General features: G+C 42.1%; 1 protein-coding gene across 1 annotated transcript; it reads left to right on the top strand.

Moving 5' to 3' along the window:
* Positions 1-12,501: 12,501 nt before the first annotated feature.
* LOC115461850 (SKI family transcriptional corepressor 2-like) lies at positions 12,502-69,681 on the top strand. Its single transcript, XM_030191906.1, has 6 exons — positions 12,502-14,286; positions 14,885-14,948; positions 15,442-15,516; positions 68,070-68,135; positions 68,543-68,641; positions 69,614-69,681. The coding sequence occupies exons 1-6, from the start codon at positions 12,526-12,528 to the stop codon at positions 69,679-69,681; spliced, it is 2,133 nt and encodes a 710-aa protein (XP_030047766.1). The 5' UTR covers positions 12,502-12,525.
* Positions 69,682-72,089: the final 2,408 nt, after the last annotated feature.

Raw genomic sequence — 72,089 nt, 5'->3', positions numbered from 1 at the left:
CATCCTCCAGACTACACGAACCGTCGTGGCAAGAATACCTTCGGCTAAGTGAAATGCAACTGTAGCCTCAGAGATGCCTTTAATTCTAGCCAGCTTAAGGGCTGTTCTCTTAATGAATTACTAATGACTTAAAATTGGACAGCAGGCTTAATTAAAGCGTAGAGGCAGTGTGTTTACCACATTGTAATTGAAGTCATTAGAACTATGCAGCTTTGGTTGGGTTTTTTTTTTTCTTTAGTAGCCTTCTCCTCTGGATCAAACAATCTATGTGAACTGTATATTAATAAAGGGGAAAATATTGCAAATCAATTTCTGACATAAAAACATCACTTTGGGGAAAAAATAAACACCCCCGTCAAAGTGATTACTTGATAGCTTGTGCTCTCAGATCTAAAGATTAGCAAACTGTGTTGCTACGGCTGAGAAATTTACGGCTGAGTTTACTGCTCGTGCAAAAGTGCTGCAAGTGGAAATAAGTGAAATGCGGTAAAAAAAAAAAAAAAAAAAAAAAGTTTCTAGGGCTAACAATCAGATTGCAGGAATATAAATGTGAATTTATTGTTGGCGACAGAAAACAAAATCACAGAGGCAGTGGTTTTTAAGCTGTCTGTGGGGGGGGGGGGGGGGGGGGGGTTGATCTCTGACACGTGTCTAGGTTTGACTTTGGAACTTTGTAGAGAAAAGATTTTTGCTTCCAAATTTTGTAGAATGGTCCATAGTCCTGGAAGGAAAAAAAAAAAAAGAGAAAATGTACCTTTAAAAGCTGTAGCATTACATTGCATGTTAAGTATAGACGATCTGCGTACAGTATGTAAAGTTAAGTATGTGGGATATAGATCATCTGAGCGTATTCCCTCTACTAAAACCTGGATTATTTCAACTTTTCCTTCCTAAATTCCGAGTTTCCTTCTTTCCTTTCTTCATTTACAGGTTCAGAGTACAGCATATTCTCAGATCTAAGGTATGAGTGTAAAGTGTAAACACAAGTAAATTTCTTAACTCAACAACCCGGAGAAGAACCGCAAACCCCTTCCTAGTGTGGCATACCTATACAGGGGGAGACGCCTAAATAAACATACAAGCGAAATGGACTGGAATACAATAGACATAATGCCGTCTCTGTCAGCCCTGCCTGCCACAGTTACGCAGGTGACTCTCTGTTTCCTCTGTGTGGTAAGTGGGTGATTGAATGTGCTAGGGTAAGTATTGCATTGCTCCAGCTGACTGATAGTAGGCGTCCAAGATCATAATACTATGGGAGAAGGGGGTGGGGGCGAGAAAAAAAAAGAGAACGAGATCGCGGGATCAAAATAAATAAATAAAGACAACTTCCAGGATCACTGATTGTCAGAGCCCAGATCTGGGGGGTAGAAGCCAACATCGGAGCCAGGGAACAAGGTAGCAAGCCTTCGATTCCTCCCTGAGGGTCGCTGAAGAGCGATTTCCCCCCATCGGTGGTGTTAGGGTGGAAGCTATTTGTGAAGTCCCCCGGTGTGCTGAAAAGCCCGTCTTCCAGCCTGGAACTGGAGCAGCTAACAGGTAAGTGTCACTTTGCTTCAGCTGTTCCGAGGCGCTAGATTTGAAATCTTGCTGCCCCCTCGGTCTCCTAATTGGCAAGATTGATCTTTTTTTTTTTTATTTAAACGTGTGATTTTAATTGAAGTCTGGATTTTAAGCAACTTGCCCCCCGACTGACCCCCACAGATTGAGGTAATTACGTGTAATTTGTTACTAAAAGATTAATCGCTGAGGGTGGGTCGATTTGATTAAGGCAATTAATCTTTGATTACAGTGTTCTTATGTCATTTGGCAACAACAACAAAAAAATCTGCTAAGTGGATGCCAAAGCTGCGTCAACCATTGATAAGGAGGGTTCTTGTCTATTGGGCTGTCTTAGGGCAGCAGGCAACTTTCACTGAATTTCAGCACCGAAACTTCACTTTTTCACCTCGTTTTTCACGCTCATCATCTGAAATCACCACCCAGAGATTATGATGAACCGGATTATATCTCCCTGCTAGTAAAAGTAGCTTGGGTCCGGAATTGTATTTAAACTTCCATTAAGAGAATTACTGGAGGGTTCCCCCCCCCCCCCCCCCACCCCCTTTTGGTAATAGTTCACATTTTCATAAATGACTGATGCGAGCATGAGAGGCATCGCTTGACAGGATGCAGGGCTACTGTCTGGTGACCTGTTAGAGTATTAACATACCAGACACTCTGGAAAAAATCTCCTTTATTGGTGATCGCGACTTCATCTCGTGCTTGAGAAAACTGCGAAGAGATGGCATGTTATACGTAAGCGTGCACCATAGCAAATGGGAGTTGACAGTACTACACACGTACCATGAGCTGTCATAGGCGCTGCAAGAATGTTATCGTGAACTATCAGCTACTCAAAGCAGAAGAGTAAAGGGCTACAATCATTTTTTTTTTTTTTTTTATATTCGGATCAGAATAGACACAGATGCGAGGCGACCCGAGAAAGCGAGTTCTCCGCGTTTGGCTTGCGACAGAAGAACGCTGTGCCGGAGCTGTCCTTTCAGCACCACTAATGACTCCGACAAATACAACTGCTCTGATCGGGTTATGACACAGAAAATTATTATCCTATGCTGTGCATTCGGCCTCTCGGTATTAGCAGCATCAATCATTAAACTTAAACGTAAAACAAGATGAAAAATGCTGCCTGACTGCTGATGTGATGTTGGCACTGTTGGGGTTCTATTTGCTGAGAAGGGTCGTTCTAGTAAATTAGTACAGCTATAAATAATTCTAAATCTTTCTCAAAGCTATAAATAGCTTATAAGTAGGATTCCCATTTCAATGAATTAAATTTATTTTTTTTCTCTCTCTCTTTATGTTGAGAATGGATGCCAATAAAGTGAATTGCAACGTTTGAAGAGCCTGAATTCGTTCAGGCCAAGGATTCCTGGCCAGCACACTTCTTCTGTCAAAGAATATACATTGCACTCGGGTGCTCCACATATACTGTAGGAACAGCCCCATGTAAACATACATCTAGTGCTTTGGGGGAAAATTATCTCGTATTTTCTATTTGGTGCAGGATTCTAGTTTAACTGAGAAACGGCTGTATCCAACCTACTAGAAACAACACGGCAACGTAATAATTCTAATTTCTGTGTGTCTTCGGGTATTTTGGACTGACCTGTTTTGCACACAGCAAAGGATCACATACCAATTTGTAAACACGTTGAACGAGTAGCAAAGAAAAAAAAGGAATCAGGTTCAGGCTCTGTGCCGGGTCCTCTACTATTCATATTCTCTTGGAAGGTTTTGCACAATAATCCAGAATAGCCTATCCAAGCCCTTGTGACACACAACTTTTGCAGATGATATGAAATGTGTGTCACTTTCAACGTAGCAAGTGAACTACTTAAACCGAACGGCAAAGATCATCAAAGCCTTACTGAAAAGCAGTTAGGCTGTGGTTTAATAGTCCCATAAACATTATCTCTGTACAAGAGGAAGCTGTCACATTAGTAAAAAGATATTCTCTCTCTTGTAAAAGCTCAACGCAAAATTCCCCTCCCCTCACTCCTCCGCCCTCGGGCTTGTTTATTCCTCATAAAATTACAGGGCTATACAAAGCAGGAAGTTACTGCAAACATTTATCAATAATGAATGAATCTCCTGTAATAAAATACTTTACATAATTATCTCTAGTCCAGTATGTGCATGATGCTAACTATCCGCGGCTCTTCGTTAAGAATTCTAGTAAACAAACTATTTACCTAATCTCATTTTTTTTCTAGTGGCGAGGAATGAATAAATAAACAAGCGCGAACTCTTTCCTTCTACAGCAAATTCTGCCTGGTTTCCATCTCCATAGCTAAACTGAACATGAGTGCACATCTCAAAAAATTAAACAATAAAAATCCACAAATTTCTCTTTGGTGAACTCAAAACAGCCGTTAACAGTCAGCTTTAAGTGAGTGTTAACAGTAAATAAAGAAATCTCTTGATTGTAATAGTGTCAGCAAAGCAATAATAAGCCAGTGGGTGGTCATCAGTAATGATAAATGTATCATTATTACTGTGTTTGTGGGAACTGGTCTTGGAATGTACTTCATGTAGTTTAAAAAGCATGGATGGTACATTTTCTTCCTTTTATTGCTAAAAATCCTAGTCTCTTCTACAAGATTTTGACTAACCTCTTAAATCTACCTATTACATTTTTTAAAAATTTCATGTTACTAATTAAGGGATTCATTATATTGCCTGTAATGCAGTACAACAACAAACAGACATTGGGTTGCCTGGTTGTAAAAAAAAAAAAGGAAACTTTTAATTACTGAATAATTTTGTAAGCAGACCTTTTTAAAAGACTGGTAGGCTTACATTCCCCCTGCACCCGTTCCCCAAATTCCACCTCCCCCTAACAACTTCTCAGTGTCTTTATGAAACTAGTTGTGGAAGGTTCGATTTGTAGAAATCTAACGCTAACCCTTACCGTTCAGTGAATCCAGACTGCCCCAATTTGACTGCCCCTATCGGACCGACCGTTCACTTGTCTATTAGATTGTAAGCTCTTTGAGCAGGGACTGTCTCTCTTTGTTAAATTGTACAGCGCTGCCTAACCCTAGTAGCGCTCTAGAAATGTTAAGTAGTAGTAGTAGTAGTAGTAGTAACCACGTATAAACATGTTTATTAAGGAAGTCCAAAATAAGAACGTTGTGGGTGTGGGGGGGGGGGGGGGTTCCTGAGTGTGATTTTCCCCAGCTGCATTTTGTTCAGATTGGTGAATATGATACTAAAACCATCACATAAAAGAGGCAAGCTCGAGAGATGGAGCTTTCAGAGCCAACAAGATGGGCAATATGAAATTTGGGAAATAGCATATTTGTAAAACAGAGACTATTCAGCCACAAAGAAATCACCGCAAATTGCACTTAGCAAAAACACTCTTTCAGGCACTGTAAATTGAGTCCCTCAAAAGCACACACTATATATATATATATATATATATATATATATATATATATATATATATATATATATATATATATAAAGGCCCATTTATGTATAAGCCCCTTAAATCTTAATTGTTTTCCACAGATTTTTTTTTTAATTTCTGTTTTCCATCATCTGAGATGCAAATGATTAAAACATAACCCAGTTGATCAAACCTCAGTCTCAAAACCTGAAAAAGCCACACTTTTTTTTTAAATAAATAACTGTCGAGTACCATCTTTTCCTCTATCACTTTTGGTACATTTAATTGCGGAGTGAAAGTGCTCTCTCAGAAGCAAATCCTGAGCAAAAGGAATTTCTTCTGCTAAGGGATGGGCTGGCATTTGTTGGCCTCTTGTAGCAAACAGGCCACCCCCCCCCCAAACCCCCACCCCTCCAAGTAATAATCCCCCTACTTGTAGTAGTTTCCTGCACTCCCTCTGTGGAAAGAGTGGCAACAGTGATAGAGAATATTGTACCCTGTTATCCATTATTCTCGTGCATCTTTCAAATGTGTCTTTTGCTCATGGAAAACTCCATGCAGATAGCAACCCTTTTGTTAGGTCTGCAAAGGTTATTCAAGAGCAGAGACAAAAGCCTATGGTGATGCGATCTAAATGAGCTCCTGGGTTTCCCAGATGGGACCAACTCCACATCCCAAGTGCCCCCTCTCGTTTTTTATATATTATTTTCAATCTATTTTTAAAGAATTAGGATTAAAAGTATTACCATCATCATGCTGGCCAACGTTTCCCCATGCCCCCCCCCCCCCCCCTCCCTTTTCAAAACATGAAGACTCTTTTTCCCTCAAAATAAGTAACTCCAGAGCTTTAAACAACTGAAAAAAGATGTTTAAGGGCAAAATTTCTCTCCCTTCCTCGCTGTATGTGTTCCTGCCTGGATCCTTTTATCTCTTTAGGGCTGTACAGAAACGAGAGGGTGGGGGGGGGGGGGGAAGGAAGTTGCACATTAAACTGGATGTGCATATATTTGGTTAGCTTGGTGGTTTTTGGATGCTATTACACTGTTCTTGACAGAGTGAGCGTTTGAATATTTAAACACGGTTGAACTTAATAGCACATTGGGGTAAAAATGTATCTTTGCAATGGTTTATGACTGCCTCGCTATAATTCCTTTCCATTTTGGGGCCTGATGTATCAAGGACCCTATTTCCAAACGATTTCTTCGACAGGCACCGAGTGGAAGGCGGCCTGTGCAAAATACAGTCCCTCCAGTTTCCTTCCATGTATGTCCATAAGTAGAATTCTTTACTAACTTGTCCTTTTTCATAAAACGTATAGCCTTACCATGCTGACACTATAGAAAATAAATCATGGGGGTTTTGACGTGGTGGAGGAAGTAAAATAACCTATAGTCAAGGCAGAAATAGCCAGGTATGATCCTACACGCCTACATATTTAAAGTGGCGTCAGCGGGCCTGCACTTGTGCAAACCCAATTTTAGGGGTTTTCTTCCATTAAGCGTCTTATTTTCTCTAGGATCACGTCTTTTCTAAACAGGGCAGCAACTTTCTCCATAAGCAAACGCTGTGAAAACTCATTTAGTGAGCCAAAACCTAAAGTTTCCAAAATATTTCTTCAAAATGAAGGGCACCGCAAGTTTTCTTGGAAGTGGGGCCTTCACTGTTTCCATGTGCACAGCCTAGATAGACCTCTTCCACGTTCTACGTGGTGTGACTTTTCACCTTTTAACTAAAAGGCGGACTCTTAAGAGTGTTGTGCAACTCGGTCTTTTGGCCAAGCGAAAGAAATGTAGACGGTCCCAAAGGTTTGATTAGGCCTCGTCTCTAGTTTAAAGACGTGAAAACAATACCTCTTCTCTTTCTTTTTCTCCCCTCCCCCCCTCCCCACGTGAAGAATCCAAATTATCAGTTCTGAATAAAGACAAGTCTATTGTGTACTAAGAGACACTACAGTAAGTGGTGGTGTTTTTCACCAATCGGACAATTGGAATCAATTAATTTGTTTAGGAGCGTTTTTGAAATGTTTGTCAGAGTTGGACAAATATTGATTACAATGTTACTAATCTGAAGTTCCCAGTCTTTTCTTGAGCGGAAAACTTGACGTTTCCTTGTGAAAAAGAATTATGGAGAACGCATTAAAAGATCCCATAAAGGTGCGATCCCAAATCTTCCTTGTGTAAAGGCAACTTTGTAACAACAGTGTAGCGGGTTTTTTTTCTTCTTGCGCTTACTTCATGTCTTCATGAATTACTTTGTAACACGTTTGTTAAAATACGCAGGTTCCTCGGGTTTTATTTTTCACTTCTACCTTTTCTTTTCTCCACAGATATATCTCTACCGTCCTTTTCATAAAATTCTAAGTGAAACGAGCCATGTACAGAAAATACCGCATCTCAATTTTTGAAATAGTTCTCAGTGCTAAATTTCCCTAGCTTTTGGTCTGGGGAATATGTACAGAAACCCAAAGTAACAATGAACACAAAGGATCTAATATGACATTATTTAAATTAATTTCTGCCTGCTTGATTAAAGACTTTTTAATTACTCACCTTCCTGTTTAAAGATTATTTTATGTGGCTGATATGTTCATAACATTTATGGAAACACACCAGCAAGAGAACACCGTAATTCATACAAACAGACAATATATTAATCAAAATAGCCAAACAATACAGTATATAGACAACATAATTTAAGAGATATTAGAGCAGACACACGCTGCATTTGGTTATCTTACGTTTTTATCTCTCTCTCTCTCTCTCTCTCTCTCTCTCTCTCTCTCTCTCTCTTTTCATCCTCAATCATATGTTCCTTATTACCTTTTTTTTCCCAGTTTTACTTTTCGCATCGTTTCCCTTGCATACTCAGATTTCCAGAAGTACCCGTTGATGTATATTTATTGTGATAGACACAGATATATCTGGGGTTGACCAGGAAGCCAGGAAGAAGACTGCAACAGAAACCCTGCTGAGAGGGGACATTCCAGGGATCTTCCCCTAAGGGAAGAAGGACGTTTCTACTGGAATCTGATGGGATGAGTCCTGCAGGCTGCACATTATCTTTTGACATCAAAAAAGCACGGCGACACAACGCTTTACCTGTCACAGCATTACCCCAAATAGAAGCACAGGAGTGTCCATAGGAATATGCGCCATCGGTCATGCAAGAGGGCATTTTGCCAATGAGGCAGTTTTGTCTACCATGAAGTACTTATCCCCTATTATAGGCAAGATCAAGCCATTTCTTATAAATAAATAAATCCAACCGAATCCACTTTCACTTCTCAGAGTATTTCATAATTCTTTTCCCAAAACATGCCATATGAATGATTTGCCTACAAAAGTAAAAAATAAAATAAAATAAAAATTCAAGGTACAGTCTATCTCCAAAAGAAATCCTGTTCCAAACAATATAGCTACATTCCAAATTAATTTTGTTTGTAAAATAAAATACATGTTAATGACAAGGTAAATAATGATGTCACTGATTTCTCATCTTTACATTACTCTGCCTTCTCTGAATTCTTTTACTGAACCCTAGGTAGCTTATTTGGAAGGGAGCTAGTTGAAACTTAGAAGGTGAAATGTTCAGCTAACAAACACTACAAGTCCTACCCCAGATATTTTCCACTTGCTTTCAAAAAACTATACCATCTCGTTTCTCCACAGCTTGGTTTGCTAGAGTCTATTAATAGAAAATCTAAAGGCCTTATCCTTACATGTGGTTCTATAATTTGCTTTATTTATTCAATATTTTGGGAGAAATTCTTGAAGATTACCTCTGTTGAAACACACTTTCAGTGGAGGTGGTAGTAGCCACAATAGCAGAACGTCTAGCCCAAACAAAAAAAAGACCTTGCAGTGGGGGGTGGAGGTGGGGACTGTAAGGGAGAAGGCCAACTGTGAAAACACAGTGGGCAGGTATAAATGTGCAGGCTGGGTGGATCCGGTGGTATGTTTCTATTGTATCAGTCTCTGATGTCACAGTTGTTAGCAATGTTAAATGTCCTGGTGAGAAAAAAAATCAATAAAATGTAGTTAGGAATCTAACTGTTACTTCTCAAACTCTAGAAAATATCTTGTAAGTTTAATATCACCCTATTACATTCTCCAGAGGTTACAGTTGTATACTTTTTTTCCTAATCTAAAAATACATTTTTCTTCTCTGCAAATAGTAATTTCAGAGTATTATTTAGTTTTACAAAACCATAATTATTTAAATATTCCATTTTTTAATCAATGTTCATCTGTTGCTTGTATTTATTGATCAAAATTACAATTCCTGATAAGCAAAAACAACTTTAGAATAAGTACTGCATAGTTAGCTTAATTGCCAAGAAAATATTAACAGTTATCATATTATCTTGATAGCTTGCATGTATGACTGCTCTTCTGAGCACTGCATATGGGTCACACAGGACACCTTTGATACCATTTCACACTTTCTTACATATACATGGTGTTCTCTAAGTTTGCACTCCTACCACAGATAAATTGCACTGCAAAAATGTCTATTTCTATTTTTTTTCCTATGGAAAATTTGTATATATTGAACTGAGGGAAGCTTTTCTTGACTCGCTGAGCAAGGGACTGTCTCTTCATGTTTAAGTGCACAGCTTTGCGTACGCCTAGTAGCGCTATAGAAATGATAAGCAGTAGTAGTAGTGATAAGTAGTATATTTTGAACTTGAGCTGATTGATACAATATGCCTAACAAAATATTAATTCAACGGCATCTGTCCTTTTATTTCTAGACAGAACCCATTTCTTGTTGACAAAGCTATTAACATTATTGTCTTGTGGAGTCCAATAATTTCTGCCTAAAATAAGCAACGGGACCAGAACACGATTCATTCTAATTCTTCATTGTGCCAGATACTGGGCCCTGTTCTTTGCTCTGATTTTATTCCCATGCCCTAATATTTTCAGCGCTAATTCACACCATTAATTATTCCTGATCTAGCTCAGCTTAACAGTTATTTCTTTGGGATTAACAGGTTGGGTCTTATAATTAAGCAAGACGGCAATTAGGGCTGGTTTCTTCTGATAGGCTTTTTGCTTTTGACCGAGAAAGCCTTCCTCCCGCGTCCTTTGCATCTCTCTCTCTGTAGCAATCTCTCAGCTCCTGCAGGAGTGGAGGGAGCTGATGACGTCGGCGCCCCCGCTCAGCGTCTTTCCCTTGGTCCAAAAGGAGTTTGGTGACGGGCAGAAAGAAAGGCTTTAGCAAGGAGGTACACACATGCACCCAGAGTATCTGGCAAAAAGGCATTGAGCCGTCTCAAAATTTGGAGCAGTGAGTCTCCACCCTGCTTTTGCTATGGTTAGCATCATTAACGCAGAAGAATGCTCGGATATGACCGAATCCTGCACCACCACAACCTACTTAACTGAAGAAAGACGTGGTTTGATGCTTCCCTCTGTTCCTCTATAGAAGATGCTAACGGCACTTATGTAAAGAAAATTATTTTAGGAGGTAATTATCTGCTACTGCTTTCTGTAGACCCGATCCGGCTCCCAATAGTCTTTGTCTATTTCTGGCTATTAACTGCACGCTTAATGTTATGTATTTGATTTTGTAACCTGGCATGGTGGGGGGAAGGAAAAGATGGTTTTAAGGTTGGTGGCTAAACCAAAACTTTCCTTCGGACTATTCATAGTACGATCATGTGTAGTATTTAGTATGTGAGACCTTTTATGTGTTATATGTTTTTTAATACGAAGCTGAGATAGGGTGATAGCGTTTACCTGGCTGATATAGTTGGACCTGCTTTGTACAAATGAATTGGTCAACACTCGGACGCAGACTGGCAGCGTGGTGTTTTTACCTGTAGTCCAGTATCAGGGCTTCTTACCGTTGGAAATGGACAGGCTTGCTTGCTTGCTTTTCATACGACTGGCAGTGTCAGGGATCCATCTCGTTAGGAAAAGCTCTGGTTTTAAGTGAACGCCGAACTGATCGACTGCTTACTAAGTAGCTGTCCAGAGGAAACTAGTGCTGATTGAGTCCTAGGGCTAGTCTTAGTCTGAGGTTCAGGGCAAGCGTCTAAACTACCTGTCTGTCCTCGATATTGTCCCTGATCCATGCAAAGCTGCGTTTCTCTTTTTTTTCCCCCCTCTCCAAACCGGCCAAGATCTCTGGGTTTATTCCGCAATCCTAAAGGCCACCGAGCTGATGAAAACCTGAGCCTTACCAGGCGCCACAAAATATTAGGCAGAGAGCCAAAGGTTTGCATCTGTGCATATGTTTTATCAAATATCTCCAGGCCATGTTCTTCTTGGAGAGATCAAACGAAGGTTAAGTAAGAGGCAGCTTAAATATATAATAACGAGCTGAACGTTTTTAGGTATGTTTACAAATACAGCGGAATTCGGGGCCTAACTAGATTGTGTTGGGTTTTTTTTGTGTCGTTTTAAAGTTGCCCTTTATCTTAATGGCAGTTTACCTACAACATCTTCTCAGTCTCCCTACATAATCTGCTGAGCTGAACTTGGATCTTCAGACCTTTCCAGTAATTTATATCTCGCTTACACAGGGGGAAAAAAAAAACCCTAAATTTGTCCAGTGGGAATAACCCTTAACTTCATAGTTAATAAAGCAATTTGTAGCGTGGGATGTTGTAAGTCTATCCCTAGGTTCTAATCACTTTTCACACGTGAAATAATCATAAAATCCATCATCAAAATGAGAACATACTGTTTCTTAATGCTAATGAGGCGCTTCAAATGATATCATGCTTTTCATTCATTAACACAAGTTGAAGAAAGACAATTTGAAGTTGAATAAAAGTGTTCAGCATCAGTTTTAAAAAAATGTCCTTTTGCAGTTTTCAGCATTTGCAGCGTTCACTGTTTTCATTCTGTTTCATTCAGTATCTGGTAATCTTTCTGTAGCATCCAAATTAAGTATGCAAATTTCCCAGGCTTACGTAGAATCGATGAGTCAAAAATGTATGGAATCATTTTTGTTCAAAAGAAGGCAAAGAGGTTGGTGGTGGCTACATTTTTCTGCTTCGGAAAATGAATACACCAACATCGTCTGAAGAATTTAATCGTGCAAAGTAAATGGGTTTTCTCTGTTAGCATTTCAGGTATCTGGGTTGGGAGTTGAATTGTTAGTTAATCTTTTAACAGTAAACAAAGCATGGAAAATAGAGGGTTCCATGGTAAGAATAAATTGTAGCTCTTGGTAAATAGTTTAAATACCTCAGCTTTCCAGGGGTTGCTTTATATAAAATTAGATTTTTTTTTTCCTTATGAACTATAAGCATTGCAGTCTGGCTTATTTTAAACTTGCATAAAAATAAGGTTTGTCTGTATCTACAGAAGTAACAGTAGAAATGTTGTGTTTTTTTTTATTTATTATATGACTTTCTTAAATGATTTTAAGACAATTGCTGAGATAAATATTCTAATAACCAGACAGTCCTGAATCATTTTCATCAGGATGTAATTACATTTTCTTAATTAAGAAAGCTTTATTAAAATTACAACAACAAAAATCGATTTTATTTTGTTTTTAATAGATAACAGACGGACCAAGGAAGTTTCTTCAAGTTGACAGCAGTCGATATGGCTACAAGCCCCCTGCCAGGAACCAATGATATTTTGTTGCCTTCCCCCTCTGGCACTTACCCACAAGAATCCATGAGCCAGCAGAGACCCAGTCATTCCAGCCTGAAGCCCAACCAAGTCAGTCAAGTGATTTTATACGGGATTCCCATTGTTTCTCTTGTGATTGATGGGCAAGAGAGGCTCTGTCTTGCCCAGATCTCCAACACCCTGCTCAAGAACTTCAGTTACAATGAAATCCACAACAGAAGGGTAGCTCTGGGTATCACTTGCGTGCAATGCACCCCAGTTCAGCTGGAGATTTTGCGCAGAGCAGGGGCCATGCCCATATCCTCCAGAAGATGTGGCATGATCACCAAAAGAGAAGCCGAGAGGCTTTGCAAGTCTTTCCTGGGAGAGAACAGGCCTCCCAAGCTTCCAGACAATTTTGCTTTTGATGTGACTCACGAATGCGCGTGGGGCTGCAGAGGAAATTTCATACCAGCCAGGTACAACAGTTCCAGGGCTAAGTGTATCAAATGCACCTACTGTAATATGTACTTTTCCCCTAACAAGTTCATTTTCCATTCCCACCGCACCCCAGAAGCTAAATACACACAGCCCGACGCGGCCAACTTCAATTCCTGGAGAAGACATCTGAAGCTAACGGACAAGAACCCTCCGGACGAAATGATGTTTGCGTGGGAGGATGTCAAAGCCATGTTTAATGGGGGCAGCCGGAAACGGGCTTTATCTCACGGACACTGTCCCACCCTCAGCTCTGTCAAAGCCGTCAGTAGCGTTCTCCCACATATGATCACCCCAGACCTCACACAAAAAAGGTCAAGGTTTGAGGAAGAGGAAGACCTAGAGCCCACGGGCATTTCCAGTAAAACCCAGCGCAGCTACCCGGTTATACCAGTCCCTAGCAAGGGATTTGGCATGTTGCAAAAGTTCCCGGCGAGCACCCTCTTCCCAAATCCCTACACCTTCCCCGCCTTCGGGCTGTGTCAGAAAAAAGACGACAGCGACTCCGTGAACGGCCAAAAGGCCAGTGGACTGTCGGGGCTTTTTTGGCCAGGGAGGAAGGATGCCTTTTACCCCCCGTTTTGCATGTTTTGGCCGCCAAGGACTCCCGCTGGCCTGCCCGTGCCCACCTACCTCCAGCCTCAACCCAACGCTCTCACTTCAATAACAGAGAACCCCACCTTAAGGCAAGCTTTCCTAGATCTGTCCGATCAAAGCGACGGAAGCAGTATTAGCAACCCCAGGGACTCCCTCTTTGAAACTGAATGTTCGAGCTCTCCGGTCACCGGGGAGCTCAGGTCCTCTTCCGACGGCCGAGTCAACGTCTTGGATGTACCTGCTGCTTTCCCGGCCAGGAAGCCCAGTTACCATTCGGCGTTCAGGCCGGTGGTGAAAGACGCCGAAAGTCTGGCCAAGCTGCACGGCAACTTGGAGGACTTCGGCTCGGACAGGCACTTGTCCCCGGGGACTAGCTGCAGCTACCAAAGCGACAGTGCAGACAGCGACGAGGAGCAGGAGGTGGATGTCGAGGGCAACAAGCAGGCGGACGAGGAGGAGCAGCAGGAGCTGCTGGGCAGCCGGTACCTCCAAAACCGAGGGCTGAACGAGACGGCCGAGGAAGCGGCCAAAGACGGGGCTGCGAGAAACCAGGCGGCGCAAGGGGAGAAAAGGGAAAGCACGGAGCACCTCTCTGCAGCCACCCCAAAGGACTCCAGCACCCTCCACACATCAGTGAAGGAGCCCTGCTACAAAGATGTAAATATGGCCTTTAGGCTCCTCTGCTAATTATTATTATTTAAATGCAGCTTTAGGCTGAATGGTTGCATATGCATTCAGAAGATTGATAACTAGAGATGCCCTACAGGAATGAAATATTCAATGCCTTTAGATTTTTACAAATGGGCCGCGTAAAGTCTTTCTGCCCTTAGTGGCCCATACAAAAGAGCCCGATTTTCTGCCTCAGCTGTTTAAAGAGGGTTTGTCCTGGAGAGAAATAAACCACGTCGTGGGGGGGGGGGGTGGATTTAGGGCTCCCCTAACCTGGCACAGACATAGGGGTTTCGCCGAAAGTTCTTCATCTGTCTTGCCCTCTGCCACACGTACGAATGGTGACCTGTGATTACAGCTTAGTATAAAATAAAGCCGAAGAGTATCTCACAGAAATAGGGCAACACAATTTCGGATGGATTAAGTGTATTTGTGCAGAAATAAGACTTAAAACATTTGAAACATTTGTTCCACTGGGGCATCACTAGGTGACTGCAGCAGTAGCTAAATACTATTTACAGCAGACCAACACTCTTAGGCTACAAGGAATTCATTAATTCAACACTTATTATTATTATTATTTCAGAATCAGAAATGTAAGGAAGACAACCACGTCATTCAGCCTGCAAAAGAAAACAGCAGCTTTACAGGTAAATCTTAAAGCAACTCGCGCTCCCAAAAAATCATAGGTGAGTTATTTAACCCTTTATGTCTAAAAAAAAAAAAAAAAAATGACACCCCCCTCCCTTCCAAAAAGAAAATGTCATTTCCCGAAGTAATAAAAGAGAGGCTTATTTTGAAAACTCTAGCAGACATTGTATTAATTCATATTCAGTCGTTTAGGGGTACGTTCACTAAGGTGCGTTAGCGTTTTTAATGCGCCTGTAAATTTAAGGCACGTTAAACGCTAACACGCCTATACATTTCTATGGGTGCATTAGCATTTAATGCTTGTAAACCATTTACACATGTTAAAAACACTAACACACCCATAGCACCGCTTACTAAACATAGGACAATTTGTTAAAAACATTCGGCCTTTCTAGATAGTTTGTTCATAGTGAGGACCTATGCTCTTTTCGGTTGTGTGCATTTCCTGACTGTACAAAACACTTGTACATTTGGCTTTTTGTTTCATTTCAGATAAAAGCAAGGAGAATCATTTCTTCGTCACAGACTCAGAGCCTTCTGCAGGAGAATTCTGGAGAGAAATAGCAGGTACAGTGTGCTACGAGGCAGAATCAAATAATGAAGGAAAGCTGAAGACTTACATTCATATAATCAAAGGCTTGAATATTTAGTGCAAAGGTTAGGATAAAACAATTGTAAGTACATATGGGCAAGGGGGGAAACCAAACAAAAAAAAGGAAGAACATTAACAGAAATAGGATTATTAATTGCTGAGCATACATCAGAAGAAATTTCAGAAATATCAGGTTACGCAATGAAACTAGCTAGAAAAGCATAAAGTGACTGTAATTGGAATGTTCTCTTAGAAACCTTCCATTATAAAGGATCACAGCTTATTGCTTTTAATATCTGTCAGAAAGACATTAAAGGTGTTTTATGACATCTATGCCAACATTTATATTATCTTCATGATAATGATCTCTACACAAAATGTATAATACATTTACAAAAATTACATTATACAAATTAAATGAAACCACCTTTTACTGATTGCTAAATGTCTCCAAGGGGTTTGGGAAAGACGTGATTAGAAGTTTTGATACTAAGTTGTCTATTGCAGTGTCTTAAGAAGAGGGTTTTTGTTTCTTGGGAAAAAAAAAAAAGGAATCTAATTTTCCATTTATGTAATGCAAACTGCTTTGGCTTTGACTATTCACGGTTAATTGACTGTCAAACGAGGTTGTTATCCTCAGGCAATGTCTGCAAATTTGCCTGTCAAATGAGACAGAGAGAGCGAGCCAGAGTCGCATGAGAGGTGGAAATAGAGCAAACAGGATCTTAAGGATATGAAATGCCCTGGTACACAGCACAGACGGAGAAAAAGACAATACGTTCTGAGCTCACCTTTCGTAAAGGTTACCTTTTTCCTCTCTTTTAATGTGCGGGTGCCAATAGGGGAGAAAGAAATAATAACAGAAATATGAATATGCCACGCAGAGGCCATAAGCTACCATAGACAGGGAGATGTCTTGCTTATCGATTAATAAGTGCCCTGTACCTAAAATTCATTTGTAGAGAACTATCCTGGCTTACAAAAATCTGTCATTTTACAGGAGATCTGAGAAATGCAGTGTACGTTTAACACAGTGGGTAGAAAATCTAGTGCATACCAAGAGATAGGCTTCTTTACTTGAGTGCCTTTGATTGAGTAGAATTGGTACCCCTATGGCTTGATATGGTTGTGTGCATTTCATGACCATGTCCCGTCGATAAACTAGGGGTGTGCATTTGGTTGGTATGGGAGCCTAAAGATTTAAATTGTGCACAAATCTCGTGTGCAGGCATCGCTATACTTATGAATTAACACACATGTAATTAATTTGCACACACAACGTGCACAAAAATCGAACGTGTGAGAAAAAGCATCACCGCCTTAGGTGAATCTCTTCATAAAGGCAGTTGATTAAATCCCAATAAATGAAAACGCACACACAACTTAGAAAAAACATCATTTAAAATGAAGGCTTGCCAAACTTTTGGGGGGGGGGGCTGTGAGCACCCCTACCGTACACCAAGATCACCGGGATTCTTTCTGGTGATTCCTCCCACTTACGCTTCCCCTTTTTTTCCGATGTTTTGCACATAGTGGACAAATGCCAATGAAAAATTAGCTGCTGTTCACAGAGCCTCCTGTATATTCAGTCAAAATTTATCTGGCATTTATGCCGGATGCAAAGAAAATCTTATAAAGAAGCTTCAGACTGCTCAAAATACGGCAGCCAGGCTTGTATTTGGAAGACCGCGATTTTGATAGGGCCAAACCCCTTCATGAAAAATTACATTGGCTACCAATTAGAGAACATATTACTTTTAAAATTTGTACCCTGGTCCATAAAATTATATACGGTGATGCCCCAAGATATATGTCTGACCTCATAGACCTACCAACCAGAAACTCAATCAGATCATCACGCTCTTATTTAAGTCTCCGCCACCCTAGTTGCAAAGGACTCAAATACAAATCAGTTCATGGATCCAGCTTCTCATGTACACAACTCTGGAATGCACTCCCCAAAACCGTGAAAACTACGTACGACCACCTCAACTTCCGGAAATCACTAAAGACTTACCTGTTCGAAAAGGCATATCCTAAGGACCCAACTTAATTATCTGAATCCAGCAACTCAAAGAAACCCAAACTTGTTATGAACTTAATGAACTTTATATAACCTCCCTCATATGTTTCCCTTATGTGTCTGTACATATCTATTTCATTTAAAATAACATCACTCTATATTTGTTTCTTCACCGGAGGAGGCTTTCGCGCCACGGCGCTATGTAAGCCACATTGAGCCTGCAAATAGGTGGGAAAATGTGGGGTACAAATGAAAGTAACAAAACAGATAGGGATCACTCTGCTGGATCATAAATCATGCCAATCCAATAAACAGCGGGCATTATATATCAGTTGTGAATAAATAACTGAGGAGGAGAGGACCTCAGACCAGTGACACTTCTTTAATCAATAAGATTATATCAATGTGGCCACAAAAATGTAATCACTGGTCCTCTGCCAACCTCCTACCTCAATGTTCATTTGTGTGCTTCCAATAACCATTAGTTCTAAATAACACAACCATATTCAAAAAATATCAATCATCACAGCTACTTAGCTTGTTGCTGCTCCAACCAGGGGCTCCCCAACGGTCCCGTTTCACCACTGGGGCTTCATCAGGAGAAGAGCACCCTGCAACGCCAAGCTGTGGTAAGTATATCCGGCGGATCAGTAAAACCGCCGACAAAATGTAACAAGCTAAGTAGCTATGATGATTGATATTTTGTGAATATGGTTGTGTAATTTAGCACTAATGGTCATAGGGTACAAATGTAACATAAGTAAATAAATAAAATGGGGGAAGTGTTTGCAGTCGTTCATGCTATAAAGGCCCCTTTAACAAAGGAGTGCTAGCGTTTTTATCCTGTGCTAAAAATAAGTGTGTGCTAAACATTAGAGATGTTCATATATCCCTTTGCGATTCAGCTTCTGCAGTCATTTTAAGGCGTCTGTTAGCTTGCCTTGATTGCAACAATATTTGTGCATGGTCTACAGCTTTAGACTACAGCAGGGCTGTGGTTTTGAGCACTGCTCTGGAATTGACAGTTTGACCCCTGATGCAGACGCCTGTGTGTGTCGAAACACGGCCCGTGTCGGGTTCTTCTTTTTTGTTTCAAAATAAAGACTGTTGGATTCACATCTCCGGTGGTGATTCGTGCTTTGTCAGCCTCTACTTTTGCCTGTTGTCATATATTCCTATGGGCATCTCTAATATTTACCATGCACTAAAAACGCTAGCGTGCCTTTCTAAAAGACCCCCTAAAGGCATTATTCTAACTTATTATAGCATTACAAATGTTGCACAGTATGGCATAACAGATCTCAGAGTCCAGTGACATTTTATTTACCCCTCCCCCGTTTACTAAGCTGCGCTAGCGGCTGCCACACGGCAATACTGACACAGCCCATTCAAAGTCTGCATTAGCGCACGGCAGCTGCTAGCGTGGCTTATTAAACAGGGGGGGTTATTGTCTTAATAATGGGTTTAGGTGGTCTTACACACAACAACATCTTTGGCTAATTCTTATAATAGTCAAAATGGATATTTATTTATTTATTTGCTGCATTTGTATCCTACATTTTCCCACCTATTTGCAGGCTCAATGTGGCTTACATTATATAGCAATGGCATCACCATTAACAGAGTAAGAGGTTCAGCATATTGTTACAATTAATGTACAAGAATAACAGGTAGGTAGGATAAATAAAATGATAATACATAACATACAAGTGAGAGTAGGAAAAAATGTAATGTTCAATAATAATATGATAAAATAATCAAATCAGAAGGGATCAATATTGGTCGGTTCTGGTATAGATTAGGAAACAAGTCATTAAGGAGGATTCTTTTTGTAAGTCTCTTTGAACAGGTATGTGTTCAGTAACTTCCGGAAGGTTGTCAAGTCGTGCATAGTTTTTATAGTATTCGGTAGTTCATTCCAAGATTGTGTGCAGAGGTAGGATATGAACATAAGCATTGCCATACTGGACAGACTGAAGGTCCATCAAGCCCAGTATTCTCTTTCCAAAAGTAGCCAATCCAGTCCAAGTACTTGGCAAGATCTCAAAAGAGTCAAACATATTTTATGCTGTTTAGCTCAGAAATAAGTAGTGGATTTTTTTCAATTCCATCTAATAATGGCTTATGGACTTTTAGGAAATTGCCCACACCTTTTTTTTTTTTTTTTTTTTTTAAATCTTGCCAAGCTGTTTTTATCATATTCTCTTGCAACAAATTCCAAAGTTTAATGACACATTGAGTGAAGAAGTGTATTTACAATTTGGTTTTAAATATAAGCATTTGCAAGAATACAGATCAATAAGGTAGTTTGCACTTTTCAGGTATAAGCTATTCCTTAAATGTGAAAATGTGCTGGAAATGTTCTTGACACTTTAGAAGTGAAACTGGAATGTGTGCATAAGGAAGTCACAATTACCAATGTCCTTGCAAGACATAAACATTCTTATAACTCATTTACTTAAAAAAAAATTATGGGGCTCATTCTTGAAATAGAAAAACATCCAAAAAAGCAGCACAAAGGGGCAGATGGATGTGTTTTTGTTGCTGCATGTCCTCTGTCCAAATCTTCAGTTGCCCTCTCTTCTCTGTTCTCTGGGCAGATTTTCTAACAGGAGCTGATCATCCAATCAGAGAGCTCTATTTGAATGCAGATTAACATACAGACATTCTAATGGGAATTTTTAGTCAAAAACACTAGCTAAACCCTTCGTTTTTGGCTCAAACTTCACATTTTTGATCAGAGCCATGCCCTAACATTAAGGCTGTAAACATTTCCAACAATTTTTACCCATAAATATGCAAATGAGAACCTCCCAAAAACGGACTAATTTGCGTATGATTGGAGCAAATTTGAGTACATAGCATACCAATTCCACTTCCTAGCACCTAAATTCTGCAATTAGATTTAATGCAAATACTTTTAAAACTTATATTTAGCACTTTTTAAATTTCAGGTGTCAGTGCAGGTCTCCTTGGTATGAACTGCTCATGTGCAGGAATTCATCCTAGTTAAATATCTCCCTGGCAACCCAGGACACCTCCAGCCAACCCCCCTGCTCTCCCAGTAGTAAGGTAAACAAATTAAGCCAATTTCTACAACTGGTTACATTTGTTTTACCAAAACGTCCAACTCGATATTTTCAAAACCCATTTTTAAGATGCTTTTCTATGCAGTTTCTATGCAGTTTGCATGCATTGCATCCAAATCACAAGGAGGTGTGTCAGGGCATGTTGGGGATGGGATTTGCGCATTCCCAAAACTTGGATGCTTAATGAAACAAAGCAAAAATGTCTGGGCTACAAGTTAGATGTTTTGGACTAGATCTGTATCAATCATAACTAAGTCACAAAAAGGTGCCCTTAATGACCACTGAAGGGATTAAGGCATGAACCCCCTTACTATCCCAGCGATCACAGATCCCCTCCCAAAGATATGAAACAAACAGTACATCCCAGCCTCTATGACAGCTTCAGATGTTATGGTCAGGCCTATTAGATCAGCAAGCAGGCTCCTGGAGCAGCCTAGTGGTCAAAGCAGTGCACTGTAGAAAAGGGAATCCAGGCCCATATTTATTTATTTATTAGGATTTATTTACCACCTTTTTGAAGGAAATAGGACGTTACATCAGAGGGCAGGACACAGTGAGGGAAGGGCCGACGAGGAGATTTTCTTCTTTTACAGCAGTGCAGAGTCACGCAAGGCGCCGGGTGGACGGAGCTGGTAGACAGGTGGGGACTGGGTCGGGGCTGGTGCCATGTTGCCCTGCAGCCGGGGGGGGGGGGGGTGCGCGCAGCAGCGATCCGCCCCAGATGGCAGTGAACCACAGAACGCCACTGGCGCACTGCCCAGTTACAGCCCAGTTAGCATGGGAGCCCTTACCGCCTCCTGAGTAGGTGGCGGTAAGGTCTTCCCTGGTAAATGGCTGCAGGGCAAGTGGTTTACTTACCACATGTTTACTAACCAATCAAAAAGTACAAAATATCTACCATTGACGATGTACTGGAGTTGTCTAAGGAGGAAAAGCCTCAAATAAACGTTGGGACACTCCGTTGTTAATATAATAATCAACCTGAGGGAGGCCAACACTTTCATCACCGGCTGAAAAACCTCTTGCTTTTAATATTGCTTACTCTTCAACGAGGCAGTTAGATTAGATATGCAAGAAGACTTATCTTTTCAGTCACCCAGTAGTCTGCTGAGACTCTAACCACTGCCCACGGCCTGACTTTGGCCAAGGTTTCGTCTCCTGCTTCAGGGTCCGTGGCACTCACAAACTGGGATTTCCGGTGCTGGATATCCTTCTATTCATCACCAACGTTTATTTGAGGCTTTTCCTCCTTAGACAACTCCAGTACATCATCAATGGTAGATATCTTGTACTTTTTGATTGGTTAGTAAACGTAGTGATATTCTACAAGCTTCAGAGTGTTATTTAGATTACTTACCACATGGTCATTTTCTTTTCTTCTTGTTTTTTTTTTAAGCCTTTTATTCACTGTGGTAAAAGGAGGCCTCAGCGTGTGGCACATCCATGCACCAATGCTACGGCAGGACCCCTTTTACTGCAGCTTTTTAAATAGGTCCCTTTAGGAGTCCTTTTTCAAAGGCACAGGAGGACCTACGCACATACAGTACACCCCAAATCAGCACTACCGCCCGGCTAGTGCATGAGCCGGGCAGTAATTCTGAATCTGGAGTGCACCAAATTCCGCGGTAGAAAATTCTTTTCTACCGCGGTCCGCTTACCCGGTGGTAAACAGCAGTTGGTGTGTGCTGCATGCTTACCACACAGGTATCACGCGAGACCTTACTGCTAGGTCAATGGGTGGTGTTAAGGTCTCAGGCCAAAAATGGACATGCGCTGGTTTCAATTTTAGCACATGTCCATTTTCCGGACCCTTAAAAAAAAGGCCTTTTTTCCAAGACACAGTGAAAAAAAAGGCCCAGCGCACACCCAAAAGACGAATTTTCACTATTGTAGGCCACGTTTTACTGCAGCTCAGTAAAAGGACCCCTTATCAACACCATTGCAGTGAAGATACCTTACTCATCTACATTTCTTTAATCAAGCATTTGTTGGAATGAGTTAAAACTGTTGAAAATAATATTAATACAAACAACCAATCCTATTATATGGGTCAAAATAAATATCCAACAATACAAAACCTTAAGCCCTGTATACAAATTATTTGAAGGACCATGGTTTCATGAAGTAAAAATGTCTTATTCTTGAACCATTCCAATCAAGGTCTGAATAGAGTCTGAATAACATGCAAATTACAGAAGTGCATAAGTATATAAGTATTGCCATACTGGGAAAGACCAAAGGCCCATCAAGCCCAGCATCCTGTTTCCAACAGTGGCCAATCCAGGTCACAAATACCTGGCAAGATCCCAAAAATCTACAAAACATTTTATACTGCTTATCCCAGAAATAGTGGATTTTCCCCAAGTCCATTTAATTACGGTCTATGGACTTTTCCTTTAGAAAGCCGTCCAAACCTTTTTTAAAGTCCGCTAAGCTAACCGCCTTTACCACATTCTCTGGGAATGAATTCCAAAATTTGAATTACACGTTGAGTGAAGAAAAAAATTCTCTGATTTGTTTTAAATTTACTACATTGTAGCTTCATTGCATTCCCCCTAGTCCTAATATTTTTGGAAAGCGTAAACAGACGCTTCACATCTACCCGTTCAACTCCACTCATTATTTTATAGACCTCTATCATATCTCCCCTCAGCCGTCTCTTCTCCAAGTTGAAGAGCCCTAGCCTCTTTAGCCTTTGCTCATAGGGAAGTCATCCCATCCCCTTTATCATTTTCGTCGCCCTTCTCTGCACCTTTTCTAATTCCACAATATCTTTTTTGAGATGCGGCGACCAGAATTGAATACAATATTCGAGGTGCAGTCGCACCATGGAGCGATACAAAGGCATTATAGCATCCTCATTTTTGGTTTCCATTCCTTTCCTAATAATACCTAACATTCTATTTGCTTTCTTAGCCGCAGCAACACACTAAGCAGAGGGTTTTCAACATATCATCATCGACGACACCTAGATCCCTTTCTTGGTCTGTGACTCCTAACATGGAACCTTGCATGAAGTAGCTATAATTCAGGTTCCTCTTTTCCACATTCCTCACTTTTTCACTTGCTCACATTAAACATCATCTGCCATTTAGACGCCAAGTCTCCCAGTCTCGTAAGGTCCTCTTGTAATTTTTTACAATCCTCCCGCGATTTAACAACTTTGAATAACTTTGTGTCATCAGCAAATTTAATTACCTCACTAGTTACTCCCATCTCTAGGTCATTTATAAATATGTTAAAAAGCAGCGATCCCAGCACAGACCCCTGGGGAACCCCACTAACTACCCTTCTCCATTGAGAATACTGACCATTTAACCCTACTCTCTGTTTTCTATCTTTTAACCAGTTTTTAATCCACAGTAGAACACTACCTCCTATCTCATGACTCTCCAATTTCCTCTGCAGTCTTTCATGAGGTACTTTGTCAAACGCCTTCTGAAAATCCAGATACACAATATCAACCGGCTCACCTTTATCCACATGTTTGTTCACCCATTCAAAGAAATGTAGTAGATTGGTGAGGCAAGATTTCCCTTCACTAAATCCATGTTGACTTTGTCTCATTAATCCATGCTTTTGAATATGCTCTGTATTTTTGTTCTTTATAATAGTCTCTACCGTTTTGCCCGACGTCAGACTCCCCGGTCTATAATTTCCCAGATCTCCTCTGGAACCTTTTTTAAAAATCAGCGTTACACTGGCCACCCTCCAATTTTTTTTATATATTTTATATTTTTATCAGTCTGCTTTTTTTAGTCTGTATCTACTTTAGCAAGTAGACTGTTGCCCTTTTTTTGTTTTTTTTGTTTTTTTGGTCAATTCTGACTTGGACAATTTTTTTTTAATGCCCTTCCATGTGTCAGAGTTCGTCCAGTACTATATCTAATCTAATCTAACATTAGCGTTTATAGACCACTTTTTCCTCTTATTTGGGCCCAGAATGGTTTACATTAAGCTCATCAAATACATAAACAATTCAAATAAAATGAGAATTAACTTTCAATCAAGAACTATTGAAACAAAAAAAGTTTGCAAAAAAAGAAAAACACAGACTAAGAAGACTGTCTATCCATCGGTAAAGGAAACCGTATAAGAAAAAGATTATTCTAATGTTCTCTTATGTCGAACTGACCTAAAAGATGGGAAAATCAGAGAATACTAATCTTTTGAGCTACAAGGACCATTGTCAAGCAGAAACAAAATCAGTAAAGATAAGCAATCAGGGGCCATACCATTTAAAATTCTAAAAACACATTTTTGGGCCCTGCTTGCTAAACCACGCCATTTTTAGCATGTGCTAAAAATTAGCATGCACTAATGCTAGAGACATCCATATATTCTTATGGGTGCCTCTAGTGTTAGCGCATGCTCATTTTCAGCGCGTGCTAAAAACGTTAACGCACCTTAGTAAACAGGGCCCAAAGCAAGCTAATTTAAAAGCTATTCATGCCTGGGAGGGGAGTCAGTGAAGTTCAATCAAGAGTGGAGATGTATGATCAAACATTTTCTGCTGAAAAATCAATCTAGCTGCAAATCCTGTAAGAACATGCGCACTTCTCATGCTCTAAAAAAATACTTTTTATTTTTTAGCACTGGGGGGCGTGTTTGGGGGGGGGACAAGAGTAGGCATGCCCAGCATTAATTGGTTAGCACAGCTACATTGCTGCTCACTAACCAGTTAGGAAGTGGTTAGTCCTTATCAGCTAGAAAAGAAGTGTAGTTAAGGGCTCACGCATTAATGGCCATGTGGTAATGGAAAAAATTATCATGTGACCATTATTGCAAGAAAGGAAAATGCGGCCATTTTACAGCCACGCAAAAAGTGGACTTGACAGATGGGAAATCCAGAGAGTAGTCGTAGCACAGGCCCTTATGTTTCTAGATAAATTACTGCAGAGTCCTTTTACCAATCTTCATGAAATAGGGAGGGCCATATTCCTGCGTGCCAGGGCTCTTTTTACCACAGCGAGTAAAAAGACCCCAGGCACACATGGACATATGGTAAGAGAACTCTTACTGCAAGGCCATGCCACGGGGAGCCCTTAGCACCACACACTGAGGTGGCAATAAGGGCTCCTGCGCTAACCCGGTAGTAACCGTGCAACATGTGGTGATGCCAGATTACTGCTGGGTTATCGCCGCACAAGCCATTTCCAGGGATTTTCGTTGAACTCCAGAAATGGCACTCGCTCGTGGTGCATACGTCTAGTAGCGCTATAGAAATGAGAAGTAGTAGTAGTACTACCTCCGGCGGCCATGTTGGGCCGGCAATAGTAAAAGGGCCCCAGCATCAGGAATAAATTTGCTTATCTCAAAACGTTGTACTATATTGGACATTTTTCACAGAATTTGTTGACACAGTACTGAACAAGAAATAGTTTTAAAGGAAACCCTGGCACATCATTGGTTGATGATATAAATATAAAAGAACGTATGTTGTGATTTCACAAATAGATTCATTTATAATTTCCTCAGGGGCTCTTTTACTAAGCCGCGGTCTACTGTGTGCCAAAAGTACTGCTGCAGCATCCCGTGGTAGTGTTGTGATCAGCATGTGCTAATTCCATGCTTAAAAAAAAAAGGTTCTGTTTTTTAGCACCTGAGGCATATCAATGGGTGGAGAGTATTTATTTAGATTTTGCTCACACCTTTTTCAGTAGTAGCTCAAGGTGAGTTACATTCAGGTACTCTGGATATTTCTCTGTCCCAGGAGGGCTCACAATCTAAGTTTGTACCTGAGGCAATGGAGGGTTAAGTGACTTGCCCAAGATCACAAGGAGCAGCAGTGGGATTTGAACCGGCCACCTCTGGATTGCAAGACTGGTGCTTTAACCACTAGGCCACGCCTCCACTCCCTGGGCTAATTGGCTGATTAGCATGGGGTTAGCACCTACAAAATAGGGGTCCCTTTTACCAAGCTGTAGGCATGTTTTTTTGATGAGTGCCGAGGCCCCCAAGGTAGGTCTTTCTTGTTTTCAGGAAATGGCCATGCAGCAAGTGAAGCTCTTGCTGCGTGGCCATTTTGTGGGGGAGCCCTTACTACCACCCATTGAGGTGACGGTAAGGGCTCCTATGCTAATCCAGCAGTAATCAGGTGGCACTGCCTGATTACCACTGGGTGCACACTGGCGCTACAAAAATAAAAATATTTTTGTAGCACTGGATATGACACTCGCTGGGGATGGGAACTACTGCCGGGCTGCTACGGTAACCCAGCAGTACTTCCTTTTTAGCGAGCAGTAAGCCCGCGTTGAGCTTACCACCACTTTGTAAAAGGGGCCCTTGATGATGTTAGGGGGCTCCCACAGTAATGGCCATACACTAACTGAGAAATTAGTACATGGCCATTACAGAAAAATATTCAGATGTGGCCATTTTACCACCACGTCAAAAGTGGCCACTTTTTAGCCTGGAGTGTCCCTCAGACATTGTTTAGGAAAGTAGTCCTGGTTTGTAATGGTTAAATAATAAACATATTTTTTCCTTAATAAAACCATGGCCCTGCAAATATAAAATTTATATACAAGTTTCAAGGTTTTGCAAAAGGAAAATATTATTAATGACATAAAAAGTCTCCCATTTTTCTGCAGAAGTCACTCTTTCAGCGAAGTCCAAAGAGGGGAAAGCAAATATAAGCTTTTTATGAGCAAGCATGTGGGGAAACCATAGTTGATTTCTATTGACATTTCAAGGTCTTCACAGTATCTTTTCAATCTTGATTTCTATGTTTAAAATGTTTATGCTAAATAAACGTGCGCAGCGTCATGGAATGAACGTCTGTCTCAAAATTAGTAGCTCTTGGAAAGTTTGAAATGTGCTTTAAAAAATATTGTTTGATTAGACTGGTGTGTGCAGGAAGTTACAAGATTAACTAGACAATCATTATATAGGACATAAATATTGAAATATAAACTTTGAACAACAACTATCAATCCCTACATGTCACTATGGATTTCAGAAAACCAAACAAATAAAAACATAGAAATTAATGGTAGATCCGCTGCTTGATATTTAAATTGAAATTAATAAATAATTTAAAAAAAGAAGAAAAAACAGCAATTAATGGTAGATATAGACCATATTATCTATCCATTCTGCCAAAAGCCTCAGCTCTACTGTACATTTCCTTCTTTTCCCTCAGAAATCCTCCATATTTGTGTCATGCTTTCTTGAATTCAGATACTGTTCCTGTGTGTACCACCTTCGCCGAGAGGCTGTTCCATGCAATGGTGGCTAGATAACTATTATGAATAATCAATATGCATAACTGAGTATTACGGTGTCATGATGGAAATGTTGTAGGAACTGGGGGGCCCTATTTACCAATCTGCACTATGTATTTTGCAATTACCCATTCAGACAAATGCAGAGAAAATGTTTTTTAATCTGTATTAACCGGATGGCAGCTAACGCGATGCAGTTAGCTACACTCATTACCCACACGTTAACAGTAAGGTCCCTTCCCTGCCCATTCCTCATCATTCCACATCATCTTCCATGTTAGACAGTTACGATGCGAATTACTGTATGCTTACTGTTCGTGTGATGCCGGCATTAACTTTGATTGGACATTAATTGCCATGTAACAGCAGTTGCAGGTTAGATAAAAGAGACTGAATGTCTCTCACCTGATTTTCAAGTGTTTGAGCTTGTGGATGAAAGTATGAATTTTATTTTCAGTAGGGTACAAATTTAATTGGTTTCACTTCGGATTACAGTGTAGACCTGTCAACGAACACCTCCGGGTCAATCCTGTTCGGTCTGCCAGTGCTCATGGTTTTATTATCCATACTGATTTCATTATATGGTAACACAGGCCACGGGTAAAAAGTGGCCTGCAGTAGTGTGGGCACGTGTTTTGGATGCGCTGAATCATTTTTTTACCGTGGTTGGGGAAAAAAGGGGATTTTTTAATGGACCGGGAAATGGGAGTGCGCTATTTATGGCCTGAGCCCTTGCCGCCACCCATTGACCTAGCGGGGAGGGCTCACACGCAACCCATGCGGTATCCATGCAGCATGTGCCAACTGCTGATTACCGTCAGGAATGCCTCTGTGCTACCTTGGGATTTGGCATGCACCAAACTCAGAATTACTGCCTGGCACACCTGCTAGCCCAGCGGTAGTGCTGATTTGGCATATGCTACCCACACATTAACCCTCCCACGCCTTAGTAAAAGAGCCCCATTGCATATATTTATTTATTTATTACATTTGTACCCCGCGCTTTCCCATACACAGCAGGTTCAATGCGGCTTACATAGTAAATAGAATTACAGAGTCTTGTAAAGAAAATAATACAAACTTTAATAAACATAATAATAATAATAATTATTATTATTATTTGTTGCATTTGTATCCCACATTTTCCCACCAATTTGCAGGCTCAATGTGGCTTACATTATACCGTCATGGCGAGTGCCATTTCCGGATAGAAATTACAAGTATTATTGCAGTAAGGGAGGTGACATACATAGTGGTGTTTCATTGAAGTTCCTGGATGATAGAGTGAGTAATAACAATAAGTTAATTAACTATAGCGAGTTCATTTCCGGTACGAGAAATAGAGTAGTAGTGCATGGATTGCGTGTTTTCGCTCGTGGCGATGGTATCAGTTTAGTGTAAGCGTTCAGGCTTGTCCAGTTCATGTAAGTCTGAATGTCTAGTATTTAGGATGTATCCTTATGGCATGCCTTCTTGAACAAGTTGGTTTTCAGTAGTTTACGGAAGATTAGTTTCAGTAGTTTACGGAAGATTAATAATAGTAAGGTTTTAAGAATATATGAATTGGACATAATAGCAGACAAAGACCTACATGATCCATCTAATCTACCCAATAAGGCGGTCAGAGCCTGCACCTGCCATTCCATGCAGGTTACACTCCGTCATAATCAAATACTAGCATAGCAAAAGGACAGTCACACAATCATAGAAGAGCAGTTTTATAATTTTGAGTAGTCATATCCGTTGTCATTACTTGATTAAACCAGTGATCCAACAATGTTGCAAGCTGTATATATGCAATAGCAAATGATCTGGTTCATGTGGATCAATTGGCTGAGAATCCTTTATTAACACATAGGTGTAAGCATAGAATTAAATAATAATAAAGTGGCAACTTTTATTATTGCATTGGAAGAGTAGTAACTTCTCGGTAACTTCTATATTAATGTTGACATGTTTTACAGGTTCAGTGGTTATTGTCTGTCCTCTGAATTTTTTGTTTTGTTTTGTTCCCAACAAAGGGGGTCTTTTACTAAGCTGTGCAAGCGTCTCCGTGCACCCAAAGCGTACCAAAATGGAGTTACCGCACGGTTACCATGCAGCTCTTGCGGTAATTTCATTTTTGGCGCTCGGCCGATACGCGAGGCCAAAAAATAATTTTTATTTTTCTGCCATGCGTATCGGACGCGCACAGGTCATTACCGCCCGGTTACCGCGTGAGACTTTACCGCTAGGTCAATGGCTGGTGGTAAGGTCTCAGATCCAAAATGGACGGGCGACCATTTTCATTTTGCCACACGTCCATTTTCGGCAAAAAAATTTTAAAAAGGCCTTTTTTACAGGTGGGCTGAAAAATGATTCTGCGTGCACCCAAAACCCGTGTCTTCAGTACCACAGGCCATTTTTCACAGCACCTTACTAAAAGGACCCTAAAGGCAGCTGTGCTTCTGATACTATGGTCCATAAAAAGATGGCTACACAAACGGGCAGGTTTCTAGGTGCTGAAATAAATTTTATGAGATGAAATAGTATTTCAGAAATTTTTATGTTCTGTTTTCTAGTTTTTATAGAAAGAGGAAAGAAAAGGAGTCATCTAGAAAAATCTTTTGTGTGGTTGTCTTGTTAATCCACTTGGATTATTTTGTTGGAAAGGTGATTTGTTAACTATTTGCCAGAACAATGCTTCTTTCATCAGGCCCAGGCAACATGAGCTAGCGGGCATGTGTTGCTAAAATAGTCAAGTATATTACAGCGGGTATAACTGTTTTGGTGTGGTGGTGTTTGTTTTCAGAGATGCATAGGGTAGTTAAGGAGTAGGCTAAGGGTTAGTGCAGTGGGCGGAGAACCTGTAGAACTGGGTTTAACTCCCACTGCGACTCTGAGCAAATCATTTAACTCTTGATTGCCCCAGGTATAAAAATCTTAGGGGACCCTTTTACTAATCTACGTTAGACATTAGTGCATGCCTACCGCATGCTAAAAACTTCTGCCGCAGGACCTGCTGAGGCGTCCCATGGTAATGTGCTGATCACCACGCGCTAAAAAATAGGCTCTATTTTTTAGCACATGAGGCATGTCTATGGGCAGAGAGTAGGCATGCCCTGCACTAATTGGGTAGCGCAGGTACATTGTTGCGTGCTGCCTGATTAGCGTGGGATTAGCACGGGAGTCCTTACCACCTAGTAAATAGGTGGCGGTAAGGGCTCCTACGCTAATGGCCACACTCTAATTAGCAAACAACTGTTGAGAGGAATCCAGTAATTTATATATGAGTCCGAGGGAAAGACCTCAAAACGCCCAACCGCTTACTTATAATTTTCGGCGGCTTTAACTGGAGGCATGGTGTTCATCCCTGGTCATAAAAACCTTGTTTTTGTGAAATATTTTAATTTTAATTTTTGTTTCACCTTTTCTGAAAAATATATTCTAACTTTATTTTGTGATATTTTTACCAACTTCAATGCTTTCCTTTTCGAGAATTCGATGGTTTCTGTTATATTTAGAAACCATATTCTTTTCATTCATTTGTAGCAGTATCAAGCCGATCGTATTATTCAAAAACCAATCAATGCCATCTATGTCGACGCACAGCCCTTGAAAAAGCTAATTAAGCAAAACGGATGGGGCCACCGTCGGGCAACAGATGAGTGCTCGACTTTGCTTTCTTTAAATATAACTGCTTACAACATTTGAAAGAATTGGTTAAGATTATAAATGAATGAAAAGAATATGGTTTCTAAATATAACAGAAACCATCGAATTCTTGAAAGGGAAAGCACTGAAGTTGGTAAAAATATCACAAAATAAAGTTAGAATATATTTTTAAGAAAAGGTGAAATTAAAATTAAAATAATTCACAACAACAAGGCTTTTATCACCAGTGATGAACACCACGCCCCAGTTAAAGCCACCGAAAATTCTAAGTAAGCGGTTGGGCGTTTTGGGGGTCTTTTTCTCGGACTCATATATAAATTATTGGATTCCTCTCAACAGTTGTTTGGTAACCTTGGGTGTTGGAGTCCTTGATTTCTTCCTCTCGTTAATTATCTACACACTCTAATTAGAAAATTAGCACATGGCCAACATGGGACAAGGTACAAATGTGGCCACTTTTACTGCCATGCTAAAAGTGGCCACAGCGCATGCTAAACCCATGCGCTAAAACAGCACTGGATACTTTTCAGCGTGGCTTAGTAAAAGGGTCCCTTAGATCATGAGCTCACTAGGGACGGAGAACGTACCTGCATGTAATATATGTAAACTGCTTTGTTTGCTCCCACTGAGAGGCAGTATATCAAGATGCAATGGCCCTTTAGTTATGGTTAGCTACTCTTTTACAGCTTGGAAAACAGGCATCACCATTTTAACTCAACCTACTACTACTACTACTTATCATTTCTATAGCGCTACAAGGCATACGCCGCACTGTACACCGTACACAAAAAGACTGTCCCTGCTCAAAGAGCTTACAATCTAGATAAGACAGGCAGATAGACAGAACAATTAAGGGTAAGGAATAAAGAGGAGAGGATAAAAGGACAGGGCAAGTGAGCAGTGGTTAGGAGTCAAAAGCAGTGATAAAGAGGTGGGCTTTAAGTTTGGATTTGAAAACGGCCAAAGAGGGGGCTAGACGTACAGGCTCGGGAAGTCTATTCCAGGCGTGAGGTGCAGCAAGATAAAAGGAACAGAGTCTGGAATTAGCAGTAGAGGAGAAGGGGACAGATAAGAGAGATTTATCAACAGAACGGAGTACCTGAGGGGGGGTGTAGGGAGAGACAAGAGTGGAGAGGTACTGGGGAGCGGCAGAGTGAATGCACTTATAGGTCAGTAAGAGAAGTTTGAATTGAATGCGGAAACTTTATGTCCAGTTTATAACTTTGTGCAATCTGTCAAATGAACAGCAGTATAGAAAGTACAGGAATAATATATGTGCACATTCAGACAACCTCATCCATAGGTCAGCTTTGCTTGGGCCTGTTGATGGCACATAACTGTAAAATGCTAACCTTGCATGTATAAAATTAATCACATATGCATGTAGCATTTATGGCATGTGTTTATTTTTACGTCCACTTCGTTTTATTGAAAATTTGGATGAATCTGATGAACATGGTATTCAGGAAACGGAGGAACAAATACAGGGGTCCTAATGCGTGCCTACCACAGGTTAAAATCCACTACCGCGGGGTGCGCTCAGGCACCGCGTGGTATTTTTGTGTTAGCACTGGGGTGTGTTTGAGGGCAGAGAGTAGATATGCCCAGCAATAATCAGTTAGGTCAGCTGCATTGCCACGTGCTAACCGATTAGTGTGCGGTTAGTACTGCAGCCTTTACCGTCTAGTAAGTGGGTGTCGGTAAGGGATCTCACGCTAATGGGGAAATTAGCATGTGGCCAATAACGGAGAAAATGGGAAATTTGGCCATTTTCCAGCCATGCTAAAAGAGGCCTCTGCAAGCAGGAAACTCACATGCTAATCATACCGCAGGCCACGTTTTAGCGCAGCTTAGAAAAAGGGACCCACAGATAGGCGGACACAAGTAAACATGGCAGCCTCACTGAATTGTGGTAACATATTCTGTGGTTTTTGTGCTTCAGGCAAGCACTTGCTATAAATTTGATTCAGACCAGCTTAGGGGTCCTTTAACTCAGCCGCGTAAGCGCCTATGGGCGCTAAATGCATGCCAATTCCGAGTTACCACCCAGCTACATTGTGGCCCAGGTGGTAATTTCATTTTTGATGCATCAGGAAATATTTTTATTTTCTGGCACGTGGACGGTAATTGGCATGTTGACGCGTGTTAACTGTTACTGCCCAGTTAATGCTGGCGGTAAAGTCTCAGACCCAAAATGGATGCGTGCCAGTTTTCATTTTGCTGCATGTTCTTTTTTCAGCCTAAAATAGGGCATTTTTTACAGGTGCGCTGAAAAATGATCCTGCGTGTGGCCAAAACACACGCCTACACTACCGCAGGCCATTTTTCAGCACACCTTAGTAAAAGGACCCCGCGATTCAGTATACGTTGTTTGAGCTAGATTTAATTCTATGCCCCGATAGAGCAGCGGCATAACTCACTTTAGACTAGGGCTCCCTCCAGAACTGCAGCATCCTTTTACCTTGGCTGGAGGGGATGCGGAAGCCCCACCAACCAAATAAATACAGTGCCTTTGCTCTCCTCCTTCTCAGCTGCTTCCTTCGTGCAGATGTCAGCGGTGTGCCTTCAGCCGCCAACACCAGGGACTTCTCATGCATGCTTTAAGCAGGAAAGAAGCAGCCAAGAAGGAGAAGAGCAGAGGCTGACAGGGCCATGGCATCCCTGACAGCAAAGGAATGGTTAGCGTGCACATGTGGGAAGGGTGGGGAGGGGGAGTGAGGAATGAGTTCCCCCCCCCCCCATTCCACCCCTGGGCACCCCAAAAATTGGAGGGCTCACTATACCTTTGCAAGAGAGGAAAGGAATGTTAAATAGTGCTGTATAAGAAAAAAAAATTATAAATCTTGTGCAGCCTACAGCTGGCTGATTCACATCCTACCATCGGATATGTGAAAGCTCAATAGATGTAAGAAGTAATACCTAGATAAAACCAGCCATAATCTATGTATACTGCTAAGGAAAACCACAAATCCATTCTCATTTCAAACGGTATCTAACATCATACAGCTACATAGGCTAACACTTATAGTAGCTTCCACTGAAGCTGAGAAATTGGGCTCTCTTTTCTCAAAAGGCTTTCTCACAATCTGTCCCTCTTGGAAAAAGAAAATCTTTGAAACATGAAATCCAGTGGGTTTGCAGATGAGATACAAAACATTACCTCAGGGCCGGTCTTAGGCAGAGGCAACCAAGGCGGCCGCATAGGGCCCCGCGCCTAAGGGGGCCCCGCTCTGCCTCCGCTCTGACCTCCGCTCGCCTCGGACGACCGTCCGCATCATTCATGATGATCCTGCGGCTCGGCCACTCCACTTCTGGGGAGGGGAGGTTTCATGATAGCATTGTGCTTATTATTTCAATCAGTTTTTTTGTACAAGTTTAGCTTCATTTGTCTTTATTTGAAATTTCATAAATAAAAAAAAAAAATAAAAAAGGAATAATCATCAATGGGGTGGAGCTAGGGTGGGGGCGGAGCTAGGGCGGGGCTAGGATGGGGCCCCACCAAATTGGTCTGCACAGGGCCCCGCACTTGCTAAGACCGGCCCTGCATTACCTCATTAAGAATTTAGGGCTTTCACGTTCCAGAAGGAAAAGTAGGAAAAAAATGGAAGAACTGAAAACAGATATTCAGGAGTTATGTATTTGAAAAAAGATATAGATATACAAATATAGATATAGATATGTTACAGCTTGAAAAAGTATTTTTAGAAGGCATAGGAGGATCAACCATGCATTTTTGACCGGCTCCAGGCGCTTTACCAACCACAGTATTCAGCAGGCGATGCACAAAGGGATTCTGCAGGCTGTTATACAGTGATAGCCAATAAGAATCACATGTAAATGCATGCAAATGAGCTGATTAGTATTTAGATGTGCATTCCATGGGTTGCACAGCCATTTATGAGCGATGCACAGCAAAGACTGCCTGCCTTTAGTGAGCAACATTTACCGGGAGGTCTGGAGCAGCCGTAAGCAGTGGAATCTTCACTTTTGTGCAGCTGGGTTCTTTGTTGCGGCACCTCAAAGCACAGCCAACTCTCTGGCCCTGGCCTATTTTGGTGTTGATATGTATTTAGGAAGTTCGGATCAACTGCAGCCTTTGCTGAAGTCTGGGTCAGCACCTCCCCAGATTAGTTCCCCATAAAATCAGCCTTTTTCAAAGTATTTTTTAAAAATCTAAAAGGTTCTATTTTCTGACCAGCCAAAAACAAGATGTTTCAAATTATGCTCTGGTGGTCGTCTGGGGACGGCTCTAACAGAAAGCAGCTCCCTCCCACTGCTGCTGATTCTGGGCCTCCTGCAGCAGCCTTCCTGGCTCCAGACTGCCAAAATTATTTAAAATTATTGTTTCGGCAATACGGTTTTCATACATGCAGCTTGTACGCATGTATGAAAGCCGTGAAACACTGCAGAGGGCTGTTCTGGGCATGTGCAGCTTTGCAAGTGGATGCTCCGGCAGCCTTCACTACAAGTGCACGGTAAAAGTCCGTGCAGCTCATTTGCATGCGTTTTCTTCTGAGAATTGCTCGCTATTTCCACCTTGGTAATTTTTACTGAGGTTGAAATAGTGAGCGATTCTTTCCGGAGACTTTTGTGCATCGGCCCCTCAGTAACACATTCCACCCCACCCACAAACCTGCCCACACCCACACATTCACACAAACGCATATGCATATACATATACATATTTAATTCAGCTCTGAACTACTTTGATATTTGCAAAATATGTTATGTTTGGGAGAAATCAGAGAGCTAGGTAAAACAAGTCCATTTCTTTTACTCGTCTCCTCTTTTTAAACCTTGGCTAAAGTTTGTCATGCAAAAGCAACTTTTCAAGGGTCAGAGCCCTTGATCTTGATCCTTTTGGGGATCGTGTTAAACATTTTTAGCTATAATTTGTCAAACCATAGTATTAGAACTTCATCTGCAACAAGCACACTATCTCTGATATCCTAGACTTATTTTCCCTCACAGTCATACCTATAATTCTCTTTTTCATTTGCTCACTTGGTCATACTCTCCATTCTCACAGTTCATGCTACAAACCTTCTACAGGTCTAAATACCATATCACATCAGAATACTGGATAATTTAAGGAAAATACAACTCCTGATTATTTTAGCAAATACAGCCACCACCTATGCCTACAGTACTGCAAATCGGCATAATGATCTGGCAAAAGACTCAGCTTTACAATTCCTTCCTTTCCTTCAGCGATCCTTTCTTGAATTTAGATGTTGTCCTGCCCTCTACCATTTTCTCCAAGAGACTGTTCCATGCACCCACCACTCTTTCTGTAAGGAAACATTTCCTTAGATCATTCCTGGGGCGACCTGGTTTCACCCTTACCCCGTGACCCCGCCTTGCAGAATTTCTTTCTCTTGGAATTTAAAACGAATCGGAGAAAATATTTCTTCACTCAACATGTAATTAAACGCTGGAATTCGTTGCCAGAGAATGTGGTAAAGGTGGTTAGCTTAGCGGAGTTTTAAAAAGGTTTGGACGGCTTCCTAAAGGAAAAGTCCATAGACCGTTATTAAATGAACTTGGGAAAATCCACTATTTCTGGGATAAGCATATAAAATGTTTTGTACATTTTTGGGATCTTGCTGGGTATTTGTGACCTGGATTGGCCACTGTTGGAAACAGGATGCTGGGCTCGATGAATCTTTGGTCTTTCCTAGTATGGCAATACTTATGTACTTATGTAACAAGCCTGTCTCCTTTGAACTTACACCTTGAAAGTATTTTTGTGTCTCTATCATATCTTATCTTTCCAGTCTTTCCTCTAAGACAGGGGTTCTCAACCCAGTCCTCGGCAGTGGCGTAGGCAGACCCAGTATTTTGGATGGGTGCAGAGCTAAATTAAATGGGCCCTTCCACAGCACCCCCCCCCCCCCCCCCCACACACACACACACACCTGAAGATATAAAAAAATATATAGATTTTTTTTTCACCTACCCCATATCAACATCTCTCCTCTTCTGTGGCATCCCAGCATCTGACCACCCATCGCTGAACCCTATCCCTCCCTGATGTACCTTACAGGCATCCTCAGCACCTGCGGTGATTCAATTATTACTGACTGTGCCAGCTCCACAGGCTTCCAACAATTCAGCTGGGTCCCACCAGACAGGAAATGATGAAAGCAAGGGTGGGACTCGGCCGATGGAAGCCTGCAGGACTGGCGCAGGCAGCAATAATGAATCACTCCAGGTGCCAGGGGTGCCTGTAAGGTACACCAGGGAGGGATGGGGTTCAGTGACAGGCGGGCAGATGCTAGGAGAGATATTGATGTGGGGTGCCACCGCTGGTTGGGCCTGTGCCCACCCAGGCCCATCCGTAGCTACGCTACTGGTCCTTGGGACACACCTAGCCAGTCAGGTTATCAGGATATCCACAATGCATATGCATGAGATAGATTTGCATACAATGGAGACAGCGCATGCAAATGAAGCTCATGCATATTTATTGTGGGTATCCTGAAAACCAGACTGGATAGGTGTGTTCCAAGGACTGGGTTGGGAACTTCTGCTCTAGGATATACATGTTTAGATCTTTGAGAGTAATTTTATAAGAGGACACCTAGATTTAGAGGGTAAGCAGGTGCCTATTTCATCATGTTTTATAAAGGATTAGGAGTAAACCAGTAGAAATCATAGATAAATTGAAGCTGCAGACTTTACACCTGTTTGAGAGCACATAGGATCTCTATAGGAGAGGAAGGGATAGTAGATGCTGTGGATGGCTGAATAGGCCGTATGGTCTTTATCTACCATCATTTTCTCTTTCTCTTTTTCTATATTAAATATGTGCGTACATAAGTATTTTATAAAGAATGCACCTGCTTTATTAATCCGCTCATCCTCCACTCAAAGTCCATCCCAAGACACCCTTATTCATGTGTCACATAGAAGTATGCAATTTATATGTGTTATCCCTGGAGTAAATTTAAGAAAGTCCTTTTATGTGCATAAAACGGTCTGTGCCAGAGCTGGTGGTGGGAGGCAGGACTAGTGCTGGGCAGACTTATACGGTCTGTGCCAGAGCCAGTGGTGGGTGGCAGGGATAGTGCTGGGCAGACTTATAGGGTCTGTGCCAGAGCTGGTGGTTGGGAGGCGGGGATAGGGCTGGCCAGACTTATACGGTCTGTGCACTGAAGAGGACAGTACAAATAAAAAAGTAGCACATATGAATTTATCTTCATGGGCAGACTGGATGGACAATGCAGGTCTTTCTCTGCCGTCATCTACTATGTTACTATGTAAAAGAAAGTTTTGTATATAGAAAAAGTCTACTGTATGACATTTCTGGTTTTTGCTGTCAACATATCTTCTTATGTAGTCAGATTCTGCTCTGGTTTTGTGCCAGAACTTCATCCTGTACTGAACCACTTCTTTGGAGTTTTGCAATTCAAATACATTACCTTGCCTGTTTAGTATTCAAGCTCTTCTAGATGTTTTTCACACCTTTCAGGCTGTTTATACAGATTTTGGTATCATCTTGAGCAGAGAGGTGTGGTAGCCGTGTTAGTCCACTTTTAAAGGTAATCAATAGAAATAAAACATGGAAAAGAAAATAAGATGATACCTTTTTTTATTGGACATAACTTAATACATTTCTTGATTAGCTTTCAAAGGTTGCCCTTCTTCATCAGATCGGAAATAAGCAAATGTTGGTAGATGACAGTATATATAAGTGAAACATCAAAGCATTTCAGTGACAGTCTAACAGGGTGGGGGGGGGGGGGGGTGGATAGTGAGAGACCAGGAGAAAACACCAAGCCTTTCCCAATGGCTTTTCTGTATATTGTGTTTATTGAAAAATCACAGGCTAAGGACTGATCCCTGCAGCATTGGTTATGGCTGTATCCTCAGAATTAGCAACATTTTGTGCTACCCTATTTCAGCTCCAACGCCTATTTGATACTGTGTCAAAAGCGTGGCCAGAATTCAAGCGCACTGCAGCTCACACTCTCCCTGATCCAACTGTTTGGTCATCAGGGGCCCTTTTACTAAGCCGCGTAAACGTCTACGCACGCCCAACATGCGCCAATTTGGAGTTACTGCCTGGCTACCATGTGGCTCTTGCAGTAGTTTCATTTTGGGCGTGCGTCTTATATGCACATCCGAAAAATATTTTTTCTTTTTTTTGGTGCGCGTCCACTACGCACGCCAAGTGGCATTTGGCAAGTAGGTCATTACCACCCAGTTAACCTGTGAGACCTTACTGCTAAGTCAGACCCAAAATGGACACGCGTCAATTTTTATTTTGCCACACGCCCATTTTCGGCAAAACGTTTTTAAATGCACACTGAAAATGGATCTGCGTTCACCCAAAACATGCGTCTACACTACCGCAGGCCATTTTTCAGCGCACCTTAGTAAAAGGACCCCTCAATCAATGAAATTGCTCAGATTCATCTGACTAGACCTACCTCAGGTTAAACCATGCATCTTTTAATCCACTGGATTCAAAAAACTGCACTATGTTCTGTTTTAGCAGCGAGTTCAGACTTACCAGTCTGTAGTTCCCAGTCTCCTGCTTACTTTCACTTTTGTGATACAAGAATATTTAATTCTATTTTATTGGTGTGGCTAGCAGGAGGAACATAAAAACATAAGAAATGCCATGCAACATCAGGCCAAAGGTCTGTCAAACCCAGCATCCTGTCTCCAACAGTGGCCAATCTTGAGCGTACCTGGCAGATCTTAAAGACTAGGGGTCCAATATTCAGAAAATGCTCAGCTCCTAAATTTTACACTCCTAAATGTTTGCCCTATTTTCGTCCAGATTTAGGAACATAACTTTCAGCTGAAAATTTAGCCCAATTTAGGAGCTTAAAAGTTGTGCGCTGTAGTTGAAGGAAAGTTTCGCGGCCGGTTGAAGAAGGCGACCCGACCTGTATGAATTGCTGCCGGCGGCTCTCAAAGGCGAATTTGAAGGGCACAGACTGCAGAGGGAACACTCTGCAGAGTGCAAATCAAGACACGAACACAGCAGGGTGGATGAAAAAGGCTAGAGATTTATTCAGAACTTCTCAATGACTTGACACGGACTATTTCGGGGGAAAGGCTTGTGTTGGCAGTCAAATGTCAATCTATGTAGAGACCAGATGTCCTTGTTTGTGCAGACCACTCTGATATTTGATGTGACATACAGCACATGTTTGCAAGGGTAGAGGAGGTGTTATAAGAGCCTTGAAAAAGCCTCTTGCACTTAACGAGACTACATTTTATGAGCTCCTTTGTCTGTCAGTATATCCCCTGTGCAACTACTGACTGACCCCTGATGAAGGTTTTTTTAAAAACCGAAACACGGACCGTGTTGGGTCCCTAATAAAGTTTTTTTGGAGCATCTCACCCCTTGTCTTGGATTGATCTCTTGAAGTTGTTTTTCCACCTGTTTCTTTTTTTTGTGTTGGACTTTTGTGGAAATTTTGGACCTTTTTTGTTTCTGCGGTCATAAATTGAGGCCTGACATTTGTTTGCCTAGATTGATGAGCCTAGTGCTGAAATTCACTGCTATGCTCATAACTTATTTTCCCTGCCCTATACCTGCTCCTGTTCCCACCCACTTTTTTAATGCTGCCAAATTTAAGAGGTCAGTGAAATTTTGAGTAAAAATATATGCAGTCATCCCTACTAAATTTTCGAAGAAGCCAATTTATGAGCATAACTCTCAAAGGGGCCATTTTACAAAGCTGCAGTAAGCACTTAACAATGATTACTGCACGTTTAAAAATGCCTACCGCTGGGCGTACTGAGTCGTCCCATCCCGTGGTAGTTTTGGCATGTACACATGCTTCTTTTGCGGTAAATAATTATTTTTTAGCGCTGAGGATGTGTTTGGGGGTTGAAAGTAGGTGTGTTCAACCCTAATGTGTTAGTACATGGGCATTGCCATGCACTAAACCATTTATTTATTTAGATTTTGCTCACACCTTTTTTCAGTAGTAGCTCAATGTGAGTTACATGCGATGAAACTACAGTGTAGTAAATTTAAAACAAATCGGAGAAAAATTTTCTTCACCCAACGCGTAATTAAGCTCTGGAATTTGTTGCCGGAGAACGTGGTGGAGGCGGTTAGCTTGGCAGAGTTTAAAAGGGGGTTAGACGGTTTCCTAAAGGACAAGTCCATAAACCACTATTAAATGGACTTGGGAAAAATCTATAATTCTAGGAATAACATGTATAGAATGTTTGTATGTTTGGAAAGCTTGCCAGGTGCCCTGGATTGGCTGCTGTCGTGGACAGGATGCTGGGCTTGATGGACCCTTGGTCTTTTCCCAGTGTGGCATTACTTATGTACTTATGTACATTCAGGTACTCTGGATATTTCTCTGTCCCAGGAGGGCTCACAATCTAAGTTTGCACCTGAGGCAATGGAGGGTTAAGTGACTTGCCCAAGATCACATGGAGCAGAAGCAGGATTTGAACCGGCTACCTCTGGATTGCAAAACCAGTGCGTTAACCACTAGGCCACTCCTCCACTCCATTAGCATGTGATTAGCACCTGAGCCCTTACCACCTAGAAAATAAATGTTGGTTAAGGGCTCACACGCTAATGGCCCTGTGCTAATGGAAAAATTAGCGTGTGGCCATTATTGCCGATATACAAAAATCAGCCATTTTACCCCTGTGTTAAAAGGTAGCCTCAGCATGTGGGAAACCAACACACTAGTAATACCGCAGGCCATCTTTTATCGCAGCTTTGTAAAGGGGCCCCAAAGTTAGGATCATATGTCCTTTGAATATCGGGCCCAAGATCCATTTCTTAAAGTCATTTGGTAATATCACAGTGTCTACTTGGCTGATAATTGTTTATGGACTTTCGGTCTAGGCATTTAAATCCAGCTACAGTAGACACCAGGACCACATGCTCTGGCAACACATTCCACTGTTTGGTTGTTCACTGATTAAAAAGTACTTCCTGCAATTCATTTTAAATCTGCTTCCAATTAGTTTCACGGAGTGTCTCCTAGCCCTGGAACAGTTTGAAAACAACATAAGAGTTTTCTGGCATATGGGACCAGATTCTATATATGGCACCTAAAAAATCCATGCGGTAAACATTTCCACCTAAGCGTATACTATAAACAATGCCTAGGTTTAGGCACGGTATATAGAATACGCTTAGTTGATATTGCAGTGCCTAAAACGACACGTATCCATTTACACCAATGAAAATGTGGTCATATTCTATAGGAGGGGCATAGCTATGTGGGGCCATGGGGGCCTGGGCCCCCATAGATTTGGCCCTGGACCCCCCTGCCGATGACCCTCTTGACCCCCTCCTGCCGCCAACCTGTCATCAACCCGCCGTTGCCTACCTTTGCTGGCGGGGGACCCCAACCCCTGCCAGCCGAGGTCCTCTTCTTCCTTCGTGGTGGTGGCGGCAGCGGGGGGGGGGGTCGGCAATGGCAGGGAGGTTGGCGGCGCCAGGGGGGCTAAAATATGCCCCCTCACCTCGGACTCTAAACCCCCCTCCCGCCGAAGTCTGGCTACGCCCCTGTTCTATAGCTATGTGTGTACATTTGGATTGCCCACAAAACACCCATAGCTATGCCCCTGTTGAACTGCATGCATTAGAATTTATATGCAGTACATTACAGAATACGCTTAAGGATTTGAATGCTTAAATTCTAATTATTGCCAATAAGTGCTTATTATTGCTTGTTAAATGGTGTTATCAATACTGATTAGCGTTTATTTATTTATTTTTTTAAGAATTCAAATTTACAAGCAATAAAATAACTTGCCAGAAATACAGGGAAAGTAATACACAAGAATTATTTCAATCAGGTAATTTTATACTCTTCCTTAGACCACAAAATAGGGAGAGTGAAACAAGACAAGGAGATCAATTAAACAACAGTAAACAGAAAAAACGTGGTATTAACCTGATTATCCCCAGTTATTATTTATCTGAATCATTATTCCACATTGATCGTGTGGTTGGCTTCTTCAAACCCAAAACGTTGTATATTCAATGTATTTCATTGGAAACATACTTATTGTCCAATATTAGTAAAAATAATACACCTAATTTCATTTTTTTTCTCTTTTAAAACCAGAAATTATTTAACAATGCGAACACTTGAGTCTCTAATCCAATTCCCACTGATTAAGGTAATCCCAGTTTCACAGGCTTCACTCCTTTTGAATTAATATACTAAGAGGAATCATTTCAGAGGAAAAAACTTTAGGAGTCATACCCGGAACTCTGGGAAAACAACAACCTCAATATTAGTCATCCGTAATAATATTCATTTTGTTCAAATTTGTGGCCTATTATCATTTTCAAAATCTTAACCGTTTCCTACTCCTGTAGAACTTCATTTGCTGTATCAAGTTTTGTTTCTCAAAGGGTTTGATTAGGTTATCCATGTAGCTCACTAATAAGATTATATCTGAAGCAAAGTTATTTACTACCACCGTTAGGTCCCGGAGCGCCTTCCAGATGATATTCAATGTAACCTCCACAGGAGCCAAAAACTCCAAGCTGATAGCTCTTATGGGTTTAGGAGTGGCACCGCTGACTCGGGTTCAGCTGTAAACGACTTCCGTTTCAGCATGGACTCCTAACTCACTCCTCCACTCCTTTGGACATGGTGGTTAAATGATTTGGGAGCAATGAAGTTGTTTCCAGGTCCAAGAGCATCGACGCTCCTTCGCCGGCGCTAATCAAAGGGCTCACCAATCTAGTCATCTGTGGGCAGCTCGTCGCGCAGCGGCCCCACGCTTGCTGCACAGGGGACAAAACTCTGGCCATCAGCAGCTTGACCCCCCGATTGTCCCCTTCCTCTCAGTTAAGGTAACTGCACTTGCAGAGAGGAAATTTCAAGTAAACAAAGACAGAACTTCAGAGGACAGCTGGGCCGTTGAGCGTACGAGCTTCAGGTTGCCATCTTCCACTCTCTCTAGTTTGGGACACTCTTTGTCTGGTTTCTCCTCAGAGACCTGTCTGATATGGGTAACCCTTCAGCATAGCCCTCTGAGTCATTGAAACACAGAAGTCCAGTGCCGTAGCGAGGGCGGCTGACACCCGGGCGGGTCGCCGCTGCGCACCCCCCCCCCCGGGTGCAGCACGGCGCCCACCTCTCCGGCGTGCACCCTCCCCCCCCCCCTGGAGTGCATTCTTACTTGAATTAGGAAGCGAGGGGCGGGCGAGAGGGCCGATCCGCTCCCGAGTGCACATCACTGGGAGCTGCGTCGGCTCCGCTGGTTCCCTGCTCTCTGTGCCCCGGAACAGGAAGTAACCTGTTCCGGGGCAGAGGGAGCAGGGAACCAGCGGAGCTGACACCCCCCCCCCCCAGCGGCGTGCACCCGGGGTGGACCGCCCCACCACCCCCCCTTCCTACGCCACTGCAGAAGCTCCTCCACCACTGCAAGGTGGTGTCCCTTGGAGGGGGCTGATTAGCTTTTAAAGCCAATACATTTTTGCGCATAGTTATAGAATATGCTTGGGTTTTGGCACAGAACACTAGACGCACTATATAGAATCTGGCAGACAGTCTGTTCAACTATTTCCAGGATGTATAGAGAATTTCTGGCTTTCTCCTAGCTTCCTCCTTCTAAGCACAAGGAAAGTGTTACGTAGATGGAGTAGAAAAATTCAGAGGTCCTTTTACTAAGGCACACCAAAAAATGGCCTACGCTAGTGTAGGCGTGCGTTTTGGATGCACGCTGGTCCATTTTTCAGCGCGCCTGTAAAAATGGCCTTTTTTTTTTGTGGCCGAAAATGGATGTGCTGCAAAATAAAAATTGGCCTGTGTCCATTTTGGGCCTGAGACCTTATGCCACCCATTGACTTTGTGGTAAGGTCTCACACATTAACCGGACGGTAAGTGTCAATGCGCGTACACTGCTGATTACTGCCCAGTTAGCGCCGGCTGTAGAAAATAAAAAAAATATTTTCTGATGTGCGTAAAAAATGGAATTACCGCCCGGAGCATGTGTTAGCCGAGCGGTAGTTCCAAATTGACGCGTGTTGGACACGAATAGGCACCTATGCGCCTTAGTAAAAGGGCCCCTCGGTTACTAAAGAAGAACATTAAATCTTCAGGAAATATTAACCTATATTGCTTACAAAATAGATATTAGCCACATACATAATGTGATTAATTGAAAACAGAACAAGAATCAGAGAATTACATGTAACAGCATCATAAAAACTGGAAAATATATAGGGCCCTGTTTACTTAGCCGTGCTGTAGGCGAACATTCTTTTCAGCATGCGCTAATGCTAGAGATATAGGAATATAATGCGTGTCTCTATCGTTAGCACGTTCTAATTTTTAACGCTTCGCTAAAAGGTTTGCATGCCTACAGCGCGGCTTAGTAAACAGGGCCCATAGTAACGTATAGTCTATGAAGGCAGATAAAGACTCGCATGGTCCATCTAGTCTACCCAATATGGTGGTCAAAGCCCAATATGGTGGTCACACAATCGCAGAAGAGTGGTTTTATAATGTTGGATAGTCCCGTTTATTTTGAATATTTGAATAAACCAGCAACTTAACAATGTTGCAAACAGACATTTTAATCGCTATCAACCCTTATGTGAATGTGACGAAGAAAACTCACACTTATTCTTGATCTCTTCATGCTATCCTCGGGTCACAGACCATAGAAGTCTGCCTGGCACTGGTTCTACTTCCAAATCGCTGGAGTTGCCTTCAAAGCCCACTCCTGCCCATCCATAATCGACATACAGACCTAAAACTTCTGCCCTGTTTTGCTTTATTTGGGGCACAGACCATAGAATTCTGCCTAATACTGGCCTTACTACTGGAATTGCTGTCTAAGCACTAAGTTCGTGTTTTGATTCCTTCCTTTCACCATATGAGGATCCTTTGTGTTTATCCCATGCATTTTTGAATTCTGTCACCATTTTCATCTCCACCACCTCCACCAGGAAGGCATTTCAGGCATCCACCACCCTCTTGTGAAAAAGTATCTCCTACTCCTCACGTTACTCCTAAATCTACCACCCTATAATCTCAATCCATGTCTTCTAGTTCTACTGCTTCCCTGTCTCTGGAAAAGATTTGTATGCATATTGATAGCTTTCACGTATTTAAAGTCCGTTACTTGATGCTAGGGTCCATCTCAGGATTCAGCACCCAAGAAAAAGATCTAGGTGTCATCATAAACAATAAGCTCAAATTTGCCCAGTGTGCAGCGGTGGCCAAAAAAGCAAACAGGACGCTAGGAATTATTAGGAAAGGGATGGAAAATAACACTAAAAATCTTATAATGCCTCTGTATCGCTCCATAGTGCAACCTCACCTTGAGTATCGCATGCAGTTCTGGTTGCTGTATCTCAAAAAAGACGTAGTGGAATTAGAAAAGGTTAAAAGAAGGATGACCAAAATGATAAAGGGGATGGAACTCCCCTCATATGAGGAAAGGTTAAAGAGGTTAGGGCTCTTCAACTTGGAAGTGGAGTGGAGTGGAGTGGAGGAGTGGCCTAGTGGTTAGAGTGGTGGACTTTGGTCCTGGGGAACTGAGGAACTGAGTTCAATTCCCACTTCAGGCACAGGCAGCTCCTTGTGACTCTGGGCAAGTCACTTAACCCTCCATTGCCCCATGTAAGCCACATTGAGCCTGCCATGAATGGGAAAGCACAGGGAACAAATGTAACAAAAAAGAAAAAAGAGACAGCTGAGGGGGGAAATGTTAGAGGTCTACAAAACCCTGAGAGGTGTAGAACAGGTAAAAGTGAATTGATTTTTTTCATTCTTTCAAAAAGTACAAACACTAGGGGACACTCAATGAAGTTACATGGTAATTCTTTTAAAATGACTAGGAGGAAATATTTTTTTCACTCAACAAATAGTTAAGCTATTGAACTCGTTGCAAGAGGATGCAGTTACAGAGGTTAGCATATATGAGTTTTAAAAAGGTTTGGACAAGTTCCTGCTGGAAAACTCCATAGCCTGCTATTGAGATAGACGTGGGGGAAGCCTCCGCTTGCCCCAGAATTGGTAACATGCATTTTTATTTCTAGTTCCTTGTGTCATATCCGTTGTATCATGTGTTTTTCATGTGTGATCGAGGTGCAGTATTCTGCTAGTGTGTAGTATTTGCAGCCCTTTTTGTTTTGTTTTTGTCACTAGGAAGTGTACTGGTGTTTTAGAGCCCGGTGTAATTATAGTGCTTCCTTTCCATGCATAAGGTTGTAGCTTGTTATGCATTTCTAAGGTCTACACTGGCATGGTATAGGAAAGGGGGCGGGAAAATACTACTGGAGAGGAAGTGGGAGTTCTGAATAAGGAGGAAAGAAGGAAGGAAGGAAGACAGAAAGAGCTGGCTGTTTTTGGGGAATAACCATAATGAATATGTATGAGATATCTCATATTTATTATGGTTATTCCCAAAAAAGCCAGCTCTTTCTTTCTTCCTTCCTTCCTTCCTTCCTTCCTCCATATTAGCATATTCATTTGCATATATATATATATATATATATATGCAAATGAATATGCTAATATGCCCCGCCCCATCCTTTGCCCCCCCCCCCCCCAAATGAAACAGTCAAGCTACGCCCATGCTATTAACTTTGAATTACCTGGCAAGCGTATTTATTTTTAAAAATACATTACATAATTCTTTTATGTTATGCAAAAGTTTGGAATAATCTCCCATTACAGATTAGAACAATACATTCTTATGTTCTTTTTTTGTAAATATTTGAAGCTGTATTATGTTCTAAATATGTTAGGGTTTAGATAAAGATGCATTAATTTTTGTGTTTTGGGGTTGGATGTTTTTTTTTTTAGTTTGATTGTAATCCACCCAGAATCTATAAGGAACTGGACACAATAAAAGCACCCAAAATAGAATAGAATAGACCCTGAAGTGAAAGCCAAATGCAGAATTATCCTTCTTACAATCTGACATTGCATGACCCCTACAGATGGCATGGAATAGGACTAAGATGCAAATTGTCATGACTACAAAGAAACAATTAAGTTTTTAAAATGACAGTAGTTCTTGCCATAAAATACCACAGATTCATACACAAAAACTGATTGTGCAAGTCTGTGAAAAATCTACCACAGGAAAGCAAAGTAGCATCAACACGCACATTTAGCTATGCAAGGAAGAGAGAAAAGAACGATGCATGCGTGCTCCTGGGTCATGACATTATTTATGGCTTTCCTGTAGTCACAGACACCCTCTCCCAGCTGATCCTCTCTGTGCCAGAGGGAAAGAAGTCTCCACCATGGCCTTGTATCAACATCAAAGGCTAACCTCACCTGCTTCTGTCTGAGAAACATGAAAAAACAGCATATCACTATGGAGTCCTTTTACTAAGATGTACTAGCAGATTTAGCGCGTGCTAACAATTAGTGTATGCTAAATTATAAGACACCCGTAGGTCAGGGGCATAGCCAGACTTCAGCAGGAGGGGGTCCAGAGCCCGAGGTGAGGGGCACATTTTAGCCCCCCCCCCCCGGTGCCGCTGACCCCCCCCCCACCATTGCCGACACCCCCCCCCGCCATTGCCGACCCCGCCGCCACCAACAACAACAACTTTGCCCCCCCCGACGACCCTCTTGGCCCCCCTCCCGCCGTCAACCCGCCATTGCCTACCTTTGCAGATCTGCAAGGCTTCGTTCTGTGAGTCTGACGTCCTGCACGTTGTACATGCAGGACGTCAGAAATAGAAGGAAGCCTTTTGTGGGAAGAAGAGGGCCTCGGCTGGCGGGGGTTGGGGTCCCCCGCCAGCAAAGGCAGGCGACGGCGGGAGGGGGGTCGAGAGGGTCATTGGCAGGGGGGTCCAGGCCCCCCCTGGCCCCACGTAGCTACGCCACTGCCGTAGGAATATAATGGGGCCCCTTTTACAATGTGGCAGTGAGCCTAATGTGGGCTAACAGCTCACTAAAAAGGAAGTACCACCGGGCTACCGCAGCAGCCCAGCGGTAGTTCCCCACCCCCAGCGCACTGTCATGTCCGGCGCTACAAAAATATATTTCTTATTGTAGCGCTGGTGTGTACCTGGTGGTAATTGGGCAGTGCCACCTGCTGCTCAGTTACCGCCGGGTTAGTGCAGGGGTCATTACCACCACCTCAATGGGTGGTAGTAAAAGCTCCCCCCCCCCCCAAAATGGCCATGTGACAAGTACATCACTGTGTCACACAGTCATTTCTTTAAAAAAAGAAAGACCTGCCTTTTACCAACTACGGTAAAAAGGGGCCTTGGCGCAAATCAAAAATGCACCAATGCCAACACAGGCCCCCTTTTTCTGCAGCTTGGTAAAAGGGGCTGTTAGTGCACATTAATCATTAGCGTGCACTAAATCTTTTAGCGCACCCTAGTAACATAATAATCCATGAATAACTTATTAAACATCCATTCAGTCTCCCTATTCAAAAACAGGTCAGATCATCTATCCAGAAAGTACTAGTATAATGTAAATGGCATATGCATATAAAATGAATCTCTATGTTGGAACTTGCCTATGTATGTTTTTTCAAATTGTACTCTGGAATGCAAGTTATACTCTCTTTAGAAACGGAGGAAAAGACTTCAGAAATTCTGCACAGTGTTCTCCCTCTATTTCTATTTGCAGACTGCTACCTTTCCTTTGCCAGTGATTTGTTTAGGATAAGGTGCAGAGTCGCCATCAGTCTAACTATGTAGGCGCCTATAGGGATGTTGTAGGCACTTACATAGTTAACGAGTGCTAAAAATGTTAACATGCCTATAAGGCTGCTTAGTAAACAGGACCCTTAAAGAAAGGTGCACATGAGGTCAGAGAGATGGTTAAATATTAAAAGCAACAGCCTGGAAATGTGTAACTTCTTTTGAGTATATTTAAAGAATATGATACTGAAGTCTGGGCAACCATTTTTTTTTTCTGGCCCTTGTTCAACTTGATGTAATGGTCGCAGTATGCTCAGTGGGCCTTCCGTCTTGTTGATGCTAACAAAGCGTGATGTCAATGGGGGTGTATCAAATATCTAAGGGGTCTTTTTACAAAGCTGCAGTAAACACTAATATGTCCTTAGCACAAGTTTTAAAAATCCTACCTTCGGGAACACTGAGGCGACCCACAGTACTTTTGACATGTACATGTGCTTCCCAAAGATAAACAATGATTTTTAGTTTTTAGCGCTGGGAGCGTGTTTGGGGGTGGAGAGTGAGTTAGCGCATGGCCATTGCTGCGTGTGGAAAATTAGCGCATGGCCATTATTGCCGATATACAAAAATCAACCATTTTACCCCACATTAAAGGTACCCTGAGCCCTCGGGAAACCGACACACTAGTAATAGTGCAAGCCACCTTTTAGCACAGCTTTGTAAAAGGTCCCCTAAATAAATAAATAAATATTTTAAATCTCAAAAGATATAACATTATCTTGATGCTGATAACGTATCACATGGTTTTAAGGATCTGATTTAGAAACCTGCATAAAAGTGATTTATTTGGTTTGTCTGTGATACACCGGGTCATGAACCTTGGGGGGTTTTTTTGGGGGGGGGGGGGGTTAGTACAGTCTATGTTCATTGTTTCTGCTGAAAATTTATCTGACTCCCTATTTATCAGTGAATCAAGCTATATTTTGTAGGTGCCTTAATTTCCACATGCAAATCAAAGCATATTCTATAACACTGCGAGTAACTTAATTGATTGACTGGCTAATCAGTGCTGTTAATTGGATTTTAACAATTATCAGCATTAATTAAGATTTACGTGCACAACTCACTAAGTGTATTCTGAAACATGGTGCGCGTAAATTCTGAGTTGAATAGTTGAAAAGTGGGTGTGGTTATGGAAGTGAAATGGGCGGGTTATGGGCATTTCCAAAATCTATGCACTTTGATATAGAATACAGGATTTACATCAGGTTTTAGTTGGCGTCATTGGCCATGACTAAATTCAGTTGCTTGGAGCAGCATTCAGCGTATTCTATCACATATGCCTAAATTAAAGCATACCTTATAGAATAGACTTTGATTTCCATGAGGAAATTGAGGTGTGATATATAGAATCTAGCCCTAAGGACCAGATTCTATAAATGGGACTGACAATTTGGCACCAATATAATTCAGCGCTCAATGCTAGTCTATAAAGGGTGCTCTGAGATGAGAACTCAACGTTGGGTGTTGAATTCGGCACTCAACTTTGGGTGTGCGGACTTATGCCAGCTGAAACCTGGTGTAAATCCTGCCATGCAAATTGGATGTAGATGCCTGCTATTCCGTAACACTGTGCACATCTTTTGTGAATTCCCCTGACCTGCTCACGCCCCTCCCATGGTTACACCCCCTTTTGAGTTGCACATGATCCAGTTTAGATGCCCATTGTTACAGAATAGAACCAGTGGCGTAGCTACGTGGGGCCTGGGAGGCCTGGGCCCCCGTAGATTTTGCCCTAGACCCCACTGCTGATGACCCGCCTGACCCCCCCCCCCCCCCGCCACCAACCCACCATCGCCTGCCTTTGTTGGCGGGGGACCCCAACCCCCTCCAGCCAAGGTCCTCTTCTTCTCGTAAAAGGCAGGACGTCAGAAACAGAAGGAAGCCTTTTGCGAGAGGAAGAGGACCTCGGCTGGCAGGGGTTGTGGTCCCCCCTATCAGCAAAGCTAGGCGACGGCGGGTTGGCGGTGAGAGGGTCAGCAGCGGGAGGGGGGTCGAGAGGGTCGGCGGCAGGGGGAGGCAAAGTCAGCAATGGCGGGGAGGGGGTCGGCGGCGCCGGGGGGGGGGGCTAACATGAAGTCTGACTACACCCCTGAATAGAACGTAGCCATATCAGCACCCAAATCCTAATCAGTGCCAATTAAGTGCTAGTTAGCTCCAATAATTAAATCATTGGAGCCCATTAGCTAATTATTTTGGGTGCTGATCTGGGATCCATGCCCAAATTTGGGCGACCTTTATAGAATCCAGGGGTAAGTGAGTTGCATGGTGAAGTTATAGAATACCACTCACTCCTTAATTCTCTAAAAGTTGCTAAAAAATTATGCATGCAAATTTGGGCACACACCCAATTTGCAAATGCAAGTGAATTGAATAAGGAGCTCATTAGTGCCAATAATTGGCTTTATAACAAGCAATTTTTGGCACTGGTTAGATTTTATCGGAATTTATGTGCCTAAATTTCAGCACAGGATCCGTGCCTAAATTCTGTGTGCAAGTAAAAAAAAAAAAAAATGGGAGGGTCATGGGTGGAACGGAGGCATTCCTAGCATTTATCATTATTATTATTATTATTTATTACATTTGTACCCCGCGCTTTCCCACACATAGCAGGTTCAATGTGGCTTACATAGTAAATAGAATTACAAAGTATTGTAAGGAGAATATTATAAATTGTAATAACCATAGTAATAGTAAGGTTTTAAGAATATGTGAATTGAACATGGAAAGGTAAACAAGGTATGATGGGCAAAAGAAAAGAGATTGGGAGGGGTATGGTGTAGGGAGATGGAGAAGAGAAGATTGGGGTATGAGTATAAGGAGTTTGGGAGACATGGTTTAAGGTATATTCATCTTCAGAGCAGCAGATGTATGGGTGGGCTTGAAAGGTTAGGTTGGGTCATTAGGGTAAGCTTGCTTGAAGAGATGTGTCTTCAACATTTTTCTGAAGGGTAGATAATCGTTAATTATTCGGATGGATCTTGGTAGAGCGTTCCAAAGCTGGCTGCCCAAAAATGAGAAACTGGATGCCTAGGAGTTTTGTATTTAATTCCTTTGCAGTTAGGAAGGTGTAAATTGAGGTAAGTAGGCACATTGTTATAGAATATGGGGGATATGCACCCAATTTAAACATGCACATTTGCACCACATTTCAGTTGGTGCAAATGGCAGTGCCTAAAGTTAGGCGTGATTCCTGGGCTTAAGCGCTATTCTGTAAACTGCACCTAACTTTAAGCATGATAAGCTTTAGTAAAAGGGCCCCTTAGTGCACAAATGACACTTATATTTAAGCGGTAAGGTTGTAGAATGAAATGTATAGAGGGCAATTTCCAAAGATATTTATCCGACTAAATTGGTCTGGCTAAAATTACCATCCATTATAGTAACATAATACATGAAAGCAAATATGAACTAAAATGGCTGATCTAGTGTGACCAGTAAAATGTAACTGTCAATCTATGCGGATTACTCCCCTCCTATCCCTGTGCCTTTCTAGAAGTCCATATAATCATTTTGCTGCTGTTTTGGGTTGAACACTGTTCTTTACAGGTTATCCCAATGTCTTGTTATCCTTCTCTTGCCACCAAAGAATCTTACAGGCCCAATATTCAAGGGATTTATGCTCCTAACTTTACTACTACTACTTATCATTTCTATAGCGCTACTAGACGTATGCAGCGCTGTACACTTGAACATGAAAAGACAGTCCCTTCTCAACAGAGCTTACAATCTAATTAGGACAGACAAACAGGACAAACAAGAGATAAGGACATATTAAAATGAGGATGATAAAATAAGGGTTCTGAACAAGTGAATAAGGGTTAGGAGTTAAAAGCAGCATCAAAAAGGTGGTCTTTTAGCTTAGATTTGAAGACAGCCAGAGATGGAACTTGACGAGTTATGCTTATAAATTGGCTTCTTTGAAAATCTAGTAAGGTGGAGTGCATAAATGTTTACTTAAAATTTCACTAAACTCTTAGATTTAGGAGAATAAAAAGAGGCTGGCCAAAAGGGTAGATTAAGGGCATGGAGAAGAAGCTAGGAGCTTAGCACTGATTTTCAGTACTAGGCTTATAAATCTAGACAAATGAATGGCAGGCCTACATTTCTGAACATAATTTTTAAACTCCTACTTTAAGATAGATTTTCAGCTGAGAGGTTATGCTACTAGGTTTGGCTGAATATAGGGCACAGATTTAAGAGGCTAACTTAGGGGTTCATTATTTTCTGAATATCAGACCTTACATGTTTATCCCATACCATTCCCGATACTGCTAGAAGTTTTGTCACCACCTCTCCCTTTGGAGGGTTGGAGCAAGAGATTGTGCATAAAATAGCAAATTTACTCTTGGAAATCCCTTGTTCATATGCTATTTACCTTCCCTGACCTAAGAACACTGAAGGGAACGCCTCTTTTAAACCCAGCCAAAGGCATTCAGGCTATGAATGCCCACATGTCCTTTTAGTTGAATTTCATTTTTTAGAACATTGTAATATGTAAGATTAAAAAAAAAAACCTCTTTAATTGTTCCATGTTTAACTGTCTTCTTTAATGCAACAGAATCAATATTGAGTATATAGCAAAAACACAATGCAAGAGAAAAGTAGATAAACAATTATAAAAGACATGCGGAGGGGAATTCCAATGTCCAATTCAGGACATATGTAATTCTCACACTATTTTACAAGAGGCGCTGCAAACGTAAAGCCTCATGTAAGATAGAAGTAATGCTGCACATTCCAGCTATGCCACTTCCAGAAGGATCAAGGATTTTAAAAAGCTAGATGTGGGGGGAAAAAAGTGCATCCCCTCCCCACAAAGACGTGGGAGCAGCTTTCTAAAATCACTGCTCTTCCATTCCAGCATTGGCAGGCTCCCTCTCATCATAGCCCTACCCTGAGGCCTCTCTCCCTGACACCATTCAACATCCCCCCTCCCAACAATCACCTGACTGCACCCATTCCTCCCCCTCCACTATCACCCAATTCTGACATGCATCCTACCTCTGCCCACCATCATCTGATCCCTAACAGGCACCCCAAACTCCTTGCAATCACTGGGCCCCTGACAGGCACTGATCATTCCCTTGACACCACTACTGTCACCTGACTCCCAACAGATAGCCCCATACTCAAACCCACCACGAGCCGTCAGGCCTCCCCTAGGCCCAAGGCCCTTGAACGCAGATGTTTGGCTGGAAAGCCCCCAATCCCCACCCCGACACAGTCCCCTTGCTTACCAGGGTCTCTGGTGGGTAGTGGAGCAGGAGCAATGCTCATTCACTCTTGCCTCACGACTGCTTGATTCTAATATGGCCACCAAGGTCTCTAGTGGTAATATTTTGCAGTGTTACCGCTAGGGGTCAGGCTTCCATTTATGGAGTTTTTGCCCTGTCTCAGTTGGGTGATAGTGGGAGGGAAGAAGAAGTATCTGAAGGGGGTCAGGTGATAGCGGGTGGGGACTGTTGGATGGTGTCCTAGAAGGGTGGGAAAGCAGGTATCAGGGTAGGGCTGCGATGCAGAAGGAGGGTGGCCTTTTTTTGTGGGTCCAATGATGCTGGGATTTAGTGCTACCCCTACAACAAGGGAGCAGGTCTAAATCCCAATGTCCAGGTTTCTCCATGTAGATGTGTATTCCGTATGTGAAATAGAGAATGAACCTCTCTTTTTTTTTTTTTTTGTTACATTTGTACCCCGCGCTTTCCCACTCATGGCAGGCTCAATGCAGGGTTAAGTGACTTGCCCAGAGTCACAAGAACCTGCCTGTGCCGGGAATTGAACTCAGTTCCTCAGTTCCCCAGGACCAAAGTCCACCACCCTAACCACTAGGCCACTCCTCTTGTTATCCCACCCAGACCACTTCCTCTCCCTACTCTCCCCAAGCTCCTTTGCCATTTAGACACAGTGAACTTCTGTATGTCTGAATGGCTCCTGTTTTAAATGGCATTAAACCTCTGGCCTCTCTAGACATTTAAAACCTGCCATCTAGACATATGGATGCTTATAAAATAACCACCAATACGTCATAATTAAACCAAGTAAATATACTACAATCTTTGCAGTAATAAATATTGCACCATTCTCAGTAGCAGTAGAGATGAAGGACCAGAGAACAGTGGAGATTACTTTTCTTCATCCACTGCTACGTGTAACTATATCTAGTTTCATAATGTAGATGCTCATTGATTTCCAAAATTGGTGTTTCTTGCTTTCTAACATGTCCTGGAAACAACCTTGGGTAGACAGAAAAAAACATTTTGCTGTGAGCTGCTTTCTAGACTAGACAGTGAAATAATGAAGAAAGCAAACATTTGGGGCTTTTCCCATGCTCTAACTACAACATAACTCTTCTGAATACAAGATCCATTTCTGTCAGAATAGACTTCATCTATCTGTTGACTTACCATCATGGGTTAGTGCACCATAAGAGACAGTAGGTAAGAGCAGTGGACTACTGCAACTTGCTTCTCACGCGTCTTCCACTCAGCCATCTCTCTCCTCTTCAATCTGTTCAAATGCTGCTGCACGATTAATATTTCACCAAAGTTGCTATGCCCATATCAGCCCTCTTCTGAAGTCACTTCACCGGCTCCCCTATCCATTTCCGTATACAGTTCAGCTCCTCTTATTAACCTATAAGTGCATTCACTGTGCTGCCCCTCATTACCTCTCCACTCTCATCTCTCCCTACACTCCTTCCCGGAACTCCATTCACTAGGCAAATCTCTCTAATGTACCTTCTCCTCATCGCTAACATCCCGACACCGTTCTTTTAGCTTGCCACACCTTATGCCTAGAATAGACTCCCTGAGCCATTAAGTCAAGCCCCATCACTGGCCGCCTTCAAATCGGGCTAAAGGCCTACCGTTTGAAGGTGCTGGTCTTTAATCCTAACTTGTCACCTGCTCGTAACCTTTATCTTGTCTTCCTCTCTTCAATAGTCCCCTTTTCCCTATGTGTCCTATCTGTCCTACCCTTATCCCTTATTTGTCCTGTCTGTCTGTCCTGATTTAGATTGTAAGCTCTTTTTAGCAGGGACTGTCTTTTCTTCATATTAAATTTTGAAGCGCTGCGTACGACTAGTAGCACTATAGAAATGATTTATGGTAGTAGTAGTAGTAGTAGCATTGTATGGCCATGTGTTGTACAAAAGAGTAATAAATGTGTAGTTGACACTGTGAACTCAATTCTATAAATGGTGCCCAAATTTAGGCATCAATAAAAATGAGACCTAAGTGTTATTATAAACAGTGCTCAGAGATGAGTACCGTTAATAGACTAGTGCTTAGCATTAGGATCAATGCTAAATTTTGGGAGTAAGTTTTACACCAAGTAAAACCTGGTGCAAATTCTCATGCCTAAATTACGCACGGATGTCCCTTATTCCATAAAACTGTGTGTAAATTCCAAGAATGCCCCCCATCTACCTATGCCCCTCCCATGGCTGTGCCCCATTTTTGGAGCCGCATATAATATTTACGTGTGGATCCCAGCGCCTAAAGATGCATGCGCAAATTTCAATTAATGCCAATTTGCACCAATAATTGATTATTAGAACCCAGTTGGCTCATTAATCAATTTGTGCACACAAATTGGGTACCTGCCCATATTTGTGTGAGCAATTTTGAGCACCACATATAGAATTTGGGCAAATATGTGCATTAAATCAGTGTCTGAACAAATTTACTAAGTCACATCAAAATCAGCCATTAATGCAATTTAACACACCAGTTGCAACATTTTCACTTGCTGGCAATTTAATGTCTAATTTACTACAGGGATTAAGTATTCGGTAAATTTGGCTTTAACAGTGGTGTTACATATACAATAACATGTATATGTCTCTAGTAGCAAGAGCACCAGTGGGGATTCAGATCACATCCCACCCTGTAATTCCAACCATCTGGTTGGAATGAAAAGGACCCGTCCTCTGCTTGGCCCACAGTGCTTCCCAGAAATCAAGATCAAGAGCCTACCATTGTCTCAAGAGCCTTACCCCAGTCTCATCCCTCTTCCTATCTGACAAGGCTCCTTCTAAAGTATTCCAAATGAAGATGGGAAAGGGAGGGGTCATGACTCCTTCCAGTCCTCCCACCTCCAAAAAATAACAGTGGGTAACATTACATGGGCCTTTGTCTAAGACCATATGAGGCAATCCCATGCCAGTTTTCATTTTGCAGATGAGGGGAACAGAAATCATTGTAACCCCTAGTGCCCCCTCCTCATTATGAGCAATCTGTATGACAAAAGCAAGTGGTCCCTTATCTTGTAAGACAAAAAAGGACCAAGGGATGATTGTATTATGTCAAACCTTTGACCTTGATTCAAAGGGTACTTCATACCCAACAGGGCATCTTCTTTCCACAAACTTGCAACCAAATGGATTGCCTCAGACCCGGCGGTCTTCTTTCTTCAACTGATAGCAGAGTCAAGATAGGGACCACAGGCCTAGCAAGGGATCTTGAATCTTCAGCTTAGAGGAGGAAGTATCAAGTGTCTTGGGTTCAGAAGATGATTGGGCTGTCCACACCTGCAAGCGTGTTATCCCGCCAAAGTTAAAAGTAGATCTCAGCCATGTCTCACATGATGTAGGTAATTTTAACACTGCCATTTGGACAAATTAAAAGTGATACACATTGAGAAGAATAATCCAAATCATAGTTACCTGATGCTAGGGTCAACCTCAAGTCAGCACTCAAGAAAAAGATCTAGGTATCATTGTAGACAATACGCTGACATCTTCTGCCCAGTGTGCAGCAGTGGCCAAAAAAGCAAACAGGATACTAAGAATTATTAGGAAAGGGATGTAAAATAAAACCAAGAATATTATAATGCCTTTGTATTGTTCCATGGTGCAACCTCACCTTGAGCATTGCATTCAATTCTGGTTACCGTATCTAAAAAAAAGATATAATGGAATTAGAAAGATTCACAGAAGAGCTACCAAAATGATAAAGGGGATGGAACTCCTCCCATCTTAGGAAAGGGTAAAGAGACAGCTGAGGGGGCATATGATAGAGGTCTACAAAATCCCGAGTGATGTAGAATGGGTAAAAACGAATCAATTTTTCACCGTTTCAAAAAGTACAAAGACCAGGGAGCACACAATGAAATTACATGGAAATGCTTCTAAAACAAATAGGAGGAAATATTTTTTTCACCCAAAGAATAGATAAGCTCTGGAACTCTTTGCCAGAGGATGTAGTAACAGTGGTTAGCGTATCTGGGTTTAAATAAGGTTTGGACAAGTTCCTGGAGGAAAAGTCCATCGTTTGTTATTGACATAGACATGAGGGAATCCACTCCTTGCCTCAGGACTGGTAGCATGAAATGTTCCTACTAATTGGGGGACCCTTTTACTAAGCTGTGTAAGGCTCTACGGGCACCCAATGCACGCCAAAATGGAGTTACCGCCCAGCCACCGCGTGGCTCCTGTGGTAATTTCATTTTTCGTGTGTGTCCCATATGCGCGGCTGAAAACATTATTTTGGACGCATGTATCGGATGCGCGCCAAGTGGCATTTGCCTCGAGTAGGTCGTTACCTGCCTGGTTACCGCATGGAGACTTTACCGCTAGGTCAATGGCTGGCGGGTAAGGTTACAGACCCAAAACGGACGTGCGGGCAATTTTGATTTTGGCCGCACCTCCATTTTCTGCAAAAATTTTAAAAAGGGCTTTTTTACAGGGCGCACTAAAAAAAATGGATTTGCGCGCGCCCAAAACCCGCGCCTACACTACCGCAAGCCATTTTTCAGCACACTTTAGTTAAAGGACCCCTTGGTTTCTGCCAGGTACTTGTGGCCTGAATTGGCCACTGTTGGAAGCATGGTGCTAGGTAGATGGATCATTGGTCTGATCCAGTATGGGCTAGTCTTATGTTCTTACGTTAATCCAAATTGCATTACTTAATATGATCTGCACCGTGTTAAATGCGCGTTGTTAAAAGGCAACACTTCTTTTCCTGTTTTAGTTAAGAAATTATTTCTAATCTCTCTCTTATACATTAAATTAATTGAAAATGACTTATAAGAATGAATACATTCCCTTTCTCACTCAACTTAATTTAGGGCTCATTTCCTAGCAGTTAGCATATGCTAAATGCCATGAACATGCACTGTTCATTACATAAAATGTTAGTAAGTGAACCTGTTAGTGTTTTATTATATTGGTCTTTGACTGTGTGGCAGTCTCTTTAGTTCAATCCTATAATTAGTCTCATTATAGATATGTCACAAGGAGATTGCAAGTTCCCAAGTGTTAGAACCTTATCAGATGTGGGTTAACTACTATTTCGCTGTTTCTACAACTAAAGTACATTTTAAAAATGTGCTTAATGCACATCAAAACATGCAGCACATGTTAACTTTTACACCATGTCAATGGCAGGTGTAAGTGGAAATGCCTGAGTGCACCCTTGCAATGCACACAACTGATAATTGAGCCCATTGTTTAGTTTAGTTGCACTTGCGGATCAAAGCGATTTACATATATTATAAAATTCAAAAAAGGAACGGAAAAAGAACTACCATATTTGGACAGGACAGGTAACAGTCATTCATACAGACTAGCGACAAAAGAAAAGACAGAGCCAGAAATTAAGGGAAAGGGGGTGGGGAGGGGGATGGAGAAAGAAGAGAAGGTAAGATACTTCTGGGCTGGAAAGAAAGTACCAGGGAGAGTCAAAAGCTAATGTAAAAAGCCAGGGTTTCAATGCTAGAGGTGAACTATCATATGATAGTTCACGCCTAATTTCCTTTGGGAGGAGGTTCCAATAAAAGGGTGCAGTGAAAAAGAAAGCACATTTGCGGGTAGACTCTAGGCTGGCCTTTTTAAGCCCAGGACATAGGCGCCCGGTATAAGAGGCTTGGGAAGGCTAAGCCTCCCCTGCTGCAGCAGGATGGATCAGCTGTGGAGTCCCGCTGCTCTGGGGGGTTTAAATTGTTGATTTACCTCCATCCTCACAGCAGGAACTGCAGTTGTAGAAATTGGTGTATGGTTTAATTTGTTTACCTTACTGCTGGGAGAGCGGGGGGGGGGGGGGTTAGCTGGAGGTGTCCTGGGTTGCCAGGGAGATATTTTGAGGATGACTTCCGGACCTGCACATGAGCAATTCATACCAAAGAGACTTGCACTGACACCTGAGGACAGATAGCAGCAGAATCGGATACTGGGCCAGCATGATCAGAAAAAGTCACCAGACAACAAAGGTAGAAAACATCATTTTATTTTCATTATAGTGTTTGGAATATGTCCACTTTGAGAATCAGGTGCTCAACATTAAAAGTTTATATTTATTTACTTATTTATGGCATTTTATCCCACATTAAACATGAATTAGGGTATTTTGTGGCTCTACATGAGAATTGTAATGATATGATCCCTTGTTTCATATTGTTGACGGTCTGCATTTTCCTTATGGGTGGTATATTGGTGTATTAGGTTCTGCCCAGTGTAATATTTATGGTACAGTAAGGTTCTGAGTGTGTTTTTGCACAAAGTTGTGCATAGTGTTTTGCAGTTGAGCGATTGTGCTTAGAATATGCTTTGAACAACCACTTTATTCTTTGACATATGATACGTATCTAATATCTAAATTTAATAAAAGGTATTAATTGTGACTTTTTTTATTTATTTTTTCTGTATGTTATCAGACAATTATGGATTTAAGCTCCACCCCTGGCCCCACCCCTATCCCCGCCCCTTTAGCCTCCCCAAACAGTTGGGCCACTGACCGCCTATGGCCCAGGAAGAATCAAGCGGTGATCATGGGCATAGTTTGACAGTTTCATTTGAAGGGGCAAAGGGTGGGGCACATCTCTCTCTCGATCTACTTCAAGTCTGCCGCCGCCCCCCACCACCACCGCAAGGTTCCACGTTAGGAGTCACAGACCAAGAAAGGGATCTAGGTGTCGTCATTGATGATACATTGAAACCTTCTGCTCAGTGCGCTGCTGTGGCTAAGAAAGCAAATAGAATGTTAGGTATTATTAGGAAAGGAATGGAAGACAAAAATGAGGATGTTATAATGCCTTTGTATCGCTCCATGGTGCGACCGCACCTCAAATATTGTGTTCAATTCTGGTCACCGCATCTCAAAAAAGATATAGTGGAATTAGAAAAGGTGCAGAGAAGGGCGACGAAAATGATAAAGTGGATGGGACGACTTCCCTTTGAGGAAAGGCTAAAGCGACTAGGGCTCTTCAGCTTGGAGAAAAGGCGGCTGAGGGGAGATATGATAGAGGTCTATAAAATAATTAGTGGAGTTGAATGGGTAGATGTGCATGCTTTCCAAAAATACTAGGACTAGGGGGCATGCGATGAAGCTATGATGTAGTAAATTTAAAACGAATCGGAGAAAGTTTTTCTTCATTCATCATGTAATTAAACTCTGGAATTTGTTCCAGAGAATGTGGTAAAGGCGGTTCGCTTAGCGGAGTTTTAAAAAGGTTTGGATGGCTTCCTAAAGGAAAAGTCCATAGACCGTTATTAAATGGACTTGGGGAAAATCTACTATTTCAGGAATAAGCAGTATAAAATGTTTTGTAGTTTTTTGAGATCTTGCCAGGTATTTGTGACCTGGATTGGCCACTGTTGGAAACAGGATGCTGAGCTTGATGGACCTTTGGTCTTTCCCAGTATGGCAATACTTATGTACTTATTGTCACATCCGTTGCTCCCTCCGGCTGCTCCTCTGCGGGGAGCAGGAGCCGGCGTCCTCCACGACGAAGGCCGGCCTTCTTGAGGCCACGTAGGGGAGCCGGGGCTCGCCGGGGTGATGGCCGCCCAATCCGGGGCCGAGGCCGGAGGCCGGTGATCACGGCTGCCGGATTATCGATCGCTGGCTATGGGGGCTGTGTTTGCGCCAGTAAGGGAAATGGCGCCGAGGCGCGATGGCCGGCGTTCCCTTCTTTCTTGGGCGCGGGAACCCCGAGCTCCGCCTCAGAGGAGTTAGACTGGAAGGCCAGCACGATAGACCCGCCTGGGAGGTCGGTCAGAGCCAATCAGAAGAGTTCCGTCGATAACCAAGTTCTGATTGGCCGGCTACGTCTACAGGGGCTGGGCGGCTGACTGCCGAACAGTATTTAAGGAATGAGTCTGAGGTAGGAGGTTGCTTCAGGTTCTGTTACCCGAGGCCAGTCTCCGTGCTTCCTGTGTTCCATTGATTTCCTGGTGTTGCTGACTTTGGACTGTTTCCTGGTTTTCTCTGCTAGCTGCCTGCCTTGACCTCTTGCCTGACTCTGACTACGTTGATAGCTGCCTGCCTCGACCTTTGGCCCGACTCTGACCACGTAGCTGCCTGCCCAGAGCTGCTGCCTGTTTGTGGACTCTCTATTCCATCTGCCCGCTTCTCTCCTGGTTCCAGTCCAGGTCAGTCCGTTGACCGCCTGCAGCTGAGGGCTCAACCCTTGGTGAATGGCGGTCGCCGCGGGTGAAGACTTGGGGTTGCACGGCTGTCCTTTGGGGTCCTTCGGGGCCTTACGGGACCTAAGGGCTCACCTTCCTTGCGGACAAGACACTTATATCTAAGAATGCTGCCAGACAGATGACCTTGTACCAGCTTTTTTGCTGTTCGAATGTTGGATATTGCAGTTTTGTAAAATGGCTGCTCATGCAGGATGTCCTCAGCACACAGAAGTTCATCTCGCATATTTTCAAACAGGAAATGCTGACATGTTTCATGTTGGAAAGCGCATGTCAGATGGACGACCATTTTGAATGTTATGATCTGGACGTCCTTTCAGAAATGCCCCTCCATGTGACTTAGACACTCTTTTTATAGAATTGTGTCTAGCTCTTACACACACATGCCAATTTGTGACATCATTTAGCTCATTAACGGTTCTTTTTACCAAGCCACGCTAAAAAGTGGCTGGCACTGTTGTCAGCATGTGGGTTTTCCATGTGCTGTGGCCACTTTTAGCGTGGCAGTAAAATGGCTGCTGTTCCATATTTTCTTGTAATGGCGATACACTAATTTCTATATTAACTCATAGCCATTACCGCAGGAGCCCTTGCAGCCACCTATTTAGGAGGTGGAAAGGGCTCTCATACTAATCAGATAGCACAAGGTTATGTGCCCACGCTACCCAATTAGCGCAGACATGGGCACACCTCCCTCGCTGGAAAATAAAAAATATTTTCTGGTGCGGGATTAGCGTGTGCCAAGCAGAAAACTACCACATCTCGTAGTAGTGCTCTTTTAGCGTGCGGTGGCCCTGCATTAAGCCTACTGCTCCTTAGTAAAAGGGCCCCCGGTCCGCATCTGTTTCCTCTGCTTGTTTCCTTTCTGTAAATCTATGTGCACTGAAATGGACCCACCCTCTTGAGTTCATCTTTGAAAATATTGGTTAGTCGTAATTCCTTCTCTCACAGAACTTATAGGAATACGATAAAAACTGCCACAGAACTCATAAGAATAAAATTAATTAACTCTAGCACACTGTTCATAAACAACTCCTTTAATGCCATGTCAAAATTATATTATTGGTCTTTATAAGCTAAAATATTTTTAATTTAAAGGACTCCATTATTTTTTAAGACAAAAGCAATAACATAGTAACATAGTAAACAACGGCAGATAAAGACCTGTATGGTCCATCCAGTCTGCCCAACCAGATAAACTCATTTTATATGGTATGTGATACTTTATACCCGAGTTTGATTTGTCCCTGCCGTTCTCAGGGCACAGACCGTAGAAGTCTGCCCAGCACTGTTCTCGTACTAAGTTCTGAAGCTAATGTCGAAACCCCTTAAAATTTACACTCCAGCCCATCCAAATCTATTCAGTCACGATCAGGGCGTAGACTGTAGAAGTTTGCCCAGCACTGGTTTCGCTTCCCAATTACCGGCTTTGCCACCTAATCTCCGCTAAGATTCCGTGGATCCATTCCTTCTAAACAGGATTCCTTTGCGTTTATCCCATGCACGTTTGAATTAGATGTGAACATGACAATCCGTAGAATTTGCAAAATGACAGTTACTGAAGATTGATGCCAAATGTTCTGGTCAGGGTGGTGGACTCTGGTCCTGGGGAACTGGGGAACTGAGTTCGATTCCCACTTCAGGCACAGGCAGCTCCTTGTGACTCTGGGCAAGTCACTTAACCCTCCATTGCCCCAGGTACAAATAAGTACCTGTATATAATATGTAAACCCCACAGAAAGGCAGCATATCAAGTCCCAGTTCCCTTTCCCTATTTCAGATTCTTTTTTTTTTAATTTTATTTATTTAAATTTTCCAATATATCACCACATAAAGTGAATATGCAATCGGCATTATTTAACATTAGGAAACAAAAATGATAAGTATATATCTTTACAGCCCATTTGTCCACAAGTTAAAGAAATTTGATTCCAAGATTAAGGAAATTAAAAAAGAAAAAAAATACAAAAATTAATAATCAATAGATGCTTCCTCTGGTTCAGACCCCAGCCTGCTAAATTAGGGAAGGTTTACTATATTCAATTCAACTCTTGCATCAATAAACTCTTTCAACTGTTTTGGATCTACAAACTGAAAATGTTTACCCTCAAGCATCACATTACAAAAACAAGGAAATCGTCCCTATTTCAGATTCTACATGGAATGTTGCTACTATTGGAGATTCTAGATGGAATGTTGCTACTATTTGAGATTCTACATGGAATGTTAATGTTGCTATTCCACTAGCAACATTCCATGTAGAAGCCTGCCCTTGCGGCGCAGGCTTCTGTTTCTGTGAGTCTGACGTCCTGCATGTGCAGAAACAGAAGCCTGCGCGGCTGCAAGGGCAGGCTTCTACATGGAATGTTGCTAGTGGAGGAGTGGCCTAGTGGTTAGTGTGGTGGACTTTGGTCTTAGGGAACTGAGTTCGATTCCCACTTCAGGCACAGGCAGCTCCTTGTGACTCTGGCAAGTCACTTAACCCTCCATTGCCCCAGGTACAAATAAGTACCTGTATATAATATGTAAGTCGCATTGAGCCTACCATGAGTGGGAAAGTGCGGGGTACAAATGTAACAAAAAAAAAATCAAACTTGATTCATCTGTTAATCCTTGGTATACTGTAGAGAAGTCTCCCAATATAAGCAATGGAAAAAACAAACAAAGCACAGAGCTTTTTGGCAGTGGGAGGGAGCTAGAATAAAACCAGAGGGCTTACCGCAGCGCAGCAGAAAGAGAAAAAGAGCAGACTAAATGGACATTGCAACTCTTCTCTACTATCATTTCCAATGATTCTATGTTCAATGAATTTACTAGAGAAGATTTTTACAGTAGTCTCCCTGTAATGTAAACTAGCCAGACACAATCATCTTCAAGGATGTTTAAGGTTTGAGATATATAAATTAATCAAAGCGATGATGCCGCACTGCTATTTTGTTTTCAATCACCAGTCAAGTTGGCGAACTTGAGTTTTGTGTGTGCAAATTGCATTAAGCCCATTCATCACTGAAACAGAAGTTCTTAGATTATTTTATTTATTTATATTATTGCATTTGTATCCCACATTCCCCCACCTATTTGCAGGCTCAATGTGGCTCACATTGTCATATCAGGATATCAGATACAGTTAGTAATGTGTAGCGATCAAGGAAGAGAAGAGAGAAGAAGGAAGAGAGTGATTAGGGTAGTTATAGAAGGTGGGCGTTCATAATTGAGTGGGTTGGTGAGGTGATGATGAGAGAATTAAATAAGAGCTCCTTAATTATATCTGAAAATTCCGTTGTTTTAGTGATTATATGGTGCTTTAAATTCTCCTCTGTAAAAGTATCTGATCCATGTAGGAAAATAAATGGAAAAGAAGACATATTCAAACCGAGGAATCTGCAAATAGATAAGAATACTAATCATTCTGGCTTTTATACAGTGTAGTCTATAGCTTTGTTTCAAAATTCAATTGAATGTGTTTTTGAAAGCAGTTTTGAGTAACTACGTCATCAACCCATTTTCAGTCAAGCTTAACATGCGTTTATTGAGCAGTGTAGGAAAAATGTGTTTTACCATCATGCGCACGCAAGTAAAAATAATTCCAAAAGTACGTTTCTTATTAGCTTTGGTTAAACAAAATAAAGGGGGTTGTTTACTAAAGCTTAGATCGAGTTATCTGCAGCACGGTCCGTAGGAATGAAATGGGCCCTGCTGCAGATAACTCTAGCTAAGCTTTAGTAAACGGGGGGGGGGGGGGAATCTCAGACTGCACTCAAGCTAAGGATGACAGTTCTCCATTGGGGCTGCGCAGAGGAACAGCTGTCCTATCTGTCCACAAATACAGAAACCAATTAAATGGATCAAAATCCTCAAGCTGGGGAAATGTAAACTTCTTTCACTGTTAGTAAACCCTCTGCAATCTTTGTTAGTCAATGCTATGGGATCCTTTTACTAAGGTGCGCTGAAAAATGGGCTGCGATAGTGTAGGCGCTTGTTGTGGATTCTCGCATCTCCATTTTGCAGCGCACCTGTAAACAAGACCTGTTTTTAAAATTTTGCAGAAAATGGATATGCAGCGAAATAAAAATTGGCACATATCCATTTTGGGTCTGAGACCTTAGCACCAGCCATTGACTTAGCGGTAAGGTCTCTCGTGTTAACCGTGTGGTAATTGCCTACGCGCGTCAAGTCGGAGTTACCGCCCAATTTTCGCCGTGCACCAGAAAATAAAATATATTTTCTGCACGCTTAGTGGACACGAGTAAAAAAATGAAATTATTGCACGAGTCAAGCAGTAGCCGGGCAGTAAGTCTGAATTGACGCACGGGCACGCATAGGCGCCTTCGCGGCTTAGTAAAGGGCCCCTGGGTGTATTTGCGCAGCACATGATCTGTTAAGAGGAAGCAAAGAAAGAAACAAGATGAAAATTTCCAGGCACTAGGCATGCAAATAATTGGTTGCTTATTGCCTTTTGTTTAGGTGAGACTGCTCAAGAGACATCACCACCTCATTCTGTGAAAAAGGATGTAACAAATATGGGAAAAGGTAAAAAAAAAAATAAAAAAAACCAAGAAGTCTGTTTCATCATACAGTAAAATGAATGTTCTTTGTTTTAATTGAAAATTGCAAAGTAGGAAGATATTTCGATTATGGACCATACTTTAAGCTTGACAAGTAACATATGAATAATATATGGACCTTTGGGTAGATATAATTGAGATTAATGCATACATATCAATCAATACATGACACAGTAATACAATACTTTAAAATAATATATTGCTTTGATTTATATTCATGGATTTCTGCAGAAAATCTATCCTGTGTCTAAGAGGCACTCTTTAAGCTGGTAAAATATTTTGCTTTCAAATAATAAATTGCCCCGAACAACAGTTCTCTAGAGAGTTATTTGTATAAATTAGTAAAATGACTATTCTTTCCTCTTTCTCTAGAAGAACTTCAGAAGGTTTTGTTTGAGCAAATAGATTTACGGAGAAGACTGGAGCAAGAATTCCACGTACTGAAAGGCAACACTTCTTTCCCTGTTTTCAGTAAGGAATATTGCATCGCTTTATCCTTTTTTATATATACATTAATATAACTGTACAGAATGAACCCCAATTTAGAATTCTACGCTACATCAACTGCTGACACAGCATTTAATGCATTCTAACCATAAACATGGATGCCACATTAACGGTTAACATGCCACCTTCACAGTTAACACGGTAATTGCCATGTTAACAGCTAATGCAGCACAGAATCAGTGGCGTACCAAGGGGGGGGCGGTGGGGGCAGTCCGCCCCGGGTGCACACCGCTGGGGGGTGCCGTGGCGTGCTCCTGTGGGCTCCGACTTCGCTAACTTCGCTCGTTCGCTGCAGCTCCCTCTGCCCCGGAACAGGTTACTTCCTGTTCTGGGGCAGAGGGAGCTGCAGCGGACGAGCGAAGTTAGCGAAGTCGGAGCCCACAGGCGTGCGCCACGGCACCCCACCCCCCAGCGGCGTGCACCCGGGAGGGGTGTCATTTTGTCGGGGGGGAAGGTGTCATTTTGCAGGCGGGGGGGTGCACTGCACCCGGGGGGGGCGCATCGGCGATCCACCCCAGGTGCCATCCAGGCTGGGAACGCCACTGCACAGAATAGAAGATTATTGTGCCTTAAAGATAATCTAGCAGGCAAAGTGGCACATTTAGGGTCACTTGGACAGGTTTAGCTAACTGCATCATGCTATGGGCACTGCAGTGTAGTGCTGGATGCTTGGAATGCTCTACACGGCAGGTGGGGGAAATGAAAACGGTGACAGAATTGAAAGGGGGAGTGGGAAATACACAGAGGATCCCTATATGGGAATAAAAGTATAAAGTATTTCAAATCAATGTAAAACATAACTGACTCAAACAAAAAAAAAGAGAGAGTGTAGATGGGGATAACCCGCACAGAGTAGCAGGTTCAACCCTGGCCACCTCTCTGGGACGACTGGATGGACTATGTTATTATGTTATGTTAAAAATCTTTCCGCATTAGCTAAACGGCAAATGGCTGAGAGCTCTCCAACAGTTAATACAGAGGTTATTGTAGGTACCATGCATTAATTTTGGCAATTACCATGCAATAATTGCAAAATCGTAATGCAATAGGGGCTTTAGCATGTTCATGTTTGGAGCTATGTCAATGTGGCAATTTAATTAGTCTCATTGCAGATAAGTCATCAGATGATCTTGTTCATAGGGGTTGGAATAAGTTAATTATCAGATGTAGATGACTAGAGTTAAACATGTGTAATATATAATGTGATATTCTGCCTACATTTACAATTAAGTTCTTCATTTGTACCTTCCCTTCCAGCTAGGTATTATGCAGATATCAGTTTTCTTGATTGGTTAAACTAACAACAAGGCCCTTGAAAATAGGTGTGATTCAGAACTTAAATAATTAGTTAGCAGCTAAATATTACATACATTCAGACCTCACCTTGAATATTGCATTCAGTTCTGGTCACTGTATCTCAAAAAAGAGATAGTGGAATTAGAAAATGGTCAAAGAGCAACCAAAGTGATAAAGGGAATGGAACTCCTCTCATATGAGGAAAGGCTGAAGAGGTTGGGGCTCTTCAGCTTGGAAAAGAGATGCTAAAGGGAAACATGATTGAGGTCTACAGAATCCTGAGTGGTGTAGAATTACTAAAAATGAATCTATTTTTTACTCTTTCAAAAAGTACAAAGACCAGGGGGCACTCAATGAAGTTACATGAAAATACTTTTAAAGCAAATAAGAGTAAATATTTTTCACTCAACGAATAGTTAAGCTCTGGAACTCATTGCTGGAGAATGTTGTAACAATGGTTAACATATTTGGGTTTAAAAAAGGTTTGGACAAGTTCCTGGAGGCAAACTCCATAGTCTGCTATTGAGACAGACATGGAAAAATTCACCACTTGCCCTGGCATTGGTAGCATGGAATGTTACTACTATTTGGGTTTCTGCCAGTTACTTTTGACCTGATTTGGACACTGCTGGAAACAGGATAATGGGCTAGATGGACCACTGGCCTGACCCAGTGTGGCTATTCTTATGTTCTAATTACTTAAATATTATTGGGCCTAATTCTAATTTTGCTGTTGACTGAAGGAAACTATTGTTTGCACATTAAGATTAGGGGTCATTCTCAGAGTCAACAAAATAATTATCCAAAGATGATGCTATGCATGAACTTTTCAGAATATTTAAGTCTATTCTTCAAATGTAACTGATGGAATGAATACCCCCTTGTACATGCATCCTTACAGAATAGCGCTTAGTGTACTTGCATGTGTAAGTGCCAATTAAAATGCAAATTGTGCGTACCAACTGCGCATGCCGAGTTCTAGAATTATCTTTATAGATTTAAAGAGAAAGCAAAGCACTTGTGAGCACACATTTTTATTAGATCACTAGTAAAAAAAGGCCCGTTTCTGTAGGCAAGGAAACGGGCCTTAGGCAGGCAATTCCCCCCCCCCCCCCCCCCGCGCTATGGCCCCCTCGAAACCCACCCCCTCCCGCGAACCTGTCGATCCCCCCCCCGGAACGCCGAAAACTGCCGCCACCGCCGCCGTTGTTGTGCTACCTTCCCTTCCCGTAGGTTCTTCAATCATCTTCTTAGAAAGTTTAACTCCGTGCGTCTGACGTCAGACGCACGGAGTTAAACTTTCTAAGAAGATGATTGAGGAACCCACCCGAAGGTAGTGCACAACAGCGGCGGGAGGGGGGGTCCGGTTTTCGGCATTCCTGGGGGGGGGGATCGACAGGTTCACGGGAGGGGGTGGGTTTCGAGGGGGCCATAGTGCGGGGGGATGACTGCTGATTCTGAGGCAGTAGGAGGAGTAGGGAAACACGCTGCGCGTGTTTCCCTACTCCCCCCCTTGCCTTGGAATCAGCTGTGTTGACGTCAGTGACGTCCGTGCGTGTCTGCCTCGCAGACCACTTGCAGCCAGGGAGCCACGGTCCCAAGCATAGAACGTTGGAGGTGAGAATTATTATATAGGATTGTGCCCAGAACCATGGAAACTATTGAGACATCTCTAGAGCCTTAATCAATAAATACAATACAAAGAAAAACAAAGTAGCGAACAGCACACACACAAAAATATACTCCTTCCAGGTTGCATTTAGAATATCCTGGATCTTGTCAAATAACCAGTTCCTTCATTGACGTAATAGTATGCTAACTAAATAAAAGAATTAGATATACTGTACCCACCTTACCTTTACCTGCTACAAAATGTCTGTCCCTGGAATTAAAGATCATCTCTAACAAAATGCTATTTTCAGGGAGTCGGAGTACGAAAGAAACTTGATCTCTCAAGAATAACCTGTAGCTTTCAATAAATAGGATGTTGCTCGTACTTCTGACATTAGAAGCCAGAGGGAAGCTGAGGCACCATCGGCTATTAGCAAACAATGGACCAAGCACAGAAAGAATAGAAATCTCCAGAAGGCCAACTTTCACTCCATGAAAATGGGAT

This window comes from Microcaecilia unicolor, chromosome 2, assembly GCF_901765095.1.
Source record: "Microcaecilia unicolor chromosome 2, aMicUni1.1, whole genome shotgun sequence".
NCBI classification, from domain to species: Eukaryota; Metazoa; Chordata; class Amphibia; order Gymnophiona; family Siphonopidae; genus Microcaecilia; species Microcaecilia unicolor.
This window is presented reverse-complemented; position numbering and strand designations above follow the sequence as displayed.

What these genes read in the sequence shown, in the direction of transcription:
- LOC115461850 (XM_030191906.1), top strand. Translation starts at nt 12,526, where the DNA reads ATGGCTACAAGCCCCCTGCCAGGAACCAATGATATTTTGTTGCCTTCC. An exon ending in AGGAGCCCTGCTACAAAGAT is followed by an intron (nt 14,287 to 14,884) that starts GTAAATATGGCC and finishes TTATTATTTCAG; the next exon opens with AATCAGAAATGTAAGGAAGA. An exon ending in TGTAACAAATATGGGAAAAG is followed by an intron (nt 68,136 to 68,542) that starts GTAAAAAAAAAA and finishes CTCTTTCTCTAG; the next exon opens with AAGAACTTCAGAAGGTTTTG.